Source organism: Papio anubis, chromosome 3 (genome assembly GCF_008728515.1).
Source record: "Papio anubis isolate 15944 chromosome 3, Panubis1.0, whole genome shotgun sequence".
NCBI classification, from domain to species: Eukaryota; Metazoa; Chordata; class Mammalia; order Primates; family Cercopithecidae; genus Papio; species Papio anubis.
Window position 1 is genome coordinate 117,336,678 of NC_044978.1, and position 72,089 is coordinate 117,408,766.

Sequence of the window (72,089 nt, forward strand, 5' to 3'; positions counted from 1 at the left end):
CATTGAAAGGTTTTGCCCTCTGTATCTACATCTTATTTCTCGTTCTTTCCCATATATATACCTCTACCCAATAGTTATACCTGCTATCTTTATCACTTCATCAATTGCATTGCAAGGGGCTTCTTTCCCCTTCAGTTTCAAAAACCAATCTAAATAGCCCTAAACCAAATTAAATGGTAATGACACCTAACTGAATATTTCATAGTAGAGCCACGGAATAATAAAATACACCACTATATCAGGGAAAACCATATATATAAAATTTTTAATATTTCAGCTATGGAACCAGACTTGTAATAAGTAATACATATATATGGGAAATTTTATAAAAACATTTCAGATAATTCCTTCACTCATTCATTTATTCTTTCATTCACTTATATATTCAATCAATTTGTATTGAGCACATCCTATGCACAAGACACAATATTAGGTACAGAAAAGCATATAAAGATAAATGTGACACATTCTTTACCATTAATAATAATATATATTATCTAAAATTTAATTTGAGCTAATATGTAACTGAAAATGAAATATCTGGACCACCTGAAACAAGAATAAATGATTCTGTGACAAGTTTATATTCTTGCATTATGCAAAAATGATTCTAAAATAAACTATTTTTTCCCAGAAATTGTATGAGTTATATATTGCTATGTAACAAATTACCCCAAATTTAGCAGCATAATACAACAAACACTTCTTATCTCATACAGTTTCTGAGGATGAGAAATCCAGAATGGTTTCCTTGGGTTTTCTGACTGAAGGTCTCTCATGAAGTTACGGTCAAGCTATTAGACAGGGCTGCAGTTGTCTGAAGGCTTGACTGAAGCTGGAAGATCCACTTCTAAAATGGCTGTTGACAGGAGGCCTCAATTCCCTGCTGGGGTTTGACAGAAGGTCTCCGTTCTTCATCATGTAGGTCTTTCCAGGGCTGTTCAGGACATGGCAGTTGACTTCTCCCAGAGCAAGTGATCCAAGACAGAGCAAGGAGGAAGCCATAGTGACTTTTATGACCTACTTCAAAGTCTCACAGTCTCTTCCATTTTCCTGTATTTGTTAGAAGTTCCTAATTGCTAAAAGAGTACATTTTTAAATGTTCTCACCACAAAGAAATGTAAGTATATGATGTTATGGATATGTTAATTCACTTGATTTAATAATTCCACAGTGTGTACATATATCATAATATAATATTGTACCCCATAAATACATACAATTATTATTTGTCAATTAAAAATAAAATAAAAAGAAGTAAGTCACTAAGTCCAGCCCATTTGCAAGGTGAGGAGAATTAGGCTCCATCTCTTCAAAGGAGGAGAATCAGACTTTATGGATATAAAACTACCACAGAAGTGATGTTAATGTCTCATTTGAATAATTGATTTGAATTGTTTTGCATTTGGTAGAACTTTGTGCTTGCATGTGCTTGTTACTTTTTTGTTCATAAGTTTTAAATAATAACTTTTCTATTTCCTGATTTAAAAAGTAACAAATATTAAGTATAGAACACTTAATACATATAGGGAAATTAGAAAAACATGAATCACTCATAATTCTACAATGCAGATATAGCCATTTTTAACATGTTTTTGTTTCTCGTGTGTATATATGCAAATATTAGTGTTCACACACACAAATATATATATACACATACATATATATAGGCCTTAAGTATATAATAAATATTTTGGAATATGTGTATGTGTCTATTCTTATTTAGATATATAAGAATTTACCCCTGTAATTAAAGTTATTTGGAAACATAATTTTAATGGCTACAGAACATTATACAAATAAATGTTTATTTTTCTCTTTTTTTGAGACGGAGTCTTGCTCTGTCACCCAGACTGGAGAGCAGTGGTGCCATCTCGGCTCACTGCAACCTCTGCCTCCCGGGTTGAAGTGATTCTCTTGCCTCAGCCTCCCAAGTAGCTGGGGTTATAGGCGCCTGCCATCGCACCCGGCTAATTTTTTGTATTTTTAGTAGAGGCAGGGTTTCACCATGTTGGCCAGGCTGGTCTCAACATCCCGACCTCAAGTGATCCTCCTGCCTTGGCCTCCCAAAGTGCTGGGATTACAGGCGTGAGCCACCGTCCATGGCCTATGTCCCTCTTTCATCTTTTAAAATAATTTCCTGAACATTTAGGCTTATTTCCTTTTGTCACAATACATAACAATAGAAAACATATTTTTGCAGAATGTCTTTGTATCTCTGGTTATTTTCATATGATAGGATCTTACAAGTAGATTGTAGGATAAACGGACTACTAAATTGCCTTCAGGAAAAATTATATCCATTTGTATTTTTACCAGAAGTTTGGGTCCCCATCTCATGGTGATTTATTGAGTATTTAATGTTATCATTTCTTTATCTTTGCTAATAGGCCAAAATGTGTATTTATTTATTTATTTTACCTTGTACTTCGGTGGCATGTCAGTTATTATTTTACTATCTCTCAGCTCCACATTCACTGTTGGTTGTCTGCTCCGTGAAAATAGATACAGGTCCTTTAAATGTTTCCTTAGCAGTTTGCATGATGGCATGCTTTGTCAGTAGAGGGCGCTGGAGACACACTGCAAGAGGAAGGGGTCTTTCCTGATGGCTCCGGGCTGGCAGGCCAGGCTCCTGGAGAGCAGGCTTTTTTCCTTCACTACTTTGACTGGAGTGGTTTCTCCAGTGCTGGTTGCCTGTAGGGTGTAGCCTTCTCCAGCATTTCTCCACTTGTTTCTCCAGCTTTTGCTTTGGGCAGTGGTGGTATAACCTGGAGCCACAGTGCAAGCCTGTACCGAAGCTCCAATTGCTGTTCTCCATATCTTTTCTTCAGCTGGGTGCACACTCATATAGAGGACCCTGATGGACTGGGCAGCTACTGAGCCACTTGCCTGAGCTTTGTCTTGTGCAGTCTCGTCACACACAAATTTATGCTAGGTTCCTGCAAAGTAGGCCCCTCCGGCTCCTAGTCCCAACAGGGCCTTGAACAGAACCCCTGACTCCTTCTTTGTGCTCACGCTTTGGCAAAGCCCCAAATCCCTCTGTGTATCTCACCACCTGCCTCAGCTGGTCTACACCCAGAGGGTTGGTTGTACCTGCTTGTCCGGTATCTGTGGTCCTGCTCTGGCCTGGGCAAGCCAGCAAACTTCTCTCCAGTGGGCTGCAACCACACCTTCTCCAGTGAATTCTGAAATCCTCATTCCTGCTTTTCCTTGTTAGGATTCTTTCGCTCAGCCTGAGGGTACCTTCTCTTTTCATCTTTATTAATATTCTTCTAGCATAGCTTAATTATTCTTTATATTAAACTTTCCCCGTTTAAATTACTGCCTTGTTTCTGTATTCTGATTGATACAGACTAACACAGTTGATCACAGAAGATATGACTTTTTTCACATACTTAGCAGCCATTTGCATTTTCTCTTCTGTGATTTTCCTTTTCATATCTACCTTTTTTTCCTGTGTAAGACTTGGTTCTTCTCTTATACATTTCAGTCTATTAAAGATTAATCTTTTATCATGTTCATGGCAGGTATATGACACTACTTTATTTTTTTATAAGTATGTTGAATTTTAACTATTACATTTGCCTCATTTAAGTGAGATGAGACTATTTTCTTATTAATTGACAGGTGAAAGAATTACGATGCAAGCCTCTGGTTTATTCAGTAAGAGAGACTTCTTAGGCTTGAAAAGGTCATAGCACACTTTCACCTTCATCCAGTTTAGGTGTGGTAATACTGAGAAGGAATGCCTTTGTCTTAAACATGTTTTGTATTTTAATATTGTTAGTTAATCTTCCAATTGGGTTTATTGCATATAATCTCATTCCTTAGAACTTGTAATATGATCAGACAATTTACTACAATGCTTATGAGGAATGCAAATATAATTAGTTTAAGAATGAATGTTGTGTATAACTCAATTTTAATATAGAATTTATAAGTAAAATCATAGACTATACTTACAGCATTTCTTCATTTTTAGTGTTTTTTTTCAAGTAGGTTAAGCAGATCTGTAAGTACCCTGAGAGTTGACATGTAGAATAAGATGCTAAGAGGGCAGAGTTTGGGATTCCCTACCTAACTTCAGCTACAACAGCCTTGCTTTATCCATTGTATTCATTCAGCAACAAATGGGTATTTGTGGGCCAAGTCTTGCTTTAGCTGATATAATATGTCTATGTGACATACATATTTTTTGAAAAATAAATAAAGAAAAAGTTCAACTCACTTAAAAAAGAGCTTAAGAAAAGTCTTGAACTGATAGAACAGAGAGAGAGAAAAAGGATTAGGGGGAGGTTCAGAAAATTTAAATTAGGATTGCTTAAAATAGTCTATAATCTTTTCCTTTCCAAAGGCCAGACAGCTCTAATGTTACAGATAGCCAGAAGTCAACAGGCCATTTAAGATAGTCCTAGATTTTATGAAAATGCCAGAGTTTTCAAGAAGCTATGAAACACTGTCACTATTAAGTAGATCCTTGATGGTGTAAGACACTGTATTTCTTTTTCATTGCAAGAACTGGCAACTTCTTTTTTCTGAGTCATTTCTGAATTCATTGATTATGTTTCAGTTCTCTTGAGAGTCTAAGTTAAATGAAGTTTAAACTGGTTATCTGAAGACACCATTTAAATTTGAGTTCATTACATGTTTTACTATAAAAGCGATTTGGAATACGCAGTATTCAAGCTTATTTCAGTTACTGAAACTAAACTCAAGCTCATTTTGTCCAACTGTGAACCCTAGTTAACCTCATCACTTCAAAAAGAAATGAGCTTTTTTGACATTCAATTTTCTACAGATTCAAGTCTCATATATATTCGTATAAATGCAAGTACAGAACTTATGCATTCATCGAATAGTAATATCTCTGAGTTTTTTGAAGTGTTTTAGCAACAGCAGCCTGTACTGCTAAACTGTTGTCTCTGTTTTTATTACTAGTTTATTTTGAAGACATTTCAGTATAATAGCCTTTTCTTTATTGAATCTGAAAATGAGAAGAAGACAGACGATTAAAAATTGACATATTTTGTGCACTGGACTTATTAAAGAACCAAGTATCCAATATGCGTGTTCTTGACTTACTTTGTTACTATTCTTTGAATCTCTCTTTTCTCTTCTTCATTTAATCTTTGAAGAATGGATTCCAAGAAAGAAAATTGAAAGTTAATGTACTGAGCCACCTAAGAAAGAAGAAGAAGAAGAAGAAAACAAAAAGCAGAACAATTATGCAAAAGGTGCTGAGTCAGGAGGGAAGCAAAAAACAGATTCTGAGTGATAGTACTCATACATCACTGCTAATTTCTTCTGCATCTTTATCCATGAGGAAAATGCGAGCATTCTTTTCAGAAGGTCCCTGCAGGAGCCTCTGCAGTAGTGGAATGTCTGTCTTCTTTAGTCGTCTCTGTTCTGCAGTGAAAACAAGAATCAACCACAATCAGAAGTTCATGTTGGAGGAAAAGAAGGAAGATAATTTTCCAATTTATTTTTCTTATTTAACTCACTGTGAAAAAAAATAGCACCTGCAACAGGAGGCAATTATTCAAAAAAGCAAATTGAAATTAAAACTTAAATGAACTTCTTTCTCTTACTATATCTCAAGGTTTGACTTAATGTCTCAAAGAACTCAACCTTCCTTTGGTTAGAATGTTCAAACAAATCTCCAGTCTGATAGGCCTTTTCTAAAGCAACATGCCTCAATACTTATTTAGGTTTCATTCCATCATTCCTTCATCCATACAACAAATATTTATTGGTTCTTTCCAAGTTCAGTTGATGTAATTCCATCTTTCCAGTTGTTCAAGTCCGAAACCATGTAATTATTTTCAATTCTTCCTTTGTCTTACTCCACACCCAATTCTTGGCTCATCTTTAAAAAAATATTCATGAGTTTTTTGAGATCAATAATATCCTTATTATTTATTCATCTGTGGGCTTAATCCATTCAGCCACGAAAATGAGAGAGAGAAGGAAAATACCTTCCCATCTGGCATGTTTCCAGAACTTCAAATTTCCAAAAGTTATAATATAAATACTCCCGCTACAAGAGTACTTATAACTTTCTGGCAAAGTAGTTTCACATATGGGATTTCATTTTTATCAGAATGAAGCATGAACAAAACATAGTGTCCTTATATTCATCTTATTTCCTCATTCTCTCCCTCACTTTGCTTACTTTCTTCAGAACAGTGAGAACTGTTTTCATTCCCTGAGCTGGACTTATCCCAGGAAAAGTCAAGAGAGAGTCTAGAACTCGGAAGCTCAGCCTCCTCACAATTAAAGTGACATTACCCATTCCTGTTTACACAGTGCCAGTGTTTGCTGTTCTAATTCCTCTGCCATTTCTGAAGCAGTTGGAAGCCTTGACAATTTAGCTCCTCTCACCCACCCACCAGAACCCTCTTTTGACCTTCAGGTTCAATGTTAAGTTGGTTTAGTATCCTCTTGCTTCATGATTCTGCTTTATGATCATCTGGGATGATTATTAGAAATACATATTCCTAGAGTTGTCCCCTGATCTGGAAGGGCTTGGGAATCTGTATTTTAAATGAACTTTATAGGTAATCTGAAATGAACTACAAGGTGAGATACACTGTAATGGGCTTTGTAGCTATAAAGTTAAAACCCACTATCTCTGTTTTCCAGATTACTGTCCAAACAGGAGCCACATGCTCTCTTCTTTTCTCTGTTTCTGGTCCCTAAAGGGTCCTAGTTATTATTATCCTCAGTTATGGATATATACAAAATTTTGACACATAATATAAAAGAAAATGGGATTTTCGTAGGTGAAATTATAAAGAACTACATTTTTTATAATGAAAATAGACTTTTCTTTCTTATAGAAGCAACACACTTGTTTGTTCATAAGTCCAGCACCTTGTGTGGAGCCCAAGAATGACTGGAAGAAAACTAAGCCATATTTCTGCTCAACTGCAGGCTAAAGTTAGAGGTGTGAGGAAAGAACGAGGTGCATGTGAATGGAATCCAAGTCTTGGAGAACATCAAAGAGGGAATTTTCAAATCTTGTACAACCTAGCTGTTCAAGTTATCCACAATCATTTAAGACTTCTTAATAAAACTGCTTTTTTTAAACCTTAAAAAAAATTCCTTTCCCCATACATGCATGCTATTGTAATTGGAACAAAAGAGAAAAGTATAAAGCAGGAGGTAAAGCACAACTGGAATTTCTGAGCCCTAAGATATGCTGCATTACCCTTTGAGTGTCCCCTTCAAGCAACTCTATGCACACACACACAAACGCATAATACATAAAGGTAATCATATCGTGCTTGCTATTTTTATTGTACATGCCTTTTAAAAAATCATTTTTTTTTCTTTGTATTTTAGACAGAGTCTCCCTCGGTCACTCAGGCTGGAGTGCAATGGCACGATCTCGACTCACTGCAACCTCTGCCTCCTGAGTTCAAGCGATTCTCCTGTCCCAGCCTCCTGAGTAGCTGGGATTACAGGTGTGCACCACCAGACCTGGCTAATTATTTTTGTATTTTTAGTAGAGACGAGGTTTCACCATGTTAGTCAGGCTGGTCTCAAACTCCTGACCTCAAATTATCTGCCCACCTCAACCTGCCAAAGTGCTGGGATTAAAGGCGTGAGCCACCGTGCCCACCACTCCCCTTGTCATCCTCTCATCTGCATCTCCCCAATCCCCCACCAGGTAATCTATCTCAATGGTTCTGTATTTATCACTCCATGCCTTTCTCCCTGGTCATATGACCACATATACCACATATTTAAATGGGAGCTTGTAACTGTTTGTTAAAAAAATGGGATCTTGTATATATACTTTTAGACATCTTGCATTTTTCACTTAAAATATATTATGGAGTTCCCTCCATTCTATTGGCATAAATCTAACTCATTCCATCCAATGGCAGCATAATAATCACTTATTTAATAATTTCCCTAGTATGAGTAACTTTGTCTTTAGCTTTTTGTCCTCATAAACAGCCTTGCACATAAATCTGTAGGCACTAGGGCTTACATTTTTGTGGGATAGATTCTCACAAGCGGAATGGTCGAGTTAAAGGACATATATACTGTAAATTTTAATAACTATTGCAATAATAATTTCCAAAAAAGAGAAAGTCATATTTTCACCAGTGTTGCATAAAAATATCTTTTTACCCCGATGCATGTCAGCCACAGGTAGAATCATTTTAAAGCACTTTGCCAATCTGAGAAGTGCAAGATAATATTACAGTGTGGCTAGAGCTTGCATTTCCTTAGCTACTTGCATTTCACTGAGTTTAAGACTTTTCTGAAACTATTTAACTGGTTATTATAGCTTTTTCTTTAAATTGTATTTTCATGTTTTTTTTTCTATTTTTGTTGAATTGTTTGCCTTTTTGTTATCATTTTGTAGGAAACTATTGGTATTATAGTTATTAATCTTCGGAGTACATTGACAATGTTCTTTGTAATCTACTATTTGTATCTTTTAAATTGTTACACAGTCCAATATTGCTACCCTTTATTTTATATCTTTTGGTTTTCTTTCTTTCCTAAACAAAGAGAATATGAATATATATGTGCCCTTAGAATTTTCCAAAAAATAGATCTTATCTTTAAGCTTTCTATTTATAAGAAATTTAATTTTATATATGTTTGGAGATACAGCTTCCATTTTCTTAAGGTTGTTCTGGCATCAAAATGTATTATTTTATTCTAATAAATTTCTGGCTCAAACATTCTGACACTTAAATTATAGCATGAGTTTTTTTCTACAAATTGACATAAAATTTTTCATTTGTGAAGTTTTAAAAACTTTCATTTCAGTATCACTTTAAGTTTTCTCTAATCTCTCTAGCATGCTCCTAGCATCCCACTTATAGTGCCTTCCCAAAGTTCTGCTTCTAACCTTTTACCCCCTACCACAAAGTTCTGAATATGCATCTCTACTGAGGAAGAGATAGCACTCCCGCAATGTGTCAGACCCTGTGCTAAAAAAGAGGCAATATCAATGTCAGAGAGAACAGGTATGCAATCGTGACTCCTCTAAGAGTGACACTCAGAAAGGAAAGCCAAAAAGAAAGTTACAGAGACGAGCAAAGACAAAAGTGCATAACAATTCCCGAGGGTTCTGATCTCCATTCAGATAATTTAATGTCTGGCCAACAAGCAAACTCTTTCATATAATAAACCCTTCAGGGATACCTTATTCTTAAGTTATCTTTCTTTAAAATTGTGGACTATAGATAGTGTTCTAAAGACTACGCCTTCCTTTCCTCCTGCCCATTCCTCCCCTTTCTCCACAGAAGGAGGTAAAATGCTCTTCTGCCTTCCCTCTGGGCAGCAAACTGTAACACTCTAGAGTCAGGTACAAACTGTGATCAAGCTTTCTTACCTCCTGTCGCAAAAATAACGTGAAGAGCAAAATCCTGGGGACTATTTTCAATCTGTCAGTGGAAAAAATGAGCAAATATAAATTCTTGTTATATGATGTTTTCTAACCCAACCAGACCCAAATCATGTCTGTTTTCTCTCTTCCATTTTTCACTTTTAGACATAAAATCTTCTCTGCTCTTATGGGAATTATATAATTTTTCAAGGGATAGTTACTAAAAGGTGTTATACACAGGAAAGAATCTTTCAGTACTCAACATACAATTTAGATTTACACGTTCATAGATCTTTTTCAGAAGAACGGATTTATGTGTTTACAGTTGAATTATATATAATATGTTTATAGCTCAGTTAAGTGATAAAGGTTACCTTAAATTTTTGGAGAAGTTGCTTTATTACTTCTTCAGTTTTCATGTTACTGTTTACTCTGACCTTAGTTTCTGATCCAAAGGCTGGAATGAAAATTGATGTCTAGAAAAAGAATTGTCACATAAGTCTTTAAAATTATATTATATTTAGGGTAGTCAATATCTTGAACATAGTCTTCTTATAGGGTAAAAAATAATCCAATGTTATCCATTTAAAAATTTTGTTTTGTTTTTGTTTGTTAGCTTTTCTTTGTTGTTTTTGAATATTATGTGTTCTTTTAAGCAGCCTTATATTGTTTCTAGAGTAAATTAGGTAAAACATCATTTGAGGATGCTTATAACATTTTCACTGGACAATTACACCCCTCTTTAGTACAGTTTAAGATTTCAAAATAAGTAAGAAAGAATGTCAGCAGATGCGTATTTAAAAATGGAAAGAGATATTAAGGAAGGATTTATTTCCATATATTTTATTTATATGCACAATCTCCCAGTATTCCAAGGCTCTGTAGAGGGTGGGTTCAGCAGACATGGAGATAGGTGGGTTTTGGGGTGGCTCAGTGGAATGTTAAAAAGATAAGTCTTATATTGAGAGATTTGAGAGATCAGCAAATTAGCATCAAAGTATAAAAACACACAGGTATATAACATCCATACATGTAACACACACACACGGCATTTGTGTGAGTAAAAATATGGATACGTAAATAAGTTTTCTGAGAAGATGTATAGAGAATGTCTAGGATACACTTTTATAAGTATGAGAAAATTCATTATTTGTAGACATTTTACAGCATTGATAAGTTATTCTGTGACATTTACAATTTCTATGGAGCCCTGAAAAACCACATGTTCATCCCACACTAAGTTGAGAATATGTTGTACATGTGGTTTGATGTTGTTTATGTGAAGAAGCTTCATGCAGTATGACAATAACATAGATTACCATTCAGGAGACCTAGATTTTAGGGCCCACTAACTGCCCACGAACTCCAACTTTGTCAACTCACTTAACATCTTTATTGACTCACTTAACATATATTTGATAAATGACTTCATTTATAAAATGAGAGTAAGACTAAATAATCTCTAAGAGTCCTTCTAAAATGTCAACATACAGTGAATTTGTTTTTCAGAGCAATATTTTAAATCCACAGTCTTTATATCAGTTGTGTTGGCCAAAACATATAATGAAACCTGTTATCATTTAGTATTGCATGGATAGAAATATACTACTGGTGAAGTTATATTCACCATAACTAATCTCCAGATAAGACAATCTAAGCCTTTAATATGTGCATTATTCATAGCTTAACATTACTGGCATTAACAAGGGGCTTCATAGTATAAAAACATATCTTACGACACACAGCAACTTAAGAAATCTATCCACTACAATTCCTATATGTCCATCACCGTATAATTATTGATAGAATGCTTTGTTTTTTCTTTTTTGTTTGTATTGTTTTCCGCTGGTTATTAAATTACAGTGAATGACATTTGTGTAAAATATCTATAGTCCCAGCTTGAGCTCATTCAATCAACAGCAACAACATAAGCTGATGTAAACTGAGTTCTTCTTTTGTGCTAGGTACTATTCTTATGTTTAACTTACCTCATTTCATTCCATCCAATCAACAACCTTGTAAAGTAAGAAGAATGAAGGAACTAAGATCAAGAGATTGAGGAGGTTTTAAACTTGCTCAGCAAGAATGTAAAACCAGGCTGTCAAACTCCAGGGCCCAAGCATTTTACCACCATTCTGTGCTGCCAACCTAGTGTCAATTTCATTTTCAGCACAAGTGATCCAATCTGAAAGTCACTTGCTTGGAGCAATGTGGCTTTCCTCTTCAACACAAATTACCCCACAAGATAATGACATATAACACAATTTCTGAGAAGAGGGAACCAAGACAATTGGTAGCTGCCTCTCTGTGGGGGACTATCAATGCTACTTTGTAGCTATGAGGATGATTCTGGAACCCTAAAATTCTGATATGAATAAAGAATTGAGAAGAGAGGTTTCTCCCCACAAGGCTCCAAAGACACACTATTGATACCTCTGAAGAGTAGAAGAAGAAGAAATAAAGTAGAAATCCTTACAGGAAAAAGCCTACAAAGCAATGAGTTCCTATTTCTTCTTAAAGGCCTCAGAAGATACCTGGCACAGTGTGAGTGCTAAGTATTTATGAGATGGAGTGATGAATGATTGCTAAAGTACATCACATGAAAAATATTTGAGTTCTGGAAAAAAAAAATGATGATATATTTCCTACCTTCAGCAGAATGTAATGTCTTACAAGCACTATGGAAAGGCACATATAAATTTAACACATATTAAATGAAAAAGCGGAATGTGAATTGTATCTAAACTACAACTACACTTACATAAAAAGGGTATGTGTATAGGTAAAAGACCTGGAACATGGCAACATGAGAAGTTTGATTTATTGGAATACATTGGCCTGTGGTTTTTTGCTTTTATTGAAATGCTCATGTTCAAATGTCCTTTGATCCAACCTCTTTGTGGCACTTACATTATTCCAATATTGTTGTTGGTATGTTGGTTTCCCTGCTCAGTCCCTGAGCTTCATGCTGGCTGAGACATCAGTTGCCTCATGGGCATGTTTTTAATGCTTGGCAGAGTGTCTGCCACTTAGATAGAGTTCATCCATCATGGTGGTTAAAAACTTGTGTTCTGGAGTCAGACAAAGCTAGGTTCAGGTTGAGAGTATTACTTAAAAGTAGCATAATCTAAGACAAATTGCTTAATCTCCATGACCCTAATTAGCTTATATGTCAAGTAGAGAAAATAATGGTACCTATTTCATAAGATTGTTTTAGTGATTAATAGGATTATTCAGTAAAAATCTATTTAAAACACATTTACTTTAATACCTAGCACATAGAGAGTGCCCCCAAAATGTTAGATATGCTACTATTATTATTATGACTTTAAATTGCAAATTGAATTGAGTGGTATTGTTAGTGAAATAGGGAACCTTATTTTATATTACATTAATGGAATTGTAACCCACTTACTTCATGGTTATAGAAGTGTCCATTAATAGAGGCTCTATTTTTCTGTCTTTCTTTTCTGTCCATCATCAGAGGCTTCATCCTTTTTCTCACCAGGGCTGCTTCACTCATGGTTCTATAGAGCATTGGGGAGTCTGGTTCATCCTCTGCATGTGACTTCAGGGTGTTGCTGTGATAAGATAAATAGTCTGGGAAGAATAGATTATAAGCTCAGATCATTTAGCTGCCTGTCTCCTAGCATCCTGAGTGGATTTGTGTATGCTTTCATAATTTTAGGAATATTGCTATTTTCTGGCTGTGTAAAAGCATTATAGTCCACTGCTTAGCTGCATATTTACTTATTAAATATTGCCTGAGACTGACTCAGCAAATTCTGCCAGTATCTCATATAAAATTCTTATGTCTTATTCTTATGTTTCATAAGAAATGATCACAATGATCATGTTTGGAGTTTGGGCATTCTTTTATTCTTAATTTATTAGGGAGTGAATTTTATGGCATTTCAGAATGTTAGAGCTGGAATAAACCCGATTCTTTATCAGGTTTGATCTCTTATAGGTAAGAAAAAGTACAGTGAGTTGAAGTGGCTTTCCTATGGACATAGTACTCATAAATGATAGAATCAGGTCTGGATCCTTATTATATGTTGGCCTGAGTTCGTTGGAGCTTTCCCTAAAAAATAAACACTGGGCCTTAGTTTTCCTATAAAACTACAGAAAGCTCTTTGAGAAGCCATTTATATGGTATGTGGAGCATTGAAAGATTTTGTTCCCATCTTTTATAAAAGCAAAAGGAATGGTATGCTTTGGACTAGTCCTACTATTTGTAATATATCACAAAGGTAATTCACATTATATTCTTTTTAGAACATTCCAAAAGTATGGTATGAATGACTTTTTCACTTAGTTGCCCACTATCCTATTATTTCTTCTCATCGAGTCATGTATATTTAACAATGATTCATGATTTATTAGTCAAAATTTGGTTATTGAATTATTACAATTTTTATAGCAGATTTTAGAGTATAAAATTATAGTGTAGTGTTGAACGGCTCTACTATCTATTGAGTAGGCAGAAGGTGTTTAAATGGAATTGAATGGAGCTACAATGTGTTACTAGCCTAAGATGCAGAAGATTCAAACCTGCCTTCTGTCCCTCTTTCTGCTTGTATCCAGTTGATAGTGCCTTTTTCAATTTCTTCTACTATGCATATTCATATGTAAGAATAAGGCCATTAGGTGGCATTTGTGTTTTATTTTACTTTAGGGTTTTAAATAATTTTCTATTGTAATTAGAACATCATCAAATAGACACGAGATATTTCTTCCTTCTCCAGCACTGCTGTTTAAAATACAAATAGATTTTTATGATGTCTTTGATGCCAAGATACTGGGATTTCCTTGGGTTTAATATATATTTTTAAAAGGATAATTGGAAGGGCCCATATTTAACAAGATGTAAAGATCTCATGGGATAAAGATAAGGGAACCCTGGAAGGAACATCATGTTTGTCATAGGATCTGGGTTCTTGTGTAGTAGCAGAGGAGGTGAAATTGAGAATGATTTGAAAAAAGAAAAAGAAAACAAACATTTCAAGTTGCTGGTAGGCTTGTGAAGTTAATGCTAGTAGGATACTCTTGTTCACACTGAGCCGACTTTGTAAATCACAGCCCCATTTCAGGCACATGAACCCTGTCCACCACCCCTCATTCTAGCTTCAGTCATCAGCATCCACTAGTCTTTGAATCTTATGTGTATGTGAGAATTACGTGAAAAAATTCATATGAAATATAAAATATTATGCCTGATACTTAGCAGAGTCTCAACAGATTACAGCTTTCAATAGCTTTGTTATTACTCTTACATCATCACCATTATGATTACAACTGCTAATGTCTCACATCCCTGGAGCTGGCATTTCCCATTGGTTTGCCAAGTTCAGTATGGATCCATTTGATCCTTAAGTATATTTCTCTTTTAAAAAGATCTTTGAAATAACTCCATCAAGTATAAAATTGACTCCAGCATATCTGTGTGTTTCTGAGAAGTAATGTTATTGAAGTACCTATTAACTAACTAAAACGTTCAACTTCTAAAAAGATACAGAATTAGGTCTGATGGGCTTGGCCTAACATATAAAGCTATTGAGAATAATAAATGACTCTAATCTTTGGGGAAGATATTGAACAATTTTATGAATATATACTTTAGTAAAACTATTAGCTCTTCCTATTCTAATAAATCTGAGTGATATAATTTTTTAAAAAATTGTATTTTATATACAAAAGTAACTTTCTTAAATGTCATACAAATACTATAGTGACTTAAGTTACTATGTTCCTAAGATATTAAAAATATATATACCTATAAAACAAGAGTTTATTGTGTAGTAGTATGAAAAAGGTTAGATTTCAGGGAAACATATGGGGTCATACTTTACATTAATTAAAAATTAAGTCTCCCAATCAATAAGATTTTGATACTGACCTTGCTGGGAATTCCTTGTTTCAGACATTGGAATCTGGGTCCTGTCCAGCTCACTAATACGATAGAGATCATCAAATTCCCCCCAGCGTGTCATTCTAAAAAGTAATAAATCTTGTATGTAACATCAGTTCCATTCATATTGAAGCCTATGATGGTTTCCAGATTTACAATATTAATACAGTAATACTGTGGGCCTCTGCAGGTGGATATATCATCCAAAGTTATAACGATTTTATGATATTATTAAAATTATATTCATGTATTCATACCAAAGTGGTCAACATATGTTTTAAATACTTCCTGTACTTTTACAGAGCTATCTTCTTGACATAATAATTCAGTTACATACTGAAACGCAAGTTATATAGATTCTGTAAAACATTTGTCCAAATTGAATTAGTAAAAATCAAGATGATCAATTGTTATAAAGATATTTCACAATACTCTTAGGAGAGTTTAGGTATAAAAGTGTTCTTTATATATCCTGTCAATATGTATTGTACCTTTTGCATTCAAAACATTGTTAGGTAGAGTGGTTCTAAAATAATAAAATGTGGTGCCTATCTTCTAAGGCACTTGACTACCATGAAGAATGTAGTTTACAAAGAAGGAAAATATATGAGTTTTCTGCCAGAAAATTATGATTTCATAAAGAAACTAACAATTTTAAGTGCATTCTAGTGCTCAGAATAAATAAAACCTGACAAATGTTTGTTTTTACAGCAGGTCAAAACTCAATTTTATTTTATTTATCTGGTCTTAAGTTTCTTATCCTCTCTGTGCCTGTGTCCTCATCAGTAAAATGAAAATGATAATAGTATGAGGTAGGTTAGGTTTGTTTTGAGGATTAAAAGAGTGAATTTGTATAAAACTATTGAAACAGTGCCCTGAAAATAGTAAGCATTCAATATATATTAACAATAATTATAATTATCCTCATCTCCATTGCCATCATCATTATCGTCATCATCATTATCATCAGCAGCAGCATCTGTATCCATTTCATTCCTGATGGGCCGGGAACCATTAGAGACCCAAGGTGTTCCTGGATCTCTCTAGGCAAATGGATGCTATTACCTAAGAATCTCTTCAATAATGTCTGTTTTCCTTATGACTAAAATATATTCCACTTATAGGGAATTTGCGGCATTGACTCTACCCAAATTTCATTGGTGGCAACAAAAAATATTTATTAAAACTAATCGTAGTGAATATGAAAAAAATCACCCCTTATCCTCTTTACTTTTGGATTCTTTTGAAGCCTGTTTTATGGCTACTATATAATTTGAGTCTTACAATAGCCTTATGAGGTAGAGAAGGTAATCCTAATACATTTGTTAATTTTCCAGCAAGCTGTACTGTTCAGAATACAGCCAATCAAAACAAATGTCATAAAGCCCAACTATAGGTAGTAACTTTAACTCAAAGGAAAACTACCAGGTCCTGACTCAGAATCTAATTAGTCTTATGGCAGATAAAATAATCCATTTCCCCCAATCTATAGCAGCTGAATAATCAGAAAGTGGCTGACATAATTATCATAGAAGGAGGGTTAGGAATGGAAAAGTCAATACCAATGAAAAACAGAAACTAAAAATGCAAAGTAACCTGATGCTATTTCATAGGGCTAAAGATAAGAATCCCTAGGATGTCAGTCAAATTCGTGGTGACCCTGGAAGATGTGACAGCTTAGTGTTGTCATACAAATATAGGAGGCCAAAAGTGGTCCAATATATTCCATGTTTGGCCCCTTATTTTTTCTATCATCTACAGCAGAAAACACCAGTTTTCAGCTCTGGATTGTGTAATTTGAAGCATCACCCCATCCAACTGTGCACATGACTACGCTTCAGGGCAGTTATCCAGAGTTTTCAAGAGAAAACTGGTTGGCACTTTATGTAATATCAAATAGTTTAACTTGCCCAAACATGGGACTTCTGTTGCTCTGACTAAAGTTCAGGGTGTATATCATTTGCAAATTTAAACTGTGGGGAGGTTTTCTAAGAAGTTTAAAAATAAAAAGGAGGTAGAAATTTGATAGACAAATAGAATATGGTCACTACCCTACGCATATTGTAAGAAAAAAAACACCTCTGACGTTATTCAAATGTACACCTGTCCAGTTTGTGCTCTTTATGTTATTCTGTCATGACTCATCCAATATATGCAAAAGCTGAATTTGGAAAGATATTAAAAACAGAAAAATAGTGTAAGCAAATACAACCTTAACAAGGGTGTTCTTTTCTTTTGTTATGAAAGATTTCCAAAATGCTTGTGCCACATATGAGAGATCAAAGTACTGTCCAAAGAATCGTTTCCGTAAAGAATAACAAGTGGTCAGAGCTCAAATAAACTGATTTTTTAAAAGCTTCTTCACTCCAATTAAGCTGATGCTTCCTCTGTGTGACTCATTTTAAACATAATTAAAACAAACTACCGTGAGAAGACCAATGATTCTGTCAAAGAATAAACTGAAAGACACAAGATTAGAGCCCTTCCTGCAACTGAAGTTCCATGTCATTTACTGCATGTTTACCCACTGCAGTTATAAAATCTGTCATCCTGCAAGAGCAGAGGTGTAAGTTTTGCCCAGAGATGCCCAGTATGGGAAAAAGAAAATAGGAGAAATTTAGGAGTAAGAAAATAGTCAATTTCTTTTCACAATTAAAGGCTGAGCATTTAAATGGATGTTACCTTAAAAGAGACAACCAGAGGGAGGGTGTCTAGAATTGGATTGAAAAAACAAAAATGATACCTTAGGTGGCTACGCACCCCATCAATGAACCAGAAACCAGAGAAAACCCATTTCAAATTGTGCTGTGCCTTCCTGCCTGGGTGTTCAGCTGGCTCCCAGGAAGTACTCTTGGCTAATTAATGACAACCAAATCTAATCTTGCTCTTGTGTGCGTGTGGCTCTGTATGTATGTAAAAGGAACGGGATCTTTTTCTGCCAAATGTTCTACAGTTAGTCTTGTTACTGGAAAAGGACAAGCCGGGGAAGGTTTCTAGATAATTTTTCTCAACTTTAAACAAAAGAGCCAATTCCTGTTTGCTTCATAGCAATTTACTATAATAAACAATGCAAAATGTAAATGAATCCTATAGCAGGTGTATCATGAGGATATTATTTTAGAACCTGTGGCAGTCTATGGAAAGGCATATTACCTTATCCACCTGGGCTCTTGAAACTCATCCAAAAGTTCAGAATTGCTAGGAACAAGTGTTTTAAATTTGAGAAGTTAAAGCATATCTTGGTTAATAATAATAATAATAATATATTATGTATTTCAAAAGAGTTAAAGAACAGAATTTTTTATGTTCTCTATTCTAAAAAAGATAAATATTTGAGATGATTGATATGTTAATTAGCCTGTTTTGTTCATTCCACAATGTACATACACATAAAAACATGTTGTATCCCATAAATTTATAGAATTATTTGTTAAAAATAAAATAAAATTTAAAACATATCTTGGTAAAGCCATATAAAATAATGATGGTTTACGGTGATACTACAATTACCTTACTTCATCTCTTTGACATTTTCCTTTAATGTTTGATATTTGTTACATTTTCATAAATTAAAAAATTAAAATGCATCAAATAGATGTGACTCCTCAGAGAATTTTGCAACGAGGGCTTAGGTCATATAAAGTATGGTAGTTAATTTTGTAAATTCATATCTTGTACAGTTTTCTGAAAGCAGAACCCATGAGTAATTTTTCCTTTTAAACGATGCTCCTTGTCATTTAGAATCATCAGCCTCATCAGTCATAAGGTACCTGGAGTGAGAACTGCGGGGCTCTCTCAGGCTGCCTGAGGCTGCTGCCTCCCTTCTGTTCTTCCGTAGGCACTGAGCCCTAAGCTCATTGGCAATCCTTAGCTTGGATGGGAGACAAGAGATAGATAGACGGACCAAGTAGTCACAACAAAGCAGAGGTAATTTAACCACAGGCTTCTGGGGATTTTGCTCTATACTATGTTTTGAATCTCCTCTTTGTGTCAGGCACACAGTTGGGCACTGGGATGAATAAAGCAAATAAAGCAAAAATGAATAAAGCACATTCCCTACCACCGAGAAGCTTGCATTATAGACAAGGAGATAAGTATACAAAAATACTATTGCCTGCATGTGTGTTAAGTGGTATAGAAAAGTTTTCAGTGAACCTAGTATAGACTGAGGGGTCAGAAATGGCTTTCTGGAGAACATGTTACCTCATCTGTGTCTTAAAGGATTGGTGGAAGAGAGTCAGGCAAATGAATGTGGAGAAGCAGGTGAACTTCCAGGCAGAGTCAGGAAAATTAGAAATTGCATGAAATGTGTAGGGAATTACAAAACATTCAGCTGGCGGTAGCATAATTTTTGAGAAATATTGGCACGGTGAAAATCATAGTCTGTCTTAAATATTTTTTTTCCAAAGGAAAAGCAGACTTCTGTCAAGGTGATAATTAACTTTCTTTAGTTGTGGCCAAATATCACATTGGACAAATTGTCCTGGTAGCTCCTTCTACATTGCCTCCTCTGATAGAATGCCTGCTCATCTAACAATGGATGGGAGGATGAATGTTATGAAGAGAAGGCTTGGTATCTCAATGTATATACACAGTGGGTTGAGCTGGAGAGGTAAGGACTAAAAAGCAAGCAGGAGTGGAATAAAAGGATGAAAGGAATCTTTATACAGGTATGTTTCTTGCTGAGAATATTTATTAATTTTTCTAAAACTTGTAAAGGGGTAAGGAAAAAATCAATTCAACCTGGATATCCAAGGGACACTTGCATAAACCCACACAGGGGACTGTTTTGTGCGTTTATTTAACTTCAAATGCATTTCAGGGTGTTCTGTTGAACAGGATTGGGACAATCAGATGGCGCATCATTAAGTTTCCCCGGTAGAAAGCACGATGAGCCCTTTGTTCCAAGGAAATAAGACATTTAGATTTTATCCTCTTATTTTGGAGACCAGGCCAGGGTAAATCAAATTCTGCCTTTACATTTTGTCTTTTCTAATGAAGGAATGCAGTCTCCAGGAAAGAAGTAACAGAGCAGAGGAATTGAGACCACAGGCTGGGGAGCACAGACAGAAGTAAGGCCCAGTTCAGTTCTGCCACATTGTAATTGGGGATCTTACATAAATTAGCTAATCTTGAAGAGCCCTGGTGTCTGAACACCTGCTTCATTGAGTTGCTGGGAATTTTTTTTTTTTTTTTTGAGACAAAGTCTCGCTCTGTCACCCAGGCTGGAGTGCAATGGCGTGATCTTGGCCCACTGCACCGTCTGCCTCCCGGATTAAAGCGATTCTCCTGCCTCAGCCTCCCGAGTAGCTGGGATTACAGGCAGCTGCCACCACGCCCAGCTAATTTTTGTATTTTTAGTGGAGATCGGGTTTCACCATGTTGGCCAGGCTGGTCTCGAACTCCTGACCTCAGGTGATACACCTGCCTCGGCCTCCCAAAGTGCTGGGATTACAGGGGTGAGCCACCGTGCCCGGCTGTTGCTGGGAAATTAAATGAGATTGTGTATAATCAGTTTCACACAAGCCTAAGTTTCCCTCCTTAAGAGTGCACACAATAAAACTAGATATGACGATTATCTGAGTAATTAAAAACATGAAAGATAGCTTACCCTTTGCTGGAGAATACATCTGATGACTTCATACTAGTAAAAGAAGAGAATGGCTTCTCATCTTGTATTTTTAGCTGTATAGGCCGTTTTACTCCCCAGAAAATGTCCAGCATTCCTTCAACAATTAGTTCGCCATCTTCTGTCTGAGGAAGAAATGAATAATCCCCCAATTGTTTTTGTATTATTTATAGATGGTAAATGTTTTAACTGAAGATGTAGAAATTAAGTGTGTAAGAAACCTTAATAGGTTAAAAGTAAATCCCAGGGTTAGGATTTGGCTTTCCAATTTATCTACAAAGCAATTCTATTTTTAAAACATTCTTTTATTTTTGAAAACAGCTATACCCAGCAAAGTGAGTAAATTATAATGGTAATGACATGTCCACCAGAGGGCACAGTATGTCAAAATGCTTTCTGAACTCTATGATTCTTCAATTAAGTGGAATTTTAATTCTCTAATTTTGTTTAATTTAAAATCAAAGCAGATTCCAAAATTATACTGAACTAGAAATTAGAAAAAAACAGCTATTTAAATATTTAGCAGCTATTTCCTCATTGCTGAACAGAAAAATATTTAACTCACAAAGTTATGCAAAACAAGTAAAATAATACGTGTGAAAATACGCTGTAAAAATTCAAAACCTTATAGATGTATTTTGTAAAACAATAGCATTTGAAGAATTTCTTTAAAATTAGAAATATGACAAGAGAAAGAGACAAGCTTAACATCATGAATTTTGTGGAAACTTTTGAATTAAAGTACAAATCATCATTATGTATATGAAAGTCCTTTTCCAATGTCAAAGTAATGTTTTCTATTATAGAAACTTTGGAAAATGTAGAAACTAGCAAAAGCCATATGCCAGCCACCCAATACCTATTTTAACATTCATTAACTATTATTGATATTATGAAGAATCAATTGTTAGACAACATTTAATAACTCAATTCTTATTTGAGAGCATGATGAAAACTCCATACTCTGGAATCAGTTGGGCCTGTGCTCAAACCCTGGCTCTGCCACTTCCTAGTTGTGGCCTTGGACAAGTTGCTGGCTACCTTTAAATTTGGGCCGGGCGCGGTGGCTCACGCCTGTAATCCCAGCACTTTGGGGAGGCGAGAGTGAGTGAGATCCCACAAAGGTCAGGAGAGATGAGACCACGGTGAAACCCGTCTACTAAGAAATACAAAAAGTATACCAGCTGATTGTAGGCTGAGTCCCAGCTACTCAGGAGGCTGAGGCGGAGAAAAAGTGAACCCGGGAGTAGACTTACAGTGAGCAGTTAAGCCACTGCACTCGAGCCTAGGCGACAGGCCTTGAGACTCCGTCTCAAAAATTTGGACTTTCTCATGTGAAAAACAGATATTCATAGCACCTGGCATTCAATAGGTGCTCTATATTACTGTTGGTTATTTCTTTGGCTGATAAACTTGCTTTGGAATCACTCCTGAAACAAAGTTTTACACTTCTTCCACTTTTGACTTTACATTTCAGATTACTAAGAGGTCAGGTTACCAATCAGTTGTTTTCAACAATCAAACACAATTTATTCCTTGTAATGACTGTATATGATATAGATTATATATAGTTGTGGTGGATAGCATTCTTTTTTGTTAAATCCAATGAACACATGGCAAGATATTTTAATGCTTATGGTCTGCAAATATAAGAAAGAGAAAAAGTCCTGAGATGCTCCTTCCCTGTATATTTTCGTGCAAGCATGAATGTTTTCAAACATTTATTTTATTTTTAATCATTCATTCCATTCATTTTTCTACTTTTTATTTTTATTTTATTGCTTATACTTTAAGTTCTAAGAATTTACATGTACTGCTTCATTGAGTTTGATTATATGTATACGTATTGCAATGTTGGTATGTGCACCCCTTAACTCGTCATTTTACATTAGGTATATCTCTAATGCTATCCCTCTACCCCTCCCCAAAATAGGCCCATGTGTGTGATGTTCCTTCCTGTGTCCAAGTGATCTCATTGTTCAGATTTCCACCTGTTGGGAGGAGCATGCGGTGTTTGGTTTTCTGTTCTTCGCGATAGTTTGCTGGGAATGATGGTTTCCAGCTGCATCCATGTCCATAGGACAGACTCATCCTTTTTATGAAACATGGTATTCATGGTGTATATGTGCCACATTTTTCTTAATCCAGTCTATCACTGGTGGACGTTTGGGTTGATTCAGGTCTTTGCTGGTGAATAGTGCTGCAATAAACATATGTGTGCATGTGTCTTTATAGCAGCATGATTTATAATCCTTTGGGTATATGCCCAGTAATGGGATTGCTGGGTCAAATGTTATTTCTAGTTCTAGATCCTTGAGGAATTGCCACACTGTTTTCCACAATGGTTGAACTAGTTTACAGTCCCACCAACAGTGTAAAACTGCTCCTATTTCTCCACATCCTCTCCAGCACCGTTGCTTCCTGACTTTTTAATGATTGCCATTCTAATTGGTGTGAGATGGTCTTGATTAGAATTTCTCATAGCATTCTTCCTCTGCCTAACTCGAACTCAATTAAGCCTTTATATCAAAAACTCATAGAATCTCTGAAAATAAAAAAAAAAAACACTACTCTGCTGAGGTTGTTAATTCTTCATTGCTATATCTCCAGCTTTTAAAACGGTGTCTGGTACATGCTAGACACTCAATAAATATTTCATTAATTATTAATTAATTAATTGAATAAATAAATTAATTTATTCATCAAAGATGAATAAAGCCACATATTGTCATCCAAGGACTGCCCCTTTTAAACAGTGTCAGAAGATTTGAAAAATTCTGAATTATGACTTTATTGATCAGTGTGTTAAGATTGAAAAGTCTTGTACCCTCACCATATACTTCATTTCATACAGTTATGAAAAATTATATAAAACATGAAACTATTTTTGAAAATTAAATAACTTTTTTTTTTTTTTTTTTTTTTTTGAGACAGAGTCTCACTCTGTTGCCCAGGCTGGAGTGCAGTGGTGTGATCTTGGCTTACTGCAATCCCCACCTCTTCTGTTCAGGTGATTCTCCTGTCTCAACCTCCCAAGTAGCTGGGAGAACAGGCATGCATCACCATGCCTGGATAATTTTTGTATGTTTTTTTAGTAGAGACAGGGTTTTGCTATGTTGGCCAGGGTGGTCTCGAACTCCTGACCTCAGGTGATCCACCTGCCTTGGCCTCCCACAGTGCTGGGATTACAGGCATGAGCCACCACGCCTGACCTAAATAACTTTTGTATTATAAATGGAGCACTGATGTACAGAATTGGAAAGAATATGCCTCAACTTAAATGTTCATAGCACCAAAACTCAAACATTTACCTAAAGGAAACAAACTTAGCATCATGAAATTTGTGGAAACTCTTGAATTAAAGTATAAATAATCATTTTCCTAGTTTTAATCTTTTCCTAAATTTTATATTTTTATAATTATGTATATGAAAGATTTAAGATATAGGACAATGTTGAAATAACTTAAAATTAGGCCCACTTCTTTACACTTCTTTATAAAGGGATTAGTTATTTCATTCAGTATATTATTGAATTTGGGAAAGTAATTGAAATACCCAATTGAACTAAATTATTCAAGCTTAATAGGAAAGGTCAGAGTGCTTTGTAAATTTCCTTCTGTCCAAACTGTAGATTTAAGCCAAATCATGGTCACCTAAAGTCCATGCTGTGCCATGAAATTAAATCAGGAGTAGAAAATTCTAATGTCCCCTTTGGCCAGGAAGATATTGTAATATGTAAAGTGAACCCCATCAGAATACAAGGCTGAGTGAAGAGACCTATGGAGAATGAAGCACTGAAATTAAATAAAAAGAAAAAAAGTAAACATAAGGCCACTTTGTACAGTACCCTGCCAGTGGCACTCCTAAAAATGCTTTTGAAGAAATAAAGGGCATTCAAATAGCAAGAGAGGAAGTCAAACTTTCCCTGTTTGCAGATGACATGATCTTATATTGAGAAAACCCCATCGTTCCAGCCCAAAAGCTTCTTAATCTGATAAGCAACTTCAGCAAAGTCTCAGGATACAAAATCGATGTGCAAAAACTGCTAGCATTCCTACACACCAACAACAGTCAAACAGAGAGCCAAATCCCAAACAAACTCCCACAGAAAGAATAAAATACCTAGGAATACAGCTAACAAAGGAAGTGAAAGACATTTACAAAGGTAACTGTAAGTCACTGCTCAAAGAAATCAGAGATGACACAAACAAATGGAAAATCATTCCATGCTCATGGGTAGGAAGAATCAATATTGTTAAGATGGCAATATTGCCTAAAGCAATTTACAGATTCAATGCTATTCCCATTAAACCACCATTGACATCCTTCACAGAACTAGAAGAAACTATTTTAAAATTCATATGAATCCAAAAGAGACTGAACAGCCAAAGCAATCCTAAGCAAAAGAACAAAGCTGGAGGCATCACACTACTTGACTTCAAAGTATACTACTGGGCTACAGTAACCAAAACAGCATGGTACTGGTACAAGAACAGACACACAGACTGATGGAACAGAATAGAGAACCCAGAAATGAGACTGCATATCTACAAATATCTGATCTTCAACAAATCTGACAAAAACAAGCAGAGGGGAAAGGATTCCCTAGTCAATAAATGGTGCTGGGATAACTGGCTAGCCATATATAGAAAATTGAAACTGGACCCCTTCTTTACACCATATTCAAAAATTAACTCAGGATGGACTAATGATCTAAATGTAAAACCTAAAACTATAAAAACACTGGACAATAACTAGGTGATACCATCCAGGACATAGGCATGGGCAAAGATTTCATGATGAAGATGCCAAAAGCAATTGCAATGAAACTAAAAATCAGCAAATAATATCTAATTAAACTAAAGAGCTTCTGTATAGCAAAATAAACTATCAACAGAGTAAACAGAAAATCTACAGAATGGGAGAATATTTTTGCAAATTATGCATCTGACAAAGATCTAATACTCAGCATCTACAAGGAACTTAGACAAATTTAAAGGAAAAAAAACAAACAACCCCATTAAAATGTGGGTAAAGGGCATGAGCAAACACTTCTTAAAAGAAGACATACATGTGGCCAGCAATCATATGAAAAAGCTCTACATAACTGATCATCAGAAAAATGCAAATCAAAAACACAATGAGATACCATCTTACACCAGTCAGAAAGGCTATTATTAAAAAGTCAAAAAATAACAAATGCCGGTGAGGTTGTGGAGAAAAAGGAACCCTTATACACTGCCGGTGGGAGTGTAAGTAGTTTAATAATTGAGGAAGACATTGTGTCGATTCCTCAAAGACCTAAAGACAGAAATACCATTTGACCCAGCAATGGAGAATAAATCATTTTATTATAAAGACATATGCACACATATGTTCACTGCAGCACTATTTATAGTAGCAAAGACGTGGAATCAACCTAAATGCCCATGAGTGATAGACTGGATAAAGAGAATGTGGTATATGTACACCATGGAATACCATGCAGCCAAAAAAAAGAACAAGATCATGTCCTTTGTAGGGATGGAGCTAGAGGCCATCATTCTTAGCAAACTGATGCAGATAGAGAAAACCTAATACTGTATGCTTTCACTTAAAAGTGGGAGCTAAATGATAAGAACACATGGACACATAGAGGGGAACTACAGACACTGAGGCTTATCAGAGGGTGGAATTTGGGAGGAGGGATGGGACCAGGAAAAATAACTAATGGGTATTAGGCTCAATACCTGGGTGATGAAATAATCTGTACAGCAAACCACCATGACACATGTTTATCTATGTAGCAAACTTGCACTTGTACCCCTGAACTTAAAAGTTAGAAAAATGCTTTCTAGCTTCAGGACTTTCCTGAATTATTTCTTTAATATTTCAATTTTCTTATTATTTTGATATAGTGCACATCTATTGGAATCTAATGCATTCATTTTAAAACCCAGATCAAATTTTACATAACAGATGCATCATAATTTGTTTGAATAATCCCTAATTGATAGGGACATCTTCAAATTTTCTCCATTACAAATGACATCACAATGAATATCTTTCTATATACATTCTGATGCATTTGTAAGAAAGTATTGTAATAGATTTTCAGTGGAAATGCTGTTAAAATATTCATATTCTATTTTTAAAATAGAAAGAAAATATGTCATTAAAATTTTTAAACGCTTTTCTATCTCAAAAATGCATAGAAAGTCACAAGTGTTCCAAGCCCAAGTCTAAAAGAATCATAATCAAGTTAAACTTTCACCTGTTTCTTCCAGAATTGTGTGTGTATGTGTGTGTGTGTGTGTGAGTGAATAAAACTGGATTGCCTTTCTTCAGTGGGCTTACCTCTCCATATAAAATCTGCAAATTTTTCTGGTTCTCATAAAAAATGTTATAGGTCTTCAATAAAGAATTAAGTTGTTCCCTAAAAATAAAAATAAAAAAAAATTACAGTCAGTCTTAGGATTTTTAACAGTAAAAGGTAATAATGGTACTTTCATAAAGGTATGAGATAGAAAGAAATAGTTTAATGGAATCTTTACTGTTCTGTCACTTTAACTTAACATAGGTCATTGGAAGTGGAAGCATTCTTAAAATATCAGCAAATGTTGGAGGTGCTAATTCATAAGTAAATAACCAAAGGTAGGAAAATGACTGAGGACAAAAACGGTGAGAACAGTGTTCTGTAGCAGGAGGCAGCCACAAAACAGGAATTCGGTTTCATATTCCTTTGTGTATTTCAACATTTATAACCAACCTAAATTAAGCACTGGTGTGTGGCTGATACCGTCTCTCTATACACTACTCCCTCCTGTGTGCCCAGGGCATGGGATGGGACACCAGTGCCCCAACTCTCCAAATCTCTGTTACCTTCTGTAAGCCACTTAGTATCCCTGAATTTCCACAGCTGTGAAATGAAGGTGATCTGCCCTATTTGCCGGGGCTGTTTAGACCATTAAAAGCAACCACGGAAGTCAAAGATCCCAGGTGGCTGGGTGAAGTGAAAGTGAGCAAAGGCTCATTGTTGCTGTGGCACGGGCGCTCCTCTCCTGGCCTGCCCCACACAGCTGGCAATGGCAGGCTTTGGCCAGGAAAGCTTGTAGGGGAGGAGCCCTCTTCCTTCCTGCCCCTTCCAGCTGGGTATCAAGATCTGAGACCATATGTGTGGTGAATGACTCAGCACTTTCTTGCCTGGAAACTCCTCCCTGTGTCTCCCACTGGGAGCATAGCTATGGTAAGGAATGCTCTGACTTATCTCACCCTTTGTGGCAGGTGGGCCCTGGCAGTGGAAACACTGGCTCTTACCACATCTCTATTCTATCTTTCTCTCAGTGTCTCCGCGTCTTGAGATGCTCCTCTTGAGATGATCATCGTTTCTCACCTGGATTATTGCAGCAGCCTCCTAAAAGCCTCCCTGTAGCTGCTGTTTACTCTCAACAGCAGAAACGTTTTAATGCAAACCTGACCATCTCTCGTGTTTGCTCAGAACTCTTCAATGTCTTCTTGTTTTTCAGATTAAAAGCCAACATCCTTACGATGGCTTACAAGGCTGGATGCAACTGGTCTTCTGTTACCTCTTTCATCTCATTTCCTCCCACCCTTCCCTCACTCCATGCAACCACCAGCCTCCCTGGTGTTCCTTGGCCACTCCAGACACACTCCCATCTTGGGGCGTCTGCACTTGCTGATCCCTCTGCCCAGAAAGATCTTCCCCCACACTTTCACCTTGCCAGCTCATTCATCTTCTTTAATTATTCAATCAAAAGTTATCTTCTCAAGAAGTCCTTCCTGATCACCCAATCGAAAAGTTCACCTTCTCCCAGCATTTCGTATCTTGATTTTCTCCTTTGCCCCTGTCCCTGAGTCACCTTCAATATAGTTTACTTATTTCCTTATGTTCTGCCTCCTCCATTGAATGTAGCTCCAACAGGTCAGGGGTATGTATACATTTTGTTCACACTGTATCCTGTGCCTGGAAGAGTACTTGGTACATAGCAGGAACCTGACAAATTCTGGTTGATTAAAATTATCGGGAAATTCTCATTTCCTAAACAACAATAAACAAGGGAAGAAAAGCTTTCTCACATAAGCAGTTTTATATATATTAAAAAAAAAGACCCAACAAACCGTGATATTAAAATTCCAAGCATTTCAAATGCTAAAATCCCTTTGATCCTCAATATCTGTCACTGTCTCATAAGAAAATGAGAGGGCAGGAGGTTTGGTCCGCTTTATTCACTCCTGTGTTCCTGGTTCTCGGAGCAGAAACTTGCTCACAGTAGGCTCTTCTTCAATAAATACTGAATATTGAATAACAGAATTTATATATACTGTTACATGTTTGAAATCACGTAAATATACATGTTACCATTGGCTTTTTCTCATTTGTAATTTTCAAGGTGTACATTTCCAAGGATCAATACACTCCACACAATTGCCATAAAAAAGATTCTCCTGAAGTCCTCCATACTGTTGGTCCATTTCCCAAGTGGATTACTTTAAATTTTTAATGTTAATGAACACGTCTCTTCTAAACATAAGTGGTCACACTGATTTTGTTCTCCTGGGATTATTGTCATAGGTTATTTCCTAAAAATCATACTACTGGCCAAGAACATGAACATGATTTATAGCACTTATTGTTTAGTGCCAGAACACTGTTAAGAAATTTCACCATAAAGAAATTTTATGGTAAAGAAATTTCAGGGACACTCGGGATGCAACTCCTGATATGCTGAGCTGTGAGAGTTGTTATGAAAGCAAATGGAGCCTTACATAATCTTATTCCCTCAACTTATGCTTCTGATAAAAGTACATCATATAGTAGAGTATGAGCAGCCTTCAAAGTGTTTACCTCAGGATCATGTGCAGTTGGAAAATGTTTCTGAACCTGAATAGAGCCTGACTAAATCCTCAACTGAAATAAGTCTCCAAATGACATAAGGAGTTGGCAAACTGTGGTCCCAGGCTGCCCATTTTTGTAAATAAAGTTGTATTGGAATATCACCACACTAATTTGTCTGCTCATTGTCTGTGGCTGTTTTTCTGTTATAACTGCAGAGTTGAGTAATTGTAACAGAAACCATATGACCTACAAAGCCTGAAACATTTATAATCTGGCTCTTTGCAAAGAAAGTCTTCCAATCTGTAATCCACTGTGTAATACAGCATAGCTGGATACCACAGAAGTCTTCCGTATTTTTCTCACCATGAGCAGAATCTTTTTGATTATTAATAGATTTTGGAGTGTTGAAGATTAGAGCTCAGTAAACTAAAGTATTGGAATAACATTAGGTAAATTCGTGATGCAATACAAAGCAAAAAATTAGAAAAGAAAATTTATAAGTTGCCTGAACAAACTATAACAATGGTGAATGCTGTCCAAACATTTCTTTTAGTTGTGTGTACCTTACCAGAGACACTTTTGAAGATGATTAGTTTATGTACCTGATGAAACAATATGTCTAATAGAACCTTGAAAATAAAATGTATGTCTGTAACATTCTAATTTAACTTGGCATTAAGGGAACAACACGGTGAAGAATTACTGTTAAGTTGATCATCTGTGTCTATTCACGTTACACCACCCCATAGAAGGTCATTTATTCAACATGACACAGTTGCTGTGTGAGCACAGTCAAGAGGCCTCAGTCATGCTCAGAAGGTGGGTGAGAGCTTTAAGGAATAGATGTTGCCTACGGTGAACCTTGGTGGGTGAGAATTAAACAGGAAAAGAAGAGTGTAAAGAGTTTACCTGGCAAAGAAACAACATGAACAAGGACATGTAGCTATTTCTATAGTTCGCAGAAAAAACTCAAGAGTTGGGATTCCAAGAATACAACATGTAAAATGGGAAATGCTGAGCAATGAATGAGCCCCGTGAAACATTTTAAGAAACTTGAAATTCACTTCGCAGGCAATGGGCAGCTATTGAAGATTCTAGGCAGGGGAAAGACATGATGATACTAAAGATCACTAGGTAGAATGTGGAAGATAGATATCAGTACCAGACAAGATAGAGGCAGCAAGATGAGTGAGATCACTGCAACACTAGTGCGGTAGAGGCGCAGAAATGAGGCTGATGTTCCTTGGAAAGGTTAACAAATGTCCCATGTCTGTGGAAGGTTCTAAAGTCCAGAAGAGACCTGTAATAATTACAGGCATTGTATGGTTTAGAAGACCCAAAGGCAATCACTAAAGTGTTATCTGGGCAGTCCCTACTCAATAAGAAGAGCACTGATTTAATATACACTGTGGCCTCTCAGTGGCAGTTTTAACAGATTTTTTTAGGGTCCACCTAAGTGTTACATATGGACCCCCTCAAAAAGAATTTGTGAACCTTTCCCCCTAAAACCCATAAAAGTTCACCTTCCAGCATGATCAGACTGCTTAGCATAGACTGTTTGATGGTCTTTAAAATACTTTCAAATGGGTGATAAGAAATTGATTCTCTGTCCAGTTTTCCAGTTTACAAGTCTGTGATGTCCAAGGCACGCCCAAGAAACAGACACAAGTTTCTCACATTTTTATATGTGAGGTGCAAAAAAACTGATTTTCTAGGAAAAGGCCTTGGTTTTTGGAACATGAAACACTGTATCACAATAGTAACAAGGGTGTTTTTAAACATCATCAAATACTATATAATACCGATGGTGTTTTCACTAAACTGAAGAAAACCAAACTTCCATATAAACTGGACTTCTAGCTAAATGGACATGTAAATTATAAGTTTCTCCAGGATAGAAGTTGGCACCCTGCCACAAGCAGTGTGGAGAGAGAATCCTGGTATAAGCTGATGAACACCCAGGATTCTTCATCATGGCCCTGGAAGAGAGCTAGCCAGGGAAAGACTGACCTCGGTGGGAGGCAGATCAGGGGGAGCGATGCTGAGGGGATCCCAGGGTCCTGTTCCTTTAAGGCTCCAGCTTGGTTTTATGAGTAATAGTGGACCCAGAGTTTACTGCAAAATGCTCTGGTGTACTTTGTACTTTGTGGCCTGTATTGCAGCTGCTCAGCAGATGGGAATTACCCTTACTCTGACGTTTGCCATGAATAATGTACTTTGCAAGAAATGAGTTCCTCAATCTTATCAGGTATTTGGCTGGCTGGAAGAAACAATTTTTTATTTAACTTTATAAAACTGTAATATACATGAATGTGCGACAGGATAATGGGTGGAAGTGAATTATGTCTCATATCCATAGATAGAGTGGATGTCAAATATTAGTTGTACTAAGAGATTTTTTTCCTCTTGTTTTAATAATGACTTACAGCATAATTAAGTGGCTATCTTAGTCCTTCCCTAAAAACCAAAGAACCCTGTCCTACTCTTTACAAAGTGATTCTTTCAGTTTGAACCCACTAAGGACAAAGCATAAATATAGTCATACGCTGTCACCCTACACAAACTTGAAAGACTTCCGTGTGATACAAATGAACCTCAGCGGAAAATACACTCAACAAAGTCGCCAAAGTCATATTTAGCCCCTGGCTGTGCTTCCTGAGTTTGTGTTACTTCTGCTTCTTGGAGACTTGCTGAAAAATGTTCATGGTTCCAATTAGGCAGCCACTGAGCTGCTTAGTGACAACAGCATTAAGAACAACATTCCATCCCAGCACTTAAGGAGGCCGAGGTGGGCGGATCATGAGGTCAGGAGATCGAGACCATCCTGGCTAACACGGTGAAACCCCGTCTCTACTAAAAAATAGAAAAAATTAGCTGGGTGTGGTGGTGAGCGCCTATAGTCCCAGTTATTCAGGAGGCTGAGGAAGGAGAAGTGCATGAACCCCGGGAGGAGGAGGTTGGAGTGAACCTAGATCGCGCCACTGCACTCCAGCCTGGGTGACAGAGTGAGACTCTGTCTCAAAAAAAAAAAAAAAAAAAAAAAAAAAAAAAAAAAAAATTAGGACAGCATTCCACTGTGTGTGTTGCCATATTTAAGAGCAGGAACCAAAAACATTTGAAACAAACTTCAGCAGGTGAAAAACTGAGGCAGAAAAGGATAATGCTAATTAGTTCTCTTGCACAGGCTTGCTTTATCCCCATTGATTTTGTTCACAATATTAAATTTTAGCAGTGAGGCTCTGTAACAATTTCATATGTCAGGTTAAAAAAGCTGAATTTAGAACTTTATATTTTTATATTTTATAAAAAATTTTTATATTTTAGAATTTATAAAATTTTAGAATTTTATATTTATAAAATTTTAGAATTTTATATTTATAAAATTTATAAAATTTTGGAATTGTGTATTTTTATAAAATAACTATGAAATATTAAAGTTAAACATATTAAACATTACATTAAGTATGTAAAGGTAAAACATTGATTATTTGCTGGGAATTAAGGTTGTGATTTTTATTTCCTATGTTGTAATTCTATACACCTTATAAATTCTTTTCTTTCTTTCTTTTCTTTTGAGACAGAGTTTTGCTCTTATTGCCCAGGCTGGAGTGCAATGGTGTGATCTCATCTTACTGCAACCACCACCTCCTGGGTTCAAGTGATTCTCTTGCCTCAGCCTCCTGAGTAGCTGGGATTACAGGCGGCTGCCACCAGGCCAGGCTAATTTTCATATTTTTAGTAGAGATGGGATTTCACCATGTTGGACAGGCTGGTCTCAAACTCCTGACCTCAGGTAATCCACCTGCCTCGGCCTCCCAAAGTGCTGGGATTACAGGTGTGAGCCACCATGCCCGGCCTATAAATTCTATATAAGAAATGTATGACACTTTCATGGTATTTTTTTTAGGTTCATAGAAACATACACTCTTGTATGTTTCTGGAAAGATGGAATCAGGAAATATGAGGACACAGAAGAGAACTGAATAAAGCCTTCTCATCAAGCCATTTGCCAAGACAAATAATCATTCCATATTACTGATGTCTGCAAACAGAAGCAGAATTTTCTAAACCCATTTTATCCTTTATTCCTGTCCATTTGAATCCTGGAATTAAAATTACAAATTTTGGCTCCTTTTTCATAAACAGCCATGGTACCAGGTCTTTTTGCTTTTGGCTTCATCTCCTGGTTCAAATGATGAAGGAAGAATGCTTTTCATTCTTTGCATAGAGACCCTCCTCAGCTAGAAAAGTAGGTTATTCACATTTCCTTTGCAAATGAAGGGATTGAGTTACAGCGTTTGGAAACTGAGAAATTTGTGGAGAAGTAGACTATCTTGATTGAAGTGAAAAGGCAAACCCTAAATTATTAGGAAGCTCTGAATTCTGTCTCGCTCTTCCGACTTCAAATACCTGAGGAGTTTTCCCTTTTTTCTGCAGCCTCACCAACATATATTATTTTTTGGCTTTTTTATAAAAGCCATTCTGACTGGTGTGAGATAATATCTCACTGTGGTTTTGACTTGCATTTCTCTGATTAGTGACAATGAGCATTTTTTCATGTTTGCTGGTTGCTTGTATGTCTTCTTTTGAGAAGTGTCTGTCCATGTCTTTTGGCCACTTATACACTGTTGGTGGGAATGTAAATTAGTCCAGTAGCTGTGGAAAGCAGTTTGGAGATTTCTCGAAAATCTAAAAGTGGAACTACCTTTCAACCCAACAATCCCTTTACTGGATATAGACCCAAAGGGAAATAAAACATTCTACCAAAAAGACATATGCACCCCTATGTTTATCACAACACTATTCACAGTAGCAAAGACATGGAATCAACCCAGATGCCCATCTGTGCTGGACTGGATAAAGACAATGTGGTACCTAGACACCATGGAATATTCTGCAGCCATAAAAAACTGCAAAATCATGTCCTTTGCAGCAATATGGATGCAGCTGGAGGCTATTATCCTAAGTTAACTAATAGATAATTATAAAATCAAATATTGCATGTTCTCACTTATAAGTGAGAGTTTAACCCTGGGTACATATGGACACAAAGATGGGAACAATGGGCCCTGGGGACCACTAGATGCAAGAGAGAGGGAAGGGGACAAGGGCTGAAGAACTATCTATTGGGTACTATGCTCACTACTGGGATGATGGGTTCATCCATACCCCAAACCTCAGCATCATGCAAGATAGAGATGAAGGAATGGAGCAGTTAGGCTGATACTTAGCTCATATTTGGGTTTTGCTTCCCATTTGCCCATGGTTTAGCCTTCCATTTCCTGTTTTTCTGAGACAAGTCTTACAGTTTTTTTTTTTTTTTTAAGCCAGTTGAAAAGTAAACACAGGTGTGCCACACAACACCAATATTATGGGAGCAGATGCAAGCTTGCTGTAAAATTACACCCTTTGTGTATGAACAGATAGGGACTTCTGTGCTTATTGAGAATGAGTACCTTGACTTCACACTCTGATGCCCCTTGCTCCCTTGGGAGGGAGAAACTATCCTGTTTAATGAAGTCTTTCATTTATTGTAGTGATATGCCTTTCGGCCCCCTGGACGTTTGGGATTGTTACTAGAGGGTCTGAAACACAACAGGGAGCCAGTGATTCTCAGGGCCATCAACATGAGCAGGAGCCTGAAAATGGGAGCCTTCCTGACATACAGGCTCTTACACTCACTGGCTCTGACACTGTTCTTCGGTAATGCTGCCATGACTTTCACCACTTGTTATCTTTACATTCCACAAATAATAATAATAATAATAATAATAATAATAATAATAAGAAGCAAACTCCTTGCTGCTATTCAGGGGATCCTCCAAACATTCTCCACACTAAATCTAGAGTATGTATGTAGAACGTATCTAATCATATCATCTGCTTTGTTAACATCTTTAAATGTCTTAAATGTCTTTCCATTTCTTTTGGGATAAAACCCCCACATCCTTATGGCAGGTTAAGTCCTGTTTGGTCTCTCTCCTGCCTTCGTCTTCAGCCTCCGTTCAAGAGACATTTTCCCCGTATACTGCACCCCAGCACCCTGGGCACCTTTCACTGGTGGGAACTCTTTGCTCCATGGCCGTAAGAATTTCTGGCAGATTTCCTGCATCAGAAACACTCTCCACCCACTCCCCTGAACTTTGATAGCTCCCTCCTCACTCAGATCTCTGTACAAACATTGTTTCTAGGGAAGCCTTCTTGGATCTCTTGTTTAAACTAGGGCTGTGTTCTTTCATAGAACTGGGTTCCTTCCCTCAGAATACATGTCAGTTTGTTTCAGGTTTTTAGACCTATGTGGACCTCAGAGTGTGATCCCTAGACCAACAGCATCTGTACCACCTGGGAACTTAGACATGCAAATATTCACCACACCCTAGAACTCCTGAATCAGAAACTCTGGGGATGGAGCCTAGCAATCTTTCTTTTAAAGAACACTCCAGGTGGTTCTGATAAAGGCTCAGGTTTGAGCTACAGCTTCAGATTGCAAGCTCCATGAGTAGGACAGCTACTTCTTCTTCTCTTTTCTCCCTTCCCCTCCCCTCCCCTCCCCTCCCCTCCCCTCCTCTCTCCTTCCCTCCTCCCCTCTCCCCTCCTCTCCTCCTCCTTCTTGCCCATGGTATGCTCTCTTAGGGAATATGGTATAGAAAATTCGCACATCCAGAAATTCAAATAAATTCCATACGCGTAATGTATTTCTAGAGTCTGAATTTTGACTTCATTCGACTTTCTATGAGAACATTTTTAGTATATCTTGGGCAGACAAATGATCTCATTATTTTTAAACCTCCTTAATTGATAAAATAGGTAACGACAAAGTAGATCAATTTTACTAGGAATAACCGATTATTGAGTCATATTGATATGCTCAATGACTGTGGACAATATATGCTTATTGAAAAATATCAGATATAAAAAAAAACTTAATGAATGTCCTTCTTTCACATATCTTGTGATGACGCTATTGACCTTTTTGTGACAAAATAACAGATGAGATACCCAGTTTCTCATAATTGCTTTTCATTTCACTGGATCATCAAACATGAATAATGTGAATTTTTAAAAACAATCCCCATGTGGACAAAAATTCTAATTTTTTAAGTAGATGCTTCTAAACATGCAGTTAAAATCCTCTCTCTCTGGCTTATTTTAAAATTCTAGCTTTCTATACAAATATGTCAGAACAGGCTCTCTTATACTTTAATTAAAGACAGGTATTCAGCCTTCTTCAGGAGAAGATGCTCTCTCCTTAGAAACTTACCTTCAGGACTCACAAGGGCACTCAGTGTTTGCTCCTATTCCTTTGATCAGGAGAAGACCCTGTACATGAAACCTGGGCAAACATTGCCTTCTGGCTCTACTGGCCAGGTAGGAGGCAGCCTCTGGAACACTGGCTCTTTGTGTTTAATTTGTGCTTAGAATTGCAGGTGGCTGGTTCCTTTGTTTCAACAAAGGTTGCTGGCCAACATGCTTGGAAAAAGAAACTGTTTGGAATAATGCACTTTCTGCTAAAATTTATTACATCATGCTAATTAAACTTATTTACTAAGGACAGGAATGTACATGTACCTTTTGAGCTGCCGTTAGAAGAGGCATAGGTTACAAAATTTATGTTAGGTTCCTAAGTAGCAGAAAAAGTCTAATAGGTTCTGAGAGTGAAATGTGATCTGCATTCTAAAACTGGATTTTAACTTCCCCATTAATTTGTTGGTTTTTTTTTTTTTTTTTTAAATACATGGTTAGCATTTATTCACCTCTAAAAGTGCCCAGATTTCAGGCTATGACCTAAAGTGAAAACACTTTGAAAGTAACCATAAAAAGCTTTATTTTATTTTATTTTTTCCACCCAGCTCACTAGGTGAAGCAGTGTGCAGTGATGACTCCGGGCAATAAAACAGCAACTAGAAGCTTAGTCATTTCAGCACAAAGCTAACTAACCTATGCTAATACCCTTTGAACAGGGAAGTTTCTAAACTCAGAATTCTCATCCAGTAGTGGGATAAAAACGTTATGTTGCCTACTGTGCTATCATTAATATCAGGACTTCTTATTTTACTGATCATATGTAATCCTCATGAAATTTGCTGAAACCAAAATTCTGATTATAAAGATTCTGTTTTACTATTAATTTCCATTCTTTTCATGTAGTTCTGTGCAGGAAAATAAAAATATGTCAATAAATTGTTAATTTTTGTCTCGTTCACCACAACAATGCCTAGTATAGAGAGGGAGCTAAAAAACTACTTGCCAAGTGAATAAATGAGTAGGTGTGTTTGCCAGATTTGTGGTATGCTGGATATCACAGTTGGTCAGTGGCATTGTTATAATTTCTGGTGACAGCCTGGCAGAGATTTCCCCCAGCTTCAGGAATTTTGTTTATGTTAGAAGGTCAAAAGTTCTCAGAACTTTAATCCTTTCCTACTGTGAGCATTTGTTCTCAGACTTCAGTATGCATCAGAATCACATGATTCGTTCTGGGGTGAAGCCCAGGGTCTATACCATGAACAGGCATCTGATTCAGAAGCAGGTGGTCCATGGACCTCATTTTTAAGAAATGCTTCTTATTCCATCTCAAATGTAATGTGTCCAGGACTGAATTCTGGATCCTCAATTGCAAACCTGCTACTCCTGTAGCTCCTGCTTCTCCTCATGATTTCACAAAATGTTAACTCCATTTTTCTAGATCGAAATTTTTAGAATGATCCTTGGTTATTCTCTTTCTCTCATACTCCATGTCTAACCCTTCTGGAAATAATCCTACTGTGTTGGTCTTCAAAATATATCCAGAATCTGATCATTGTTTTCTACCTCTACTGCTGCCACCTTGGATCAAGCCACCTTCATCTCTATCCTGGACTGTCAGCTCCTTGGTAACTTCTCTGTTTCCACTCTTGTCCCCTCTCTACTGTGTTCTTAACACAGTAGCCAGACTGATATTGTCACTCATGTGCTCAATATCCTTCCACAGCTTCTCATCTTATTTAGTGGGAAATACCAAGCCTCATGATGGCCTATCAAACCCTACATGTTCTGGGCCCATTTGGCCTCATCTTCTCCTGCTGTTTTTCTACTTCCATTTCCCCACACTGTCCTCCCTGACCCTTACAAATAGGCATCTGTCTTTGGGCTGCGGAGTTGCTGTTCCCCTTGCCTGGAATACCTGCGAAACCTGCATGGCTTGCTTTTTCCCTTTCTGCAGGCTTTTCCTCCAATGCTTCCTCCTCACTGAGGAAGGAACATGCAATCAGAACCCTTTCCGCTCTCTATCTCCAGCACTCTTTACTCCATTTCCTCAGCATTTATCTTACGTATTGACTGTATCCCGACTTTATGATGTAACCCCATGAAAGTAAGGGTTTTGTTTGGTTCATTACTGAATACTCAGGGTCTGAAAAAAATACCTGTTCACATTGAGCAGTCAATAAGTGTTTGAGGAATAAGTCAGTGGATTCTTTATCCTTTGCATCATGTCTTTTTCCCACTGCTTATAGTTCATCCTTATCTTCCAGCTGTGGCTTTATTTCCGTATTTGATCATATTTGTTTCCTTCACTTTTCTACTGCCCAACCCTGCATCATTCACTTCTCCTTCTCTCTATCATTTATTTGGCTTTATTCCTTTTCCCATCCCCCATAAGATTTGGGTCATGTTTCAGGACCACTTGGTTTTTCATGATTTCATTTCCCCTCAGCCCCCAGCCTCTGCTATAGCTTGGCCAGTTTCAGTTTTCATCTTTACTCTTATAGCTTTTAAGCCCCTACCCTATTGTTCCCAAAGCAATGTGAGATACGGTTTGCTGGGTATAAGAAAAGTTGTGGATGTCGGCCATATATTGCATAATCTAATGTCAAGAGGGAACCAGTAAAAATAAAGTGTCAAGAGCAAGGGAGGGAGAGGTTAGGACAGGGCATAATGTTTTTGGCCCTGGGGTTAATTCTTTAGAACTATCATTTAGGAGAAGCCTTAGATCTTTCACCTAATGCTGCTCTTCAGTAGTATCCCAACTATTAAAACAGAAATGTCACTTTTAATAAAATAAAACCACTGTTAAACCAAATATTAGTGATAGTTCCATGAGAGAATAAATTTGGCAGTCTTTAGGGACATACTTTTTCAACTTCTTATCTAGTATCTCTACTGAGGATTCATGTTATTAATCTTGCTGATCATACATCATGCTTAGAAAACTTTGGCATATTTCACAAATGACTGGTGAGTAGGATAATGTATAATATAAGGTGTGTGGTTACCTGGTTATGAATGTCCTCTCATTAATGAAGATCCAAGAGGGGTACTGGTGAGCCATCATAGTCATCTTTTCCTCTTTTTTGAGATGGTCTGAGGATATCCTAAACATGAGAATAATATTAATGATTTGTTCCTATAATGCATTCATAAATTAGTATCTGATTTAAGTTGAGTATTTTGTTGTGTCTCTAGAGTATAAGAATGTTTTAGAAAGTTTTTGAGTAGTATGTCATATGTGAGCAAAAATACAGAAAAATATATTATGTAAATGAAAAACTACAGAAACGGTAACTCAAGACAAGGATGTATTGAACAATTTGGTAAGTCTGTTTTAGATATATTTTTAGCAAAATAAATATGACTCTATTGATTTATGTAATTTTGTATAAGGGATCATATTCCTTCTTTTGCACTAACTCACCCAAACTGGCTGAACCTTGCCCCAGTCAGCAGGACACAACTGCAATTCTAGGCAGCTAAAATCAAGCTCTGACTTGAAGAGTTGATTAGATATGATGTAATATTTTTCAAGTCTCCTTCCGGCTCTGGAAACTGTGGTCAGATGTGAATAATCTCCTCCTTTATATGTTCATATGAATGGCATTAGGGTGTGACCAGAGATGTAAAGTATAATATTTTCTGATCATTCTATTTTGCAAAAATTGAATATTGAGTTGTCATGGCTCCAAGCCTATAAGATTTTAGGAGGTATAACCAGAATAAAAAGATGGACAAGAGAGAGTTCAGTTTTCTTTTTTTTTTTTTTAAAAGGTGTGTGTTGAGGAGGGGGTGGTGGATTTCCTCCTTTTTCTTTCGCATCAGGTTATTTGGGTTGGGTAAGATGAATAAAAATTAGGAAGTTTTATGCTCTAACTCTTCAGAATACCAGGGAAAAAAAAAAAAAAAAGAAAACAGGAAAGCTATTCTTCTCTTCTCATAAAATCTCTGAGGCATCTTTTTCCTTATAGCATGTTGTTGAACTCACTAGGTACTTTGTTACAGTTTTCAGGGTGAATGCTTGGCTGGGGTCTCATTTTAGGCTTTTATCATTCTGATCATCCCATCACCTATTTGGTCACAAACCATCCTGATATCTTTCTTAATAAATACAGCCCAAGTCCCTTAACCTGACTTTCAGGCTTTCCTCAATTCCACCCAAACCTACCTTTCCAAGCTCCAAATTGAAACATTTCTTCAACACCAGGCCTTGTAATTTAATGAAATTTCATGTCATTGAGTCTCTTCTCACCAATTCCCCTGGCAGCGGAGGGCCCTCCTCACTGCAGCTCCAGATATCTGGCCCCTTTTAGTCCCCAGTGGGACATCTTTAAGTCTCCCCATGGCCTTTGAATCCACACTGTTGTCATCACTCTGCTTTCTACCTGTATTATCATTATTGATTTATACCTTACTTTCTTTTCTATTGCTATCTTCTTGCTCAAAGAATGGTGCTTCTCTAGTTGGAAATGGCATACTCTGATAGCACATCATTGGCAGGTCTCATGCAGGACACCTGGAGGACTCATGCCAGAGAGACAGAAGCTTAGTCTCCAGGCAAATTAATTCTATACGTCAGAAGCCACATGGGCATTTTATGCTGCCTTAGGGACACAGACACAACATGCTCCATGAGCCCAATGAATCCCAGTTACTCATTCACAGGATTTGGTCTGGGCAATTTGGTTATACAGGTTACACAGGTTACTCCAGCTTCTAAAACTTCAGTTTTGCCCCTGGATTTTGTAATTCTAATAACCCACCAAAAGGGTTTTTAATGTCCCCTAGTGAGATCCCCCAGTGATGACCCTGGGGCCCAAACACTTCCTTCTTCCTCCTGGATCCAGATTATTCATCATATATTCCTTTAATTTAGCCCTACCTCCACTTCTCTTCCCATGTTACAAGAGCCTATACCTTGCCAAAGAGTTCACTTCTCTCCTCATTGCTTCACTTCTTAGCAGCATTTGACAAGATTGACTTTCCTACCTTTTACAACATTTTCCTCTTGATGCTTTTGAGACAAACCACAAATAACAATCACCTTGCTCTATTTTCCTGCTATCTCACAGGCCTCAACACTAGTCTCCTTTGCTGACTCCTCCTTTACATGATCGCTAAATACTGGCTTGTTTGAGTGTCCATTCTCAGCCATCCTTTCTTGTCTATCCATACATTCTTCCAGGTAATCTAATCCGTCTCCAGCCCATAATCTCTGCTGAGTTCCAGGCGTGTGTCACCACCTACCTAATCTCTACTTAGATGGGTACCAGGCATCTCAATATCTACATGACTGAAACAGAACCACTGACTTTCTCCCATGCTCTAGAATTTCCTCCTCCACAATTCTTTCCCATCTAGGCATCAAAACTAATATTTAGCCTCATTTTTTTCCTCTTTCACCATAAGCCGAATTCAATCCAAAAGTAAGTCCTGTTCACTGTACCACTAACATAATCCAGATTCGAAAGCTTTGATTTCCACTACTACTACCCTAAGCCAAGTCACCATCATCTTTTCCCTGGGTTATTGCGTCAGTCTACTAAAGGGCCTCCTTTTGCTGTGGTCTGAATGTTTGCGTCCCCACAAAACTTACATGTTGAAACTTAATCACCAATGCAATAGTATTAACAGGTGAGGATTTTAGGAGGTGATTAGGTCATGATAGTGGGGATCATGAACGTGATTAGTGCCCTTATAAAAGAGACCTCAGAAGCTGCCTGAACCCTTCCACCATGTCAGAGCATAGAAAGAAGGCCATCTAAGAACCAGACAGCTCGCTTCCCTCACCAGACACTGGGGATATTTGGAACTGAAGAACCACTGATAGCAGCTTCTTATAATCACAAAGTGAAAATTGGTAGTGATGGACTGAAAAATCATTGCAGTGGCTTTCCAACTGGCTCACCCTTTATTTGCATTCATAAGAAATATGAAAGATATCATTAAAGAGGGCAAATAATTGCAATGTAGTTATGGTGACAAACTTGTGATCTATGCTGAAGTAACTCACAGCCACCTTCAGAAGACTTCAGAAGATGTGATGAAAGGATTTCCAAGGCTCTTACATTATTCTCAGACTTTAGGAAGGAAGACAGTTGAATATAATTTAATGTAAGAAAATAAAAACAGGATAAAATTTTCATTTATAGGCAGCATATAATATTTGAGTAGGAAATAATATTGTTCTTGTCTGATCTAAAAATTGGGTAAATAAAATATTCAAATGGTTTAAATATCTGAAAGGTAAGAACACGATTTGGTAAAAGTCTTATTGTTAGTATTAACAGTGAAGTGAAATACAAAAGTTAGCTGGGTGTGGTGGAACACACTTGTAATCCCAGCTACTTGGGAGGCTGAGGCCCGAGAACTGCTTAAACCTGGGAGACGGAGGTTGCAGTGAGCCAAGATTGCATCACTGCACTCCAGCCTGGGCAATAGAGTGAGACTCTGTCTCAAAAAAAAAAAAAAAAAAGAAAGAAAAGAAATAGTAAAGAACAAAACAAACAGACAAAAACAATGAAGCAAGGCATAGATCTATGAATTCAAATAGTTTTTCATGCTCATCTTCCCATTCCCATTCACCATGATGCATAGCAAATTAAAACCTGCTACGGCCCTTGTGAAAATCTTCTAAATTATAAAGACTTGGTAGATATAAGCATCTGAGCAAGTTTTCTCAAAGACTTAAGAGGAGAATAACAGAGAAGTCATGAATAGCAAAGAGGAAGAGAATTTATGAAGAAAGAAAAAATTACAGGTCTAAAAGCCTGGAGGACTTACTTGGGATGTTCAGCTATTTTGGTAAAACATAATAAACTAAAACTTGAGGAGGAAGATGGTTGCTACAAATCTATGTAGGCCCTGGAGCCAGCGATTATTGACTTAGATTGTGTGTACAATAAGATCATTATTTAATGAGTTTGGTTATTTACTTTTTCATTGTGTCCAGAAAAAATGAAGCTGGAGAGACAGGGAATTAGATAGGTCAGCAATTAAGTCCTGGAGAAATGAACAGCACTAGAAGTCCTAGGAGAGGTAGAATTGATCTGGGCAGGCCAAAGAGATCTGGAGCCTGAGGAGGCAGTGTTGGGCAGCATCAGCTTTCCAGCAACGCTGGAACGTGGTTCACCTCCCCTGGCTCTGCATTCCTGCCTAGAGGTGGGCTTGCCTGGACTTACCAGTTGCCTTGTGACCAGAATGAGGCCAGAGGACAGGAAGTGAACTCTAGCACAAATTAAATCAAATGGGTCAGTCATTTAAAGTAACTTCCTGTTATCCAAGCATGAGTTAATTAAATGATTACATGTCTAAAAGCGGAAAATTTGGTTCACTCATTTGTACATTCAACAAGTCTTTCGTGAGCTCCTTCTCTGCACCTGCTACCATGCTAGGCACAGAAAGTATAGCCTGTATCTATATCTATAGCCTGTTATTTTTGAGGCCACAAGGTGAACAAAGTGTCACAATGTTCATGATTTTACAAAGAACTTATATACATATATGTATGTATATATCTACATATATATATCTACATATATACGTATATACACACACATCTATATGTAGATATACACAGGTGCTAACTTCCCTGTATTTCCCAGCCAAAGACAATTTCTCTTGCTTCTGAAATTTCACAGGAAATTTTCTGTAGATTTCTAATTACTTATTGCTTTCTCTCTCTAACCATATTTTATTTTACTTAATTTGACTACTAGGTCCTTTAGAACAGAATTATTGCTATTTCATTTTTGTGTCTTCTTACTAAAGTGAGTGAATATATGCAGTCATATAGATAAAATATACACAAAATATTGAATACATCCAACATACAGAGAGGTACGTTATAATATTAACAGTAAAATTAAGAGCTAAGATATTATGTGTGATAATTATTATTTTTTATTTTGTATGTACTTTCTAAATCATATACAAGGAATATATGTTACATCTCTTTCACCTGCGTCACCAGTAAAAGCTACTTAAAAAAAGAACAGAAAGTATCACACTAGAATAGCAAGTGTGTATTTCAATTATGAGATAAGACTATATTAAGGGCTGTACACATGGAGAGTCTTTTTAATAAAATATTGTTTCAGCTTGAAGAAGCAGTCATGAAGCTGTTTTCCCAAAGTTATGACCTGGAAATTTGGAGTAGAGAAGAGCAGAGCTATATGCAATTACATCACTTCAAGAAAATGAGACAAAACAACTATAATTCCATCCAGTATCTAGATCTCTATAAAAAGGAAAAGACTGTTAACAGAGTGGTGATTTCTGGGAAGCATTTGGCTCCATAATTTTTCTTAAAATGTGCTTTATTTGCAGAGACAGTAAAAGTCAAGAGTTGGCATATACAAACTATCACTTAATTAAGTTATATTGTTGCAGTCAGCAATTGTTGGTTTTGAGATAGAAATAATGTATTATAATCATTGAATCTAAGAGAGGACTAAGCAGAATATGAATCAAACACACTTCTATGGGAGCATGCCACTGCCCTCAGTTCAAGTGGAATCTAATTGGAAATGCCAAACCTTTACTATTCTATTGCATATTTACATGGTACCAATGCCATGAATTTTATTCCGCTCAAGGTGCCCTCAGGGAGATAAAGAAAGCAGGAACAGTCAGAGAAGCCAATTTGTATTAATGCACTTAAGGCATCTTGCCACCACTGGGTCTGGGAGGAGCTGCTCAGTCTGCCAACAGCATCTTCTGGAGTTACTGGTGTGGTGGTGCTCAAGGATTTTCTGCTTCACCTGAGCTTCCCAGTAGAAATTCTTAGGTTGACTCCACAAAGATCACGACTCATTTTTCCTGTTTGTCTATTGACTGCAAAAGAATCGATACTCTCTCCTCTTAAGCTCCTTTCCTAGGCTCTGGGTGATGATGAAGTTTTCCTTTAAGATAATACCCTTATTACTTAAATAGGAGACACTTCATGTTCAACTCCTAAAAGCAGTGGTATTAGTTAAGTTTGGTTGTTGAGATTATGTTATGAAAGTGATGAAAACACTATAACTGATAATTTTAAAGACACAAATTAATTTTTGCAACAGAACAACTCTCTAACTTTAGTGTAAAGGGAAAATATTCAGAATTCCTTTCTCAGAGGTTGTATTTTCAAATGGCCTATACTTGAATATTTTAAAAAATCTAAGCTTTTATATGAAGTCCATGTATCTCTAGTAACCGTGAATTCTCCACCCACGTCGCAAACAATGAATCTATATAAGCAAATGCACTGTTGGCATTGGGTTTCTATTTCAGTTAAAAGTATAAGATGCTTATTTTTTTAGGAAATTAAAACAAGAATCAGGTGTAGAATTTTTAATTACATGCTTAAAAGACTATTACATACATATTACACTATTTTGAATATAACTGAAAAGATTAATTTTTTCTTAATCATTGCTGGGTCTCTCTCTGTCACTCTTTTCTCTCTTTCTCTCTCTGATTGAACAAAACATTTAATAGTTTATAATAAAATGTCATACATTAGAGAAACAGTAGAATAAATGTAAACTCAACACAATATTCTAATGTATAGATATAAAGTCTATACTATCTATCTATCTATCTATCTATCTATCTATCTATCTATCTATCTGAACAGATTTTAACTAGGAAGACTTACATCCAGTTATGGTTAAATAGATTAATCTCAAATGAATTTCAAATATAGTTAAATAAATTTATCTCAATTGGGGCTACTATTCTTTATTTAGACATGTGCCTATTAATAAATATAAAGGCAAATAACATGGTTTAAGGATGTATAACAATTTGTAAATTCAGTATAAAAGTGTATTTCCTCTTTGGAAAGTGTTTAGTGAATATTGGAGCCCTAACTTATTCTAATTCAATTTGATTCCTTTATAAGTTTTTAGCTAAACCATACTAAACACAATCAGACCCCAGAGGGCAATAACATGTAAACTTCAGTTATGTTGGCTTTAGAATTCTATCCACAATTCTCCAGTCAATATCTAACTATAAATACACCGAAGAATTTCAACTCTGCAATTTGAAAAAAGAATCCATTAAAACACTGATGATATTAAGTTAGGGTATACTGCAAACTCTTTGATTGTTTTATTTAATAAAATAACAAGATAAAAATGACATCAATGGAAATTACTAGTCATAGATACTAAGTTGGTCCCCTAAGAAAATTAGCAACATTAATAACTAACAACATTGACAAAAGTGCTGTTTAAGTAAAACTTCATGAAATAAAGCTACTTTCCTGTAATTTAAGCTTAAGAGGTAGAGACTGACAAATGCAAGTATTATTCCTTCATGTTTCTTGTTCATCAACACAAATTAAAAACATCACTTCAATACAAAATATTCAATATGTGCTGAAATATAAAGACATGGATTATATGATCTAAATTGATGAAAGTTATTCAAAAGCAGTCTCCTTTATAAAACCCAAATGGCATGAATTCTACAATATGAGATTGTGTGTAACTCTCTTACTCTAAAATTCTGTTTTCTTTTTAGGAATAACAGATTAATATAAATGTGAGTTTTTCAAAAGGAAAGTGATTGAGTAGCAAATATATCTGAATTTGTCACCACATACTCTATCTGAAAAATGGAAAGAAGCCAGGTCATTTCGTTCCTACCCAGAGATATGATCCTAGCACACCATCTTAGCACACCTGTCACCTGCTTGCCTGTCTTGGACCCACTCTCTGGGAACCAGTTCAATTCCAGCATCCTAATACACACTGTCTGGTCTCCCTAGTTCAGCTTGCCCTCCCTAACACTGGCCCCTTTGGCAGAGCAGCTTATTGTTAATGCTAACAGGAGGTACCACTTACAGAACACTTGCTGAGTGTTCAGTTCCCATCAAAGAAAGCCCTATGGGGCAGATCCTTTGATCATGCTTGTTTTATAGACAGACTTTTGGGGGCTTAGGTTAAGAAACTTTCGAAGGGGCAAACTAATAAGTGGCAAAGCCAAGCTTTGAACCTACCACTCTCCTGCTTCAGAATTCATATCCTTAACTCATGGACTCCCATTTAATTATTTATTCTTTCATTGTTTGGTGAAAGCTTATATTAGAAATTCATTTTTTTGTGGGGGGGGCATGCTTTCTGTCACTTTGCAGAAACAAATAAAAGTTTAGCTGAACCCTCAGTTAAGATCTTTCCAGTGTGATGATTCAATACAATATTCTAACCATAAGGATACTCAGAGGAAGGAGGATGCCATCCAGAAGTCTAGCATCTTTGTAAGGCACGATTTTTGCTAGGTACAATTACAGGTAAATGGCTCATTGAACTAAAGGGAGGAGGGGTCCTGTGGTCACATTTACCTCCAAGCCCTTCTCTGCACCCTTTCTCTCCCTTCCTTTCCCTCTCTCCCTCCCACCCTGCAAGCTTACCTTGGTTACAAAAGCATATTCTGAGAAAATCAAAAGGAAAAGTGATGTGCGCGATTCAGGCTGCTAGGACACACACACACTCAATTTTGCAGCCTATGGATTCTGCTTTCTAATAACTTGTCCTCAACTTGACCCCAGGGAGTGGATTAGAAAGTTCTTTCCCCTACTCCCATTTTCACCTGTTATTCACACTGTGAGCAGGAGGAGCCTTTTCACCCTCGTTGTTGGGCTGAGCTTGCTCCGCGGTTTGTTCTTGGCTGGGTCAGGAACTCTGGTAGAGGGAAACCAGTGCCCTGTCTCTGCCGGGCTGGGACTTCGCGAGTCACTCACCTGTAGGGGAGGTCCGAGGCCCGCGCGGGCTCAGGGGCGGCGCGTGTCTCCTCCCAGAGCATAGCTCGGCCGGGAGCGTGCAGTGCCCCCCACGCAATCAACGATCCTAGAGCCCAAGGAGCTGTTAATTATTTCTTCTTTTCGCCACAGCAGGGAAGTGTAAGAAACCTGAGCCACTCCCTGTGCCTCAGTGCATGTTGGGAGTGTTTACTTTCTTTCTTAGGAACAGCTGATAGGTACACTCCTTTGCTCTCTGCCACACTTCTTGAGAAATGAATGGACATTCTAGTTAACGCTTTAACCACGGGATTTGACTGATGCTAATCTCTATCCTCCAGTCCACTCAGAATGTAGGTAATTGGTCTGTGAGAAACGACACCAACCAAGACTGAGCGCCATTATTCATGTCTTTCTTTTTAAGATTTTTCTTTTCCAATTTGAGATTTGCTAATTTTCTCTCCTTGTTCTAACACATTTTCCTGCTAGCACTTTTTTTCACCGAGAGCAGCGTTTCACGCTTCAGGGTGCAAAAGGACCACGTATGTATTCTGCTAAACCCAGGTACCATCAGCTGTGAGACTCTGGTTTAGTAGGCCATGGATACGCTTTTTTATAAGCTCCACAGAAGGAACTGGTAGACATCAAAGTTTGAAAATGAACATAATGAAACAAAACAGAGGAAATAAATGATAATTTAGTCATTATCTATTGAATTGGATTTGGGGGCTTTGTTTTTTGCCAGTTCCTCCAATTTCAAAAGGACACCAAAAAGTCGTAGAAACTGTTAAATAACAGATGCTGTGGAAATATGAAGTACATTTATACACACACACACACACACACACACATACACACACACACACTCACGTTTTTAAGGATCATTATTTTACTGGTTTCCTATGTAAAGCAACTATTCATAATAGTTTAAACATAATAGGTTATTTTACAAGTGTAAACCTGAGAGCCCACAAAAGAAATTCAATCTGATTCCTACAAACAGTTCAGCAGGCAGAGTTAATTTCTGGTATCCTTTGTGTTCAAATGTCAGACAAAGAGAATGACTCTAGATGTTCAGGTTGCATGTTTGTCATAGCACTTTAAGTAGGATCCTAAATATTCAAAAGGTGAGGCAGGCCAGGTGTAGTGACTCACGCCTCTAATCCCAGCACTTTGGGAGACCAAGGCTGATGGATCACTTGAGCCAAGGAATTCAAGACCAGCCTGGACAACATGGCAAAGCCCTGTCTCTACAAAAAGCACACACACACAAAAAAAAATTAGCCCAGCATTATGGGGCATGCCTATAGTCCCAGCTACTCAGGAGACTGAGCTGGGAGGATCACTTGAGCCTGGGAAGTCGAGACTGCAGAGGGCCAAGATTGCACCATTGCACTACAGCCTGGATGACAAAGCAAGACCCCGACTCAAAAAAAAAAAAAAAAAAAAAAAAAGAAAAGAAAAGAAAAAGAAAAAAATCAGGCAGTTTATCTATTCAATCTGTGGTGTGTGGAGACCAGGAACTATCAGATTTATCATTCTTTGAGCAAATGGTTTTATTGGATCACAATCAAAGATTTTACAGTCTTATGTAAGGACAGGTGTGACTTAGTATTACTTGTAGATATTAATTTGATCGTCATGTTGGCTCCATAACTCTCTGGTATGTGCCTGCTGGTATGGACTGACCTTTGAATGATGACTAGCAGGACCTGGAGTGGTTACAGCTCTAGGTTCCAAGATATCTTGCTCAAATCCATGCTCCACCTCCATAGTCTGCGCTTGAAGTGGGTCATTTGCTTATTGTCAGTATCATGGCAACATTCTTTTGCATCTTTTATCTGCAAGCATTGGATTTGGAGGCTTTGTCTTTCACCAATACCTCCAATTTCAAAAGGACACCAAAAAGGCTTAGAAACTGTTAAATGGCAGATGCAGTGGAAACTTTTATTCTGATGACTGCTTTTCAACTGGTTTTCTTTCTGAAACTTTTATTCTGATTACTGCTTTCCAACAGGTTTTCTTTACTTAGAGGCTTAGTGACTTCTTTTGCTTTTTAGTGTTTTATTTGTTTGTAAATATGTAATTTTTATTTGGTAATATAAAAAGTATATAATTGCACAAGTGCAATGTGGAAAATCTGAAAAACACAGAAATGTAGAGGACAAAAATCACCTATAATTCCATCTCTCAAGTATAATCATTATAAACAATTTGTTGAATGTCTTTATTGACTTATTTTCCCTGTAGATGTTTATCACAATGCTATTACATTTGGTTGTTGGTTTTTAGCCTGCTTTCATCACATTTTAACTGGCTGCTCTGTATTGCACCAAATGAAAGTATCGTTACATATTTAATCATTATGATAAACTTATATTGCTATAAACAACACTGCAGTGACTGATTACACATGACTCCACGCAAGCATGACTATACCTTTTACATACATTTCAAAAATTGAAGTTGCCAGATGTAAAGCAATGTGCATTTTGAAGAATTTCCCTCCTTAAAATAATCTTTGTCAGTTTTATACTCCCAGGGCAGCTAACATGTGTTATTATACTTCTTTTAAACATTCATTAATTTGAAAGGTAAAAAAATCCCTGTCTTATTTTAAATATATATATTATCATACCTGCAAGTTTGGGCTCTTTGGACTTTGCACTTTTGCTTTATTGTTTATTGGATTCTTTGCTCATCCTTTTTCTTATTGACTTATAAGTTCTCTTTATATATTAAACATATCAACTCTTCATCATATATGCTGTGACTATATTTTCAAGGTGATTTGTTTACCTTTTAGTCTCATCTATGGTATTTTTGACATATAAAAGTTTAAAAATTTAGATGGTTGAATCTATTATTTTTCTTTATCAGTTACATTACAGCTTTATAAAAGCTTTCCCATCCTTAGAGTATATAAAAATGTACATATATTGTTTCTTCTAGTTTTTCTAAGATTTATATATTATTTATGAAATTGAATATTTCAGCCCATCTAGACTTTATTATGTTAAACACCATGAAATTTAGATCGAACTTAATTTTTCTAAGTTATTAGTTTGTTAACCGAGTCATGTTTATTAAATAACTGTAGATTATAAAAATTTATGAAGGCAAGAACCATGTCTGTCTTATCCTCTATTTTAACCACTAAGCTTAGCACAGTGACTGGCAGACCCATGGTTGCTCAGATTAAATGTTTAACGAACAGTCTTGATTTCTTTCTTTCCCTCTTTCCATGCCCAGTAAATGAGCAAGTCCTGATGTTGTATCTCCACTGCTACCACCTTATATCAGGCCAGCATCATCTCTTGCTTGGATACCACAAATGACCTCTGAACTGGGCTTTATGCCTCCACTCTTATCCTACTACAGTCCATTCTCCACCTGTAGCTAGCGTAATCTTTTATAAGCAATATCCAGACTACAATACCACTTCTACTTTTCTTGATTTAAAGGCTTTCTAGTGGTTGCACTGTACATCTGGAATAAAATGTAAATCTGAACTACTTACCATGCCCTACAATGCCCCACACGACTAGTTCATCCCTGCTTCTTTGACGTTTTTGATTTTCTGCTTCCTTGGTACTAACTTTAAACTTGCTGCCCTGGTTAATTTTTATTTCTGGAACAGACTAAACTTCTTCCTGTCTCGCTGCCTTTGTATTTGGTATTGATTCAGTTAAGAAAGCTCTGCCCTGGTCATAGGTAGTTTCTTTTCATTACTATGTCTTTTTCCTCAAACATTATCTCCTTAGAAAGGCTTCCTATGACCACTCTATTCGAAGAAGGCTTTCAATCTTTCTCTATTATAGCACCCTGTTTTATTGTATTTGTGGCAATTATCATTAGCTAATTGTGTTTTATTGTTTGGGGTTACCTCTTTATCTTATGTCTCATGTCATTAAAATATAAACTCTAAGAGATCAGGAACCTTGACTTGTAGGTTCACTCCTCTATGCTCAGTGTCTAGAACAATGTGTGGTCCCCTGCGGGTCAAGAAACACTGGATCATGAAAAAATAGTAACATTAAATAAGCGTTGAGTAAATAAATATAGATCACACTGTTTCTTGATTTGAAATGACACTTTAATCAAATACTGAGGGCATACATATTTTTTGCCTTACACTCCATTTCATATCTGAGGCTGTACTTAAAGAATGTGTGCTAGGAAAGGAAAAAAGGAAGCAGAAGCAGTGTAGCCCCAAACAGTGAGGGGTCTGCCAGTAAAAACCAAGCTGGAAAATTGCCTTAAAGAGGAAGCCAGGCCTTCACAAGGAAGCAATGTGTTAATTACATTCCCAATATGTAAAGCTTAAAATAAATATATTTTACAACTGGAAATTTTGCCATAAAGATTTCAGTAAATTGCAGCAACCATAACAGTTTAAGATTTTTGGAAAATTCCAACATTTATCTTGAACTTGAAGAATAAACCATCACTTCCTGTTTCAACTGAGGAACATGTACTGCTTTTCTGTGAAAACAGACAAGAAGTTTAAGTAATTAAAAAAAAAAAGTTTGTTGAGAAAAGTAAGAGAGGAGAAATTTCCTTTAAAAATGTACACAGAACTTTAATTAAAACAATGCTGTTATTGATGTACAAATCATTTTAAAACTTTTAGATAGTTGATGAATTTTTTAAAAGCCTCACCTTTCCAAAGTGATATATCATAAGGTTCAACAGTGACTTTTGAGTAAGGCCATGATTTGTCATGATGATGGGGGTAAGTGCAACACAGCCATTTTTACAACTTCAACAATGAAAATTATTTTCATTAATTAATGAAATTAATTTTTATTTCCAAAGCTTTTTCTTCTCTAAGAAAGTTTCTTATCTGAGAAACTCTAAGAGACAGTTTCTTATCTTCAATATAGACTGTTTTGCAATAACGTAATAGAGAGTGGAAATAATCTAGTTTAGTAATTCCTTGGAAAATTAATCTTTTCCAAGCAGATGCAGAGAAGGTAATACAAAGACAAATAAGACAAAAATCTCCTTTCTCAAGGAGCTGACAATTCTCAACCTCAAGACAAGAAATTTAAAAGCATGCATACTTTCAAAATTCAGTGACAGAAAGAAACCCAGATTGTAATGTTGTTTTGATAGACTTTAATAGGTACAAAGTGAAAATATTATTTTTTTAAATGTGAAGAACCTTTTTCAAAACAATGAAATGGGCAGTAATCATTTTCCCACCCCCAAAGTTACTGCCTTTTAAAATTGGTTATTGTATATAAAACATAAAGAAATCCAATTAAATGTAGCAGTGATTGCCGTTTTTCGAAATATGGCACTTAATCAATTTTGACTTTTTAAACTTTGTTGATTTTCTTATTGCATGTTTGATTTCTTTTTTCAAAAATTACATTTTATTGTGTGTATTTGAGGTTTACAACATGATGTTACAGGATACATACAGATAGTAAAATAGTTACTATGGTTAACAAACCTACACAGGGACTTTTTTGGTGACAAGAACAGCTAAAATATACTTATTTAACAAAAATTCCAAATATAATACAATTCTATTAACTATGGTCCTCAAGTTGTACATTAGATCTCTAGACTCGTTCATCTTACATATCTACTGCTTTGTATTATTTGACCTACATCTTCCCATTCCCTGTGCCCTGCCCCTCCTGTCCCTGGCAACCACTGTTTTATTCTCTTTGTATTTTGATCTTTTTTTTACTTTTTAGATTCTATATATAAGTGAGATAGTGAGATTATGCAATATTTTTCCATCTGTGTCTGGCTTATTTCCCTTAGCATAAGGTCCTCCAGGTACATCCATGCTGATAAAAGTGTCAGGATATCCTTTTTAAGGCTGAATAATATTCACACACACACACATGTATACATGTAACATTTTCTCTGTCCACTCATGCATTAATGGACAATTTGGAATTAGATTGTTTCCATATCTTGGCTATAATGAATAATTCTGCATTGAACATGGGACTACAGATATCTTTATGGAGTGGTGATTTCATCTTACTTGGTTATATACCCAGGAGGGGAATTGCTGGGTCACATGGTAATTCTATTTTTAATTTCTTTAAGAATCTCCATTCTGCTTTTCATAATGGCAGTGCCAATCTGTACTCCTATCAACAGTGTACTGGGCTTTCCTTTTCTTGACACCTTTACCAACATTTGACATCTCTTGTCTTTTTGGTAATAGCCATCCTTACGAGTGTGAGGTAATATCTCATAATGGTTTTAATTTTCATTTCCCTGATGATTAGTGACAGTGAGCAACTTTTCGTATACGTGTTGGCCATTTTCATGTCTTATTTGGAGAAATGTCTATTCAGGTCTCTGACGCATTTTTTAGTTGGGTTGTTTTTCAGCTATTAATTCTAAGAGTTCTTTATAATATTAATCCATTAGCAAACACGTAGTTTACAAGTATTTTTTCTCAATCCGTAGGTTTCCTTTTCAGTTTGTTGATTTGTTTCCTTCACTTTGTTTAATACAATTCCATTTATTTAGTTTTGCTTTTATAGCCTCGGATTTTGGTGTGACGCACAAAAACTCATTGCCAAGGCCAATGAAGAGGAGTTTTCCCCTGTTTTCTTCTAAAACTGTTATGGTTTCAGGCCTTACATTTAGCTGTTTTACTCATTTTGAGTTGATTTTTCTGTATGGTGTAAGATAAGGACCCAATTTCATTTTTTTTTTTTTTTTTCATGTGGAAACCCAGTTTTCCCAGCACCATTAATTGAAGAGACTATTTCCCTATTGTGTCTTCTTGGTGCCCTTATAAAAAATTAGTTGACTTTATATGTTTGGATTTATTTCTGGGTTCCATATGCTGATCTATGTGTTTCTGTTTCCATGCTAGTGCCATACTGTTTTGAATATTATAACTGTAATATAAATTTAAATCAGGAAATATGTAGCTTCCAGTTTGTTTTTGTCTCAGTATTGATTTGGCTATTCAGGATTCTTTGAGGTTTCATACAAATTTTAGAATTTTTTTTCTATTTCTGTGAAGAAGACCATTGGAATTTTGATAGGGAATGTGTTAAATCTGTATGTCGCATTGGGTAGTACAGACATAAATAGTGTTAGTTCTTTTCATCCATGAACATGACATATCCTTCCGTTTATTTGTGTGTTTTTCAATTTCTTTCAACAATATTTTATTGATGGTTTTCAGTGTACAAATCTTTCACTTCCTTGGTTAAATTTATTCCTACGTATTTTATTTTTGATGTTATTGCTTACCGTATTTTTAAAAATTCCTTTTTCAGCTGGTCATTATTTATTTGTAGAAATGCTACTTGATTTTTGTTTGTTGATTTTGTATCTTGCAACTTTACTGAATTCATTTATTCATTTATTAGATTTTTGGAGATTCTTTGGGGTTTTCTACACTTAGGAATAGAAGTTGTGAGAGTGGACATCCCTATCTTGTACTAGATCATAGTGGAAAAGCTTTCAATTGTTTCCCATTAATTGTGATGTTAATGGCATTTATTATGTTGAGAAATTTTCTTTCTCTATCTAAACCATTGAGTTTTTTTTTTAATCAAGAAATGATGCATAACTTTGTCAAATGCTTTTCCTGCATCACTTGCCATGATATTGTGGTTTAAATCTTTCAGTCCATTAATGTGACTTTTCACAGTGATTAATTTGTTTATGTTAAACCAACCTTCATGCCAGGGATCAGTCTCACTTGATCATGTTGTATAATCTTTTTGATGTGTTGTTAAATTTGATTTGCCAATATTTTATTGAGGATTTTTGTATCAATGTTCATCAGAGATACTGGCTTATAGGTTTCATTTCTTATGATGTTTTTATCTGGTTTAGGTATCGTAATGATGCTGGCCTTTTAAAATGTGTGTTTGGAAGTATCCTCTCTACCTTTATTTTTTGGAAGAGTTTAAGAAGTATCACTAATAATTCTTTAAATTTTTGGTAGAATTGATCCATGAAGTCATCTGACCCTGGGCTTTTCTTTGTTGGAAAGTTTTTAATTACTTCTTCAATCTCTTTATTTGTTCTTTGTCTGTCCAAGCCTCCTATTTTTTCCTCATTCAATCTTGGTAGGCTATATTTGTCTAGGTATTTATTTATTTCCTCTAGGTAATCCAATTTGTTGCCATATAATTTTTCAAAATAGTCACTTATGATTCTTTTTTATTTCTGAGGCATGTTTAATAATGCTTTCATTATGATTTTATCTATTTGAGTCTTCTCTCTCCCTCTTTTTCTTTCAATCTAGCTAGAGGTTTGTCAATTTTGTTAACTTTTTCAAAGAATAAATTTTGGTTTTTTGCTTTTTCCTATGGTTTTTCTTCTTCTTTTTGTTACTTCTTCTAAAAAAAAAAAACAAACTGGGATACACGTGCAGAATGTGCAGGTTTGTTACATGGGTATACGTGTGTCACGGTGGTTTGCTGCACCTATTCACCTGTCCTCTAAGTTCCCTCCCCTCATCCCCCACCCCACAACGGGCCCCAGTGTGTGATGTTCCCCTCTCTGTGTCCAAGTGTTCTCAATGTTCAGCTCCCACTTATGAGTGAGAACATGTGGTATTTGGTTTTCTGTTCCTGTGTTAGTTTGCTGAGGATGATGGCTTCCAGCTTCATCCATGTCCTTGTAAAGGACATGATCTCATTCCTTTTTATGGCTACATAGTATTCCGTGGTGTATATGTGCCACATTTTCTTTACCCAGTATATCATTGATGGGCATTTGGGTTGGTTCCATTTCTTTGTTATTATAAATAGTGCTGCAGTAAACATACATGTGCATGTGTCTTTATAGTAGAATGATTTATACTCCTTTGGGTATATACCCAGTAATGGGACTGCTGGGTCAAGTGGTATTTCTGGTTCTAGATCCTTGAGGAATTGCCACACTGTCTTCCACAATGGTTGAATTAATTTACATTCCCACCAAAAGTGTAAAAGCATTCCTATTTCTCCACAGCCTTGCCAACATCTATTGTCTTCCCATTGCTTGTTTCTATCACGTTTGTCAAAGATCAGATGGTTTATTCGATATATATCTGCTCTTATCTTAATTTTTTTTCTTTTACTAACTTTCAGTTTAGTTTGTACCTTGTTTGCTTGCTCCTTGAGGAAAACACTAGGCTATTTATTTGGGATCTTTCTTCTTTGATGTAGGTATTTATTACTATCAACTTTCCTCTTATAACTTAATTTGCTTTATCTCATAGGTTTTGTTATGTTGTATTTCTAATGTTTGTTCCAAGATATTTTTCAATTTTTTAAAGAAATTCTTCTTTGACTCATTGATTGTTCTGGAGCATGTTGTTTAATTTCTGCCTGCGGGGCAAAGTGCAGCAGCAGCTGAGATGGGTAGGGCACAGCAACTTGCCCCCACAGGATAAGGTGTAGAAGCAGCTTGTTTCAGGAATGGCAGGCCACCAGGTGGGGGTGATAAAGCAGTGACAAAGTCTCAGGGATGGATATTCACCCCGAAGCAGGAATACTCCAGCAGTAGTTCTAGTTCAATAATGGTGTAGCACAGTAGCCACACAGACCACGGTGATTAGGACAGAGTGTTGGCAACTTCTCTAGGGGCAGTGCATCTGTGTGGACTCCAGGCAGCTCCCTCAGCTGGGCTTAGCTCCTGAGACACTGCAGGAGTCCCCATTGCTGAGGGATTATAGGTGCCCAAGGTAGCAGTGCGGTCTGCTGGGTCCCTTTAGTTTACCTTTTCTCTGCAGGGAGAAGTTCCTCATTATTTGGAGCTGACTGGGGAGTGGGGTAGCAGACGCTATGGGTTTCTTTCTCTTTTCTATGTGGCCATCCTAAGTTTCTATGCTCTACAAAATTTCTGCTGCTCTTTTGATGTATTCAAGTGGTCTCCTTTAGTTATTTTCATCAAAATATAGTTGTTTTTTGTTGTTTTTGCTGTCTTTGTGGGATAAATGAGTGCAAGAGGTCCCTACTTGGTTATCTTGCTCTAGCCAGTTTTGATTTGTATTCTGTTTCTCTATTCCTTCGTTTTAAACACACACACACACACACACACAGAGTTTTTAATATCATACAAGATAACATAAACTTTTGAAGAAATAAATTAAACAATAATATATTATATAAAACACTTAACTCCAAGGACCAACAGCTTGTAAGAAATGTAGGTCAATGTACTTTTATCTGAATATCAGCAGTTGAATGATACTACATGTCATTGTAGACTGAAAATTCCTTAGGAATGTATTGTTACAGTGACAATATTTACAAACAAAAAATTGGAATATTTTGTTGGTCTAATATGGTCTGAAATCTGAGCTAAGATACAGGAAATTAGTATTTCACTAGGAAATCATTTATCTAATCATCCTGTTGCTTATAGTACACACTTGGCTCAGTCGTTATTCTTGAAGGTGTGTGTGTGGGTAGGGATTTTTAATTTTTTTTTAGTTTTTAATTTAGAAGTGCTCATGCATATTGACATACTTAGAATGTTATGAAGACTTCCAAGGTGGCAGATTGAAGGCAGTGTTAGCATGTCTTTCCCATTTGGAAAGATAGAATGGCATACAGAGATTCACACTGTAAATTTTTTCTAAGAAGCAATGCAGGAACTTAACAGGAAAACTGAAAGACACCAAAAGACTCTTTGAAAGAAGTGGCAGACTGTAGCCTACACCATGAACCAGGTAGAAAAAAAAAGTCCCTATAGTGTGAGAGGGAGATCAACTGCGTCCAGGATATACACTTCCCCTGGGAACCTTGCAATCTAGGCTGCAGAGGAAAGCCTTAACACTGCTCAGCACTGGAACTGATTTAGGGAGCAGTGGGTAATATAAAAGTAGGAACAGCACAGGAAGAGCCTTGTGTCCATTCCCAGTCTCCAGTATGGACAGAGGGAAGCTATTTCTGATTCCACCTCAAATGGGACCTCACAAAAGTCTGCAAGCTATATCAGGCAGTGGTTACAGGTTGAGAGAAACTCCCAACTGAAATTCATGACATATTCTCAAATGGTGATAAACTCTCTTGGCCAGAACCAGGGGGCAAGTGGGAAGTGTGCTGCAGCCATGAGCACAGGATCTGGGTGCTCCAGCTTTGCAGGCATGACCTGAAGCCATGGTTACTGTCTCCCCAGGAAGGCTTATGGCCTGGGGCAGATTTGAGTTCTGAGTGCAGACTGCCTGGAACCTAGCTAGCTGCTGCCAGTGGAACACTGAGGGTGTGGGATCTGCCTTGCCAAAATCGTAGGAGCTCGGTGGGGCTTACTATCCTCTGCTACTCACCACTCCCTGTGCAAACTCTTCTGTGCAGCAGAAGCAGTTACACACTCCCCTCTGGAACATTACCCCAGTGGCCAGAGCACTGCATTCCAACCCCCACAGGAGCCACTGCTTTCCTTGCACACACAGAGCCAGAGCATAGACCTGCCTGACCCAGCTCCAACCTGGCTTTACCCCTCCATCCACCCTGGTAGTTTAACACAAAGGATAGAAAATTTGGGATGCTCCATGTCCTCACCTATCAGCTGAGAAACCAGAGTATCTCCCCTGAGTAACAAAGCAGGAACAAATCCTACCGCTACAACTGCAGATGGCGCTCTTTTGCAAGTGCCACCTCCTGGCTAGAGGTCAACTGACACAGTCCATTACAGCATCTCCAGGTAGACTAACACTGTGCCCAGTAAAAAGAAAATATGTGTGTGACCTCAGCTATCACCATTGCCTGCAGCAACCTGACTAACCAAGAGGTCCTGAATCTGTCCATGTGACCACTTTATTACCACTACAACTTGCGTTTCAGAAAGTCAACTCACTAAGGCTATTTATGACAAAGGAATCTCACAGAATGTACGTCACTCCCCTGCCACCCTCAACAGAGCTGGCACTGGTACCTGTTGCTGAGACATTAGAAGACAGGTCACATCACAAGATCCCTTGCAGACATTTGGCAGCACCCGTCTGGAGTGCAGCATTCTCACTAGATGGCTACATCCAGAGGAGCAGCAGCATTCATAGTAGTCTGGCTCTCAGGGACTCCTACTCCTATGGGAAGGGGGAATGCACCATCTCAAGGGACTGTCCCATGCATGGGACAAAATAATCCAGATGACAGGCTTTCTGAGTCCCAGAACTTTCTGTGGATGGGAAATTGCTTTTGGCAGAGGAACAGGTGCAGTGCTGGGCTCAGTGGGGAAAGTCTGCAGTTCTATCCCAAAAGTCAGGCAGCGCTGGTGCTTCTGAAGGATCTTGGAGAAGGAAACTTTTTTTCTCCCATCGTCCACTACTCCAGATACAGCCGAGGCTTTGCCCATGGGAGCTCAGCATGATTACACCGATAGATAGCCTTTTTGGAACACTTCAGGGTGACTGCATCCCCTGGTACAGAAGGAGTACCTTTTAGGTTTAGGCTTGCATGAGGGGTAGAGTTGCAATGTCTCTTTACTTAGAACATTAATGTTTCTGCAAATGAAATAGATATTCTGATCTGACTAGCCAGAACCCTGGGTAAGGAGTATGTCTAGGAGGTGAATAGCTTTCCTGCTGGACTGGCAGGAGAGCTGAGGTGACTACCACCATTTGCCCTTATAAGACCTCAGCGCATTTCATTGAGAGCTCCTCCAGCCACCTCTGTCAAGGCTGAGACTTCTGCCCAACATTGGGCATTGCATCTACCCACCTGCTTTAGCCAAAACTAGTTTCTACACAGGGACACCTCCTCCACTGGCCTAAAGCCTAAACTCTTCAACCCAGTATCTAAAATATTGGGGAAAATGAATTTAAAGAGTACACACAATGGGAGAATGAGATAAACTTCAAAAGATCTCTGCCATTCCAATTCCACAGCAGAAAGTGAACTTGCTCATGCACTGTGCACATTGCTACTACAACCGGCATCTGAGAAAGCCATCATCCAAAGACTTTCTATAATCAAAGAACCCACACAGACTCTTCATCTCTGAAAGCACCAAGAACCGAGTTAGTACACAATAAACTATAAACATTAAAGTCACATCCTTAAGGGGAAAATAAATTGAACAAAAATTCAGTCAATAAAAATAAATTTAAGAATTATCAGAATAAATAGTCTACCTAAATGAGAAGGAATCAGGGAAATAAATCTGGTAATATGACAAAACAGGATTCTGTAACACTCCCAAAAGATCACACTAGCTCTCCTGCAATGGATCCAAACAAAGATGAAATCTTTGAAATGCCAGATAATGAGTTCAAAAGGTTGATTATTAAGCTATTAGAGATACCAGAGAAAGGTGAAAACCAACATAAAGAAATAAAAAAATTGAGGATATGAATGAAAAATTCTCTAAAGAGATTAATATTGCAAAGAGAAACCAATCAGAACTTCTGGAAATAAAGACACATTTAAGAAATTACAAAATACAGTGGAAAGTTTTAACAATAGACTAGACCAAGCAGAGAAAAGCATTCCAGAACCTGAAGATGAGGCTTTCTAATTAATCCAATCAGACAAAACTAATGAAAAGAGAATAAACAGAAATGAACAAAGTCTTCAATAAATATGGGATTATGTAAAATGGCCAAATCTAGAATAATTGGTGTTCCTGAAGGAGAAGAGACAGCAAAAAGCTTGGAAAACTTATTTGAGGGAATAATTAAGAAAACCTTTCTTGGCCTTGCTACAGATTTAGATGTCCAAATACAAGAAGCATAAAGAACTCCTGGGAGATTTATTGCAAAAACCAAACAAAACAAAAAACAAACAAAAAAAAACCCAGTTCACCAAAGCATGTAGTTATCAGGCTATCTAAAGTGAAAGAAACAATTCTAAGAGCAGTGAGACAAAGACATGAGGTAGCCCACAAAGGAAAATCTATCAGACTAACAGCAGACTTCTCAGCAGAAACCTTAGAAGACAGAAGGGATTGTGGTCCTATCTTAGCCTCCTTAAACAGAAAAAAACTAAGTTTCATAACTGAAAGAGAAAGAAAGTCATTTTCAGACACACAAATGCGGAGGAAATTTGTCACTACCAGATCAACCCTACAAGAAATGCTAAAAGGAGTTTTAAATCTTGAAATAAAAAGTCAATATGCACCTGAATATAACCTCTTAAAAGCATGAAACTTACATGGCCTATAAAACAAATAACACAATGAAGAAAACAAAGAGTCTAGGTAACAATTAACATGATGACTGGAACAGTACCTCACATCTCTATATTAATGTTGAATGTAAATGACCTAAATGTTATTTAAAAGATATAGATTGGCAGAATGAATTAAAAAAAATCACAAACCAAATATCTACTGTCTTCAAAGACACTCACTGAACATGTAAGGATTCATAAAAACTTAAAGTAAATGGGTAAAAAAAGATATTCCATGCAAATGGAAACCCAAAGTGAGTAGGAGAAGCTATTCTTGTATCAGGTAAAATAGACTTTAAAGCAACAATGGTAAAAAAGACAAAAAATAAGTCATTATATAATGATAAAAGTATCAATCCAACAAGAACATATTACAATCCTAAATGTATATGAACCTAACACTAGAGCTACCAGATTCATAAAACATACTACTAGACCTAAGAAATGAGACAGACAGCAGTACAATACTAGTGGAGGACTTCAATACTCCACTCACAATACAAGACTAATCATCAAGATAGAAAGTTAGCAAAGAAACAATGGACTTAAACTAAATCTAGAACAAATGAACATAACAGATATTTACAGATCATTCTACCCAAGAACTGCAGAATATACATTCTTCTCATCAGCACATGGAGTATTCTCCAAGATAGAACATATGATAGGCCACAAAACAAATCTCAATAAATTAAAATAAATTGAAATCATCAAGTGTCTTCTCAGACCCCAGTGGAATAAAACTAGAAATCCACTACAAAAGGAACTCCTAAAACTATACAAATAGATGGAAATTAAATAACCTGCTCCTGCATTTTTGGGTTAACAATAAAATCAAGATAGAAATTTAAAAATTCTTTGAAATAAATGACACAAGTTATAAAAACTTCTGGGATACAGCAAATGGAATGTTAAGGGTAAAGTTTACAGTGCTATATGACTACATCAAAAAGTCTGAAAGAGCACAAATTGACAATCTAGAAACTAGAGAAATAGGAACAAACCAAACCTAAAGCTAGCAGAGGAAAAGAAATAATGAAGAACAAAGCAGAACTGAATAAAATTGAAATAAAAAACACAAAAGATCAATGAAATAAAACACTGATTATTTGTAGTAGTAAATAAAATTGATAGATGCTTAGCCAGAATAACCAAGAAAAAGAGAGAGAGAAGATTCAAAGAAACTCAATTAGAAATAAAAATGGAGACATTACAGATGTCAATACAGAAATACAAAAGATCATTTGAGAGTACTATGAACACCTCTATGCACACAAATTAGAAAATCTAGAGGAAATGGACAAATTTCTGGAATCATACAACTCTCTCAAATTAAATCAGGAAAAAATAGAAACCCTGAACGTACCAATAACAAGCAGTGAGATTGAATCAGTAATTTCAAGCTTGCCGACAATAAATAAAGCCCAAGGCCAGATTAATTCAAAGCTGAATTCTACCAGACATTCAAAGAAGAGTTGGTACCAATCATACCGAAATTATTCTAAAAGATAGAGAAGGAGGAAATGCTCTCTAAATAATTCTAGAAGCCAATATCACCCTGATACCAAAACCAGGAAAGGACATTACAAGAAATGAAAACCATGGACCAATATCCCTGATGAACATAGATGCAAAAATCCTCAAAAAAAATACTAACTAGCCAAATCCAACAATATATAAAAAAGATAATACAAAATGATCAAGTGGGTTTTATCCCAGAGATGCAGGGGTGGTTTAACATACACAAGTCAATAAATGTGGTACATCTCCTAAACAGAATTTAAAACAAAACCATATAATCATCTCAATAGATGCAGAAAAAACATTTGATAAAATACAGCATCTCTTTATGCTATAAACCCTCAAGAAACCCTCAAGAAGCATAGAAGGGACATACCTCAAAATAATTACCGCCATATTTGACAAGCCCGCAGCCAACATTATATTGAATGGGAAAAAGGTTGAAAGCATTTTCCTATAGAACAGGAATAAGACAAGGATGTCCACTTTCTCTATTTCTATTCAAAATAGTACTAGAAGTCCTAGTCAGAACAATTAGGCAAGAGAAAGAAAGGAAGAAAGAGAGAGAGAGAGGAAGGAATTCAAATTGGAAAATAGGAAGTCAAACTATAACTGCTCATCGATGATATGATCATTTACCTAGAAAACCCTAAAGATTCTTCCAAAAGACCCCTAGATTTGATGAATAAATTCAGTAAAGTCTCAGGTTGCAAAGTCAATGTACAAAAATCAGTAGCATTGCTATATACCAACAATGACCAGGCTGAGAATAAAATCAAGAACTCAATTCATTTTACAATAGTTGCAAAAAAGAATTCTTGGGATATACTTAACCAAGGAGATGAAAGATCTTTAAAAGGGGAAACACAAAGCATTGCAGAAAGAAATCACAAATGGCACAAATAAATGAAAAAGCATCCCATGTTTATGGATTGGAGGAGTCAATATTATAACAATGACCATACTGTCCAAAGCAATCTACAGATGCAATGGAATTCCTATCAAGATACCAACACATTTTTTTTTTTACAGAGGTAGAAAAAACAATCCTACATATTTTTTTTTGCAGAGGTAGAAAAAACAATCCTAAAATTTATATATAACCAATAAAGAGCCTGAATAGCCAAAGCAATCCTAAGCAAAATGAAATAATCTGGAGGCATCATATTACCTGACTTCAAATTATACTACACGGCTATAGTTATCAAAACAGCATGGTATTGGTATAAATGTAGACACATAAATCAATGGAACAGAATAGAGAACTCAGAAATAAAGCCAAATACTTAAGAGCAACTGATCTTCAAAAAAACATACAAAAACATAAATTCTGGAAAGGACACCTTATTTCATAAATGGTGCAGGGAAAACTGGACAGCCACATGTAGAAGAATGATCTGGGTCCTTATCTCTCACTTTAAACAAAAATCAACTTAAATCTAAGACCTGAAACCATAAAAATTCTAGAATATAACCTAGGAAAATCTCTCCTGGACATTGACCTAGATAATAATTTATGACTAAGACCCCAAAAGCAAATGCAACAAAAACAAAAATAAATAAATGGGACATAATTAGACTAAAAAACTTCCGTTAGGCAAAATAAATATTCATCAGAGTAAACAGACAACCCGCAGAATAGGAGAAAATATTTGCAAACTATGCACTGAACAAATGACTAATATCCAGAATGTACAAGGCACTCAAACAAATCAGCAAGAAAAAATTCAATTAAAAAAGGGACAAATGACATGAATAGACATTTCATGAAAGAAGATATACAAATGACCAACAAACTTTTGAAAAAATGCTCAACATCACTAATCATCAGAGATATGTAAATTAAAACCACAATGAGATATCACCTTACTCCTGCAAGAATGGCCATTATTAAAAGTGAAAAAACAGTATATATTGGTATGGATATGGATTTGGTGAAAAGGGGACACTTACACACTGCAATGGGAAATGTAAATTAGAATAACCTCTATAGAAATCACTGTGGAGGTTCCTTAAAGAACTAAAAGTATATATACCATTTGATTCAGCAAATGATAGATATATCAGATACTGCTAGTATTTACCCAAGGAAAAAGAAGTCATTACATCAAAAAGACATTTGCATGTGTATGTTTCTTGCAGCACAATTCACAATTGCAAAGATATGGAACCAATCTATGTGCTCATTGCCCAATGAGTGGATAAATAAAATGGTATATACACACTATGCAATACTAGTAAGCCATAAAAAAGAATAAAAAATATATTTTGCAGTAACTTGGAGAAGCTGGAGGCCGTTATTCTAAGTGAACTAACTCAGGAATGGAAAACTAAATACCATATATTCTCACTTACAAGTGAGAGCTAAGCTATGGGTACATGAAGGCATACAGAGTGATATAATGGGCCTTGGAGATTTAGAAGGAGGCGGTAAGATGGGGGTGAGGATAAAAAACTGCATATTGGGTAAACTGAATACTACTTGGGTTACAGGTGCACTAAAATCTTATACTTCACCACTATACAATTCATCCATGTAATCAAAAACTACTTGTACTCCCAAAGCTATTGAAATTCAAAAATATTTTTAAAAATGTTATAAACCATTGATTGTAGTTTTTAGGTGGATTCACAACTGCTTTCCGTCCCATCCTTAATAACTCTAGCTACAAGTGGGTCATAGGTGTTTGCATAGTTTCAGAAAATAGGAGACAGTTGAGTTTATGTTGGTTACAACCGCAACAAACCGCTCCCGGAGCATATCCGGTTTGCACTAAGGGCTCCTTCCTGGTCTAAATTCTTGTGATGTCAAGCAGATCATGGTATACTGACAGAAGTATGGTAAACACTTGAGTGATGTAATTATATACCTTATGGTCAGAGTTATGTTATGACAATACGCAAATGTGAAATGAATACTAGTCTATCTGAGTCACTCTTATTTAGGCTATGTAGTTTTCCCCTCTAATTTTCATAGTTCACCTTCGCTTTTGGCATCTAATGTTCTGTGTTTTTTCTGCTTTTATTTCATGTTGGTCCAACAATCCCAGGAATATTGAGTAGTTCCCAAATTTTGGGGGCACTGTGACCTATTTCTTCCGTTTAAATAAACTTTATGGAGGCTTCATTTAGATTGCATGAATATAATTTACTATCTTTCTCAACTGAATTTTACTACTTTTGTAGAAAATAATCTGTTCATTTGTATGTAGGTCTTTTCCAGAAAATTACCCTGTTTCATGGATACATTTGCCTAACATTATCTCAATACCACATAACATTGATTACTCTTCCTTTATAATACATCTTGCAGTCAGGTTGTATTAATTATCTAATATTATTACTATTTGGCCAAGTTGTTTTGGCTATTCTAGGTTCTTTGAATTTCCATATACATTTTAAGATTAGCTTGCCATTTTTTACTTAAAATTTAGCTGATATATGTGTCATATATGTACATATATATGTAATTTTTAATTTTTTTGTGAGTACATAGTAGGGTGTGTATATTTGGGGGTTATATGAGATATTTTGATACAGGCATGTGATACACAATAATCACATCAGGGCAAATGGGGTATCCATTCCCTCAAGCTTTTATCCTCTATGTTAAAAAATACAATTATACTCTCTTAGTTATTTTAAAGTCACTTTTGTCTACAGTCACCCTGTTGTGTTAGCAAACACTAGGTCTTATTCATTCCCTCTGACTTATTTTGTACCCTCTAACCATCACCCTGTTGCCACCAACCCTACCAACTACCCTTTCTATTCTCTGATATTCATCCTTCTACTCCATCTCCATGAGTTCAATTGTTTTAAGTTTTAGTTTTCACAAATAAGTGAGAACATGTGAACTTTGACTTTCTCTGTCTGACTTATTTTACATAACATAATGACCTCCAGTTCCATCCATATTATTGTAATGACAGGATGGCAGGATCTCATTCTTTTTTATGGCTGAATAGTATTCCACTGTGTATATGCACCACATTTCCCTTATCCATTCATCTGTTGATGGACACTTAGGTTACATTCAAATCTTGGCTATTGTGGATAGTGCTGCAATAAACATGGGCGTGCAGATAACACTAACACTGATTTTCTTTCTCTTGGTTATATACCTAGCTGTGGGATTGCTGAGTCATGGGGTAGTGCTAGTTTCAGTTTTTTGAGGAACCTCCAAATTTTTCTTCATAGTAGTTGTACTAATTGACATTCCCACCAACAGTGTTCTCCATTGTGGTTGTACTAATTTACATTCCCGCCAAGAGGAGTTCCTTTTCTTCACATCCTTGCCAGAATTTGTTATTGCCCATCCCTTGGATAAAAACCATTTTAACTGAGGTTAGATGATATCTCATTGTGGTTTTGATTTGCATTTATATGATGATCAACGATGTTGAGTACATTTTCTTAAGTCTGCTTGACAATTGTATGTCTTCTTTTGACAAATATCTATTCACATCCTTTTCCCATTTTTTAATCAGATTATCTGATTTTTTTCCTAGGAAGTTGTTTGGGCTCCATGTATACTTTGGTTACTAATCCCTTGTCAGATAGGTAGTTCACAAATGTTTTCTCCCATTCTGTGCATTCTCTTCACTTTGTTGATTGTTTTTTCTTTTTCTGTGCAGAGGAATTTTAACTAGATGTGATTCCATTTGTCCATATTTGCTTTGGTTGTCCAGGCTTGTAGGGTATTACTCAAGAAATCTTCACCCAAACCCACGTCCTGAAGAGTTTCTCCAATATTTTCTTGTAGAAGTTTAATAATTTGAGGTCTTAGTTTACATTTGTAATTTATTTTGATTTGATTTGTTTATATGGTGAGAGATAGAAGTATAGTTTCTTTCTTCTGCATATGGATATCCAATTTTCCCAGCACCATTTAATGAAGAGACTGTCCTTTCCTCAATGTATATTCTTGGAACCCTTGTCAAAAATGAATTCACTGTAGATGTCTGGGTTTATTTTGGGATTCTCTATTCTATGGTCTATGTGTCTGTTTTTATGCCAGTACCATTCAATTTCGGTTACTATACCACTGTAGTATAATTTAAGTCAGATAATGTGATTCCTCCACATAAATCTTAGAACTGTGTTTTCTATTTCTGTAAAGAATGTTATTGGTATTTTGAAAGTGATTGTATTGAATCTGTAGATTCCTTTAGGTAGCATGGACATTTTAACAATATTGATTCTTCTAATCCATGAACATGGAACACTTCCTTTTTTGTGTGTCATTTTCAATCTTTTGCATCAATGTTTTATAGCTTTCATTGTAAATAACTTTCACTTAGTTGGTTATTCCTAGGTATTTTATTTTATTTGTAGCTATTGTAAATTGAATTACTTCGTAGGTTTGTTTTTTTGATTGTGCTGTAAGCATATAGAGATGCTACTAATTTTTGTATGTTAATATTGTATCCTGGAACTTTACTGAATTTGTTTTTTAGTTCTAATCATTTTTGGTTGAGTCTTTAGTTTTCTTCAAATATAAGATTATATAATCTAAAAAAGGGATAATTTGACCTCTTTCTTTCTAATTTGGATGCCCTTCATTTCTTTCTCTTCACTGATACTCCATCTGGGACTTGCAGTACTATGTTGAATAACAGTGGTAAAAGCAGGCATCCTTGATATATTCCAGTTCTTAGATGAAAGGCTTTCAGCTTTTCCCCATTTAGTATGATACTGTGATTCTTTAATATGGCTTTTACTGAACTGAGATATGTTCCTTCTATGTTCAGCTTTTTGAGAGTTTTATCATGAGGGATGTTGAATTTTATCAAATGCTTTTCCAGTATCATTTGAAATGGTCGTATAGTTTTTGTCTTTCATTCTGTTGACATGATGTATCATTTCAGTTGATTTGTGTGTGTTCAACTATCATTGTATCTCTGGAAAAAACTCACGTGGCCATCAAGAATGATCTTTTAAATGCATTGTTGAATTCGGTTTGCTAGTATTTTGTTGAGGATATCCTGCATCAATATCCAACAAGGATATTGGTCTGTAGTTCTCTCTCTCTCTCTCTCTCTCTCTCTCTCTCTCTGTGTGTGTGTGTGTGTGTGTGTGTGTGTGTATGTGTGTGTGTTTGGTTTTGGTAGCAGAGTAATACTGGCTTCATAGAATGAGTTTGGAAGTATTCCCTCCTGCTAGATTTTTCAGAATAATTAAAGTAGGATTGGTATTATTTCTTTAAATGTTTGTTGGAATTCAACAGGGAGGCCTTTGAGTTTTGGGCTTTTCTCTACTGGGAAACTTTATTATGGCTTTGATCTTATTGCTTGTTACTGGTCTGTTCAGGTTTTGGATTTCTTCATTGTTCAAACTTGTTAGATTTTATGTACCTATTAATGTATTTATTTATTGGATTTTCTAATTTATTGGCATGTAGTTGCTCATAGTAGCCACTAATGATTCTTTAAATTTCTGCAGTGTCAGTTGTAATGTCTCCTTTTTTATCTCTTATAATATTCATTTGAGTCTTCTTTTTTCTTAGTCTAGCTAAATATTCATTGACTTTATTAAAAAAACCAACTTTTTGTTTCTTTTTTTTGTATTTTTTCATTTAAAATTTATTTATGTCCACCTGATCTTCATTATTTCTGTTCTACTAGTTTGGGGTTTGATTTGCTCTTGCTTTTGTAGTTCTTTAAGATGTATTGTTAAGTTATTTATTTGAAGTTTTTCTTGTTTTTTGATGTAGGCACTCATAGCTATAAACTTCCCTCTTAGTATTCCTCCACTGTATCCCATTAGTTTTGTTACATTGTGTTTCCATTGTCATTTGTTTCAAGACATTTTTAAATTTCTTTCTTAATCTCTTCATTGACCCACTGGTTATTCAGGAGCATATTGTTTAATTTCTATGTGTTTGTACAGTTCCCACAATTGCTCTAATTTTTTTTTTTTTTTTTATTTCTAGGGTTTGTTTCCATTGTTGTCAAAGAAGATGATGAATATCACTTCAAGATTTTTTAATGTTTTAAGACTTGTTTTATGACTTAACATATGGTCTATTGTTGAGATTAATCCACGTGTTGAGGAAAAGAACATATATTCTGTAATTGTTGGATGAAATGTTCTGTAAATATCTATTAGATCTATTTGGTTTATACTGCAGATTAAATCAGATGTTTCTTTATTGATTTACTGTCTGGAAGATTATTCCAGTGCCCAAAGTAGGGTGTTGAAGTCTCCACCTATTATTGTATTGTGATCTGTCTCTCTCATTAGCTCTAATAATATTTGCTTCTTATATCTGGGTGCTACAGTGTTGGGTGCACATGTATCTACAATTGTTATATCCCCTTACTGAATTGACTCTTTTATCATTATATAATGACTTTTTTCTCTCTTAGAGTTTTTGTCTTGAAACATATATATATATATATATATATATACACACACACACACACATACACACTAATAGAACAGAAATAATAAAGATCAGAGTGGAAATAAATTTTAAATGAAAAAATACAAAACATTAATGAAACAAAATGTTGGTTTTTTGAATAAATAAACAAAATTAACGAATCTTTAGCCAGACTAAGAAAAAAAGATAGAATACTGAAATCAATAAAATAAGAGATAAAAAGGATTTCTCTCTATATATATGTTTCATATATATATCATATATATTTATACATATATATGTATGTATAGCTCCTCTTTTTTTGGTTTTCATTGATGTGGAATATCTTTTTCCATCCTTTTGTTTTCAGTCTATTTGTATCTTTATAGTTT

At 36.2% G+C, this 72,089-nt stretch overlaps 1 protein-coding gene and 1 long non-coding RNA gene across 2 annotated transcripts; one reads left to right on the forward strand and one right to left on the reverse strand.

Moving 5' to 3' along the window:
• Nucleotides 1-250: 250 nt before the first annotated feature.
• Nucleotides 251-49,193, reverse strand: RASSF6 (Ras association domain family member 6). The gene is made up of 11 exons (XM_003898773.4): nucleotides 48,709-49,193; nucleotides 39,983-40,081; nucleotides 27,233-27,311; nucleotides 20,878-21,020; nucleotides 15,255-15,349; nucleotides 12,771-12,955; nucleotides 9,730-9,831; nucleotides 9,362-9,413; nucleotides 5,288-5,406; nucleotides 5,083-5,180; nucleotides 251-4,984 (listed from the first exon to the last, which is right to left on the reverse strand). Exons 1-11 carry the CDS (start codon nucleotides 48,768-48,770, stop codon nucleotides 4,909-4,911), a joined length of 1,110 nt encoding a protein of 369 aa, XP_003898822.2. The 5' UTR covers nucleotides 48,771-49,193; the 3' UTR covers nucleotides 251-4,908.
• LOC103884402 lies at nucleotides 31,765-33,875 on the forward strand. Its single transcript, XR_646977.4, has 2 exons — nucleotides 31,765-31,980; nucleotides 33,640-33,875. It is a non-coding gene; the product is annotated as an uncharacterized LOC103884402 (long non-coding RNA).
• Nucleotides 49,194-72,089: the final 22,896 nt, after the last annotated feature.

Excerpts from the sequence above, each read along its gene's own strand:
- RASSF6 (XM_003898773.4), bottom strand. The coding sequence starts at position 48,770 with ATGCTCTGGGAGGAGACACGCGCCGCCCCTGAGCCCGCGCGGGCCTCG. Across the intron at positions 27,312-39,982 it reads GAGAGGACATTCATAACCAG|GGAACAACTTAATTCTTTAT; the intron begins GTAACCACACAC and ends TTTTATTTTTAG. Across the intron at positions 9,832-12,770 it reads GACACTTCTATAACCATGAA|ACATCAATTTTCATTCCAGC; the intron begins GTAAGTGGGTTA and ends TTCTTTTTCTAG.